General features: G+C 40.1%; 2 protein-coding genes across 2 annotated transcripts in view; one reads left to right on the top strand and one right to left on the bottom strand.

The window, feature by feature from the left end:
- Nucleotides 1-2,446, top strand: part of GPC6 (glypican 6) — a 1,014,472-nt gene extending 1,012,026 nt beyond the window's left edge. Inside the window, exon 9 of the mRNA XM_046664883.1 lies at nt 1-2,446. This exon is cut by the window's left edge and continues 1,932 nt beyond it. The gene's annotated coding sequence lies outside the window, so the exon portion shown is untranslated.
- A 27,068-nt stretch (nt 2,447-29,514) lies between these two features.
- DCT (dopachrome tautomerase) lies at nt 29,515-64,956 on the bottom strand. The gene is made up of 8 exons (XM_046664510.1): nt 64,262-64,956; nt 55,890-56,189; nt 53,515-53,615; nt 53,213-53,379; nt 50,220-50,399; nt 48,493-48,628; nt 37,118-37,319; nt 29,515-33,035 (listed from the first exon to the last, which is right to left on the bottom strand). Exons 1-8 carry the CDS (start codon nt 64,650-64,652, stop codon nt 32,866-32,868), a joined length of 1,647 nt encoding a protein of 548 aa, XP_046520466.1. The 5' UTR covers nt 64,653-64,956; the 3' UTR covers nt 29,515-32,865.
- Between the last annotated feature and the right edge of the window lie 7,133 nt (nt 64,957-72,089).

Here is a 72,089-nt window from a genome sequence, read left to right as displayed (position 1 = left end):
GTAATGTTTCAGGACACCATTGTAGGCCAGTCATGTTTTAATTAACCCATTGACAGTAATGGTATTTTTCAATCTCCACTCTCATCAAAATTATAATTAGTTATTGATTAGTCATCACATTTAAGTAGAACACATGCGGCACACTAGTATTAAGTATATTTGAGCACTTTTGCAAAACTGAAAGTATTTAGAAGCATCTACTGCTATTTTATGCCTAACGAAATATGAAATGTAGGATTCTGAGAGACTTTGTGGCATCTTTTCATTTAAATCTTTATGAAGTTAACACTTAATCTAATTCAGCATTACATACTTCTAGAAAACCATCCATTTCACTGCCAAACTTTGGCTTCCTACCACCAATCACACATAAAACATCTCTGAGAAGACCAATCATTATGTTGCTCATTTCATTGTGTGTTCAGAAATCAGTATTGTCTTTCTCCAGTAATTATGGTGCAATACAAATTAAATCAACTTTGATTTTCCAGAATATTTGAATAATAACTTGTTTTTATGGCTTCATACTCCAAATCTTTCTTCTTTTTAGCTATTTCTGCATTGTCTTCTATGAAATAGATCAGAATGCCTTGTTTTCCCTGTGCTTTCACCCCCAAAAGGTTTTGTGCATGTATATGAATACACCTTATACTAATGAATGTGAACCCACGTTCTGTACCCACTAAACACACAGATAATATATAAACGCCTGCTTCATTTATTTCAACACCTTAATTTTCAATATTATTCATGTTGGTGAAATATAGTGATCCATATGAGCCAGGCAGAGAGCTGAAATGACTATGTTAATGATGCCACAATATTAGTTACCTGCATGGATGTGGTCAGAATATTATTCAAATTGTACTTCCTGGTTTTTATCATCATCCTACTATGTTGTATGATTTTCAGGCTAATTTAACAAGAGAATTTTTTTCTGCTCTAAAGGAATCAGGTTAGTCTAGTTACCCCATTTCAGTAAGTATTTTGGAATCCCCTCCATGCCAAATTAATTTCTCTTGTTTCAGCATATTGATAGGGGATTCAATGATGCTCCATTATTTTTCCTGACCTGACCTCATTTGCTTTGATGTCCCCTAAGTTCTGTAATCACATTGTAACCTCTGTTATGAGTAGAGAGGAATTGGGCTCACTGAAATCAGACACTAGAAATTGTTGGGTGATGCTCATAACTGCAAACACTTAGCTTATTGAAGTGCCTCTATTTACATGTTCTTTAGTTATAATATGTATTTTTCTAACAGAAATACACGTCTGTAATTGGTGTATATTATACTTTGTATATGTTATAACAAAAGCTAAACAGAGGCTAAAGTCTTTAGCAGAGAAGAATGACTTGCAAATTTACAAATTAGCCCTGCTTATGGTTCTGTATTGAAGGACCCCATGACATCCTTCGGTCATTTTAGCGAAGGTCAAGTCATGCACTTCAATTATAGCCATTGTAGAACAACCTTAGTACTACAATCTGACTCCCTTGCAGTGACTTACCCAGATAAGGAACTTGTATTACCTGCTTGAAATGTAAGGGATAGAAAATACTCTTTGTCTACACTGAAAAACACTATTATTCATTGACAAGCAGTAGTAATTATAAAAGTAACATTCTATAAATCAAACATATTGAAAATATTATTGGACTCAGAACGCTGATATTTAATTTATATTCCCTGCTGCAGACATTAGCCTGCTTTAATTCTTTAGCCATTACACGCAAGTTTTGGCTACACACTGAACACCAACTAAAGTCACCAAGGAGAAATAAAAACTTTGTAAATTCCTAAGTTGTGATTCTTTTATTACTTCTCTTTGCAAGGCTAATTATCACGTGGTTTGATTAAAGGTGGAAGTGTTAGCAAATGCAAGTTTTGACTTATCCAAAACTTGCAGAAATTCAAATTCATTTTCATTCACTTACAGTCACTAACAGACTTGACTTTTAACTTAACGGAGAGAGGGGCAGTTTAGCTTTGCCAACAGAAGAGTAAAGAAAATCATAACTTAGAAATTTGCAATGTGTTCCTCCGTGGTGAAGACATTAGCCAGTGTTTAGTTTTAGGCCAAGTTATAGAAATAGAGTATTGATTTGTATGCATTCTGGAGCCTTGCTATATCATGGTTTGCTACAGCACAGGACTCAGCCTAGCATGGGGCCATTTGAACCTCATTCGAAGTTGAATAGTTACTGGAATCTTTGACATTGCCCTGTAATGAGGTACTTCCATGAAAAGACACCTAAAGATGGCATAATAGTGAGGTTTCTGTGTGCATATGCATAATATATATGCAGGACAAATGTGTGCACCATCAATCCTAAAATTTTATGTGACTGTCAAATAAATATTATTGGGTTAAGATTTTTCATTTCTGATTTGGATAGAAAATTGCTATTAATCTTGTATTAAAATAGTTTTAAAAAAATCTACCAGTGCCCTTTCTGCATTTTCTTAATAATTGTCATAGTCGAAATTTCAGAGCTTTTGAATTATTTTGTTTGAGGCCTTTTTAAAAACTGCAATATTTATTTAAAAAAAAAAAAGAAAGAAAGAAAGAAAAGAAAAGCAACCATAAATTAAATCAGCATCACTCATTCAAGTATGCTTGGCATTTGGAATCATGAATTTTCAGTACTTCTTTAGAGCTTTGCAAATGTGTAAGGAAAATACTACATCTCTCTTATTTTGTTTTGTTTTTCTCTCTTAGGTAAAATTTAGTGGCTCGAGAACTGATGTCAATACTTTATAAATGAGGTCAGAAAAATGAGATAATATGTGAAAGGACTAACAATTTCCAAATTCAGCAAATTGCATTGATTTTTATATTTCTGAAAGTTCTCATGCTCTCAGGAATGCTAAATATTATATAACATGCTAAAGATTCATTTAAAAAATATTTATTAAACTCTGACTCTGTGCTAAACCTGCTCAAGGTGCCAATCCCTGGTTGTCCAAAACCACCAGTTGGAAATTATTCATTCTTTACTACAGTTAACTATGGTTCATACTACTACATTGCTTATTTCAAGAACGCTCTTTTATATAAAGAAACCATATAAATATAGTTGCCATGAATGCAACATTTCACTGTAGGCAATATTATAATTTAGCTCACATTATTACTTTGTTGGTTTGGAACTTTAGGATAATTCCATCTACGAAGCCAGACTATAACAAATATTGTTTGGAAATAAACTGAGAACAATTCCATGGGAAAGGAAAACATCCAAATGGCTTTGGAAAAAGATAATAATAAAACCACAGACAGTTCTATCAGGTAACAACAATATTTATTTTAATTTGCTCTTTTGATAAACGGGCTGAGATATAGTCAAAACATGCACATGAATATGAAAAATGACATTGATTTTTGAAATACCAACTTGTAAAATAGAGGCAATTAGACATGGAGTGTTGTTTCATGTCTTGAGAGCTAGAAAGATCTAGACACACATTTGTCTATTCAAATATATATTCACAATTCATTTAGTGCAGATACATTTCCACTCCACAGGCACAGTTTATTTGCTGATATAAATATGTGGCCAAACGTACACTGTCAGCTCATAAATGGGCCACACAGCAAAGCCAGGAGGATAGAGGCCTGCCTTGGTAGCCTGCTTAGAGGGCTCATGCTCTTGCACACGTTGAAACATAAAGCAGAGCAAGAAAATGGAAATCTTACCCTGTGAGAGCTCGAGTTTGGAGAGAAGCAGAAAGAAGACTATCAAACTGGATTCAAGGCAAATGGAAGAATAATTACCCTGAATAAAGTCGTCTGCTCTTCCATAAGAACAAGTATCCGTGAATTTTTTAAATGAAAGAAAAAATTTGCCTAGGCAATAATAGTTATTCATTCTTTCAAAAGATACGTAATGAGAAATTATCATATCCCCGCCACAATTCTGGGTGCCAGAGCAAGACAACGAGATTCCTGCTCTCAGACCGCTTACATCCTAGCAGTGGAGAGACAGACAACACACAAGGAGCTAATAAACGAGATGACTTTAGAAAGTGGGAGGTGCCAGGAAGGAACTCAAACACGAAATGGAATAGTGACTAAGGAGGAGACGCTCCCTTACACTCGTGGTCCAGGAGAGCCTCCCCAGTGAAACTTGAGCTGTGATCTCAGGAAGGAGACATCCACGTACAGACCTGGGGACAGAGATTTCCAGGCAGGGCAAAACCAATGCAAAGATGTCAGCCCAGGAAAGATCTTCATGTACTCCAGTGTGGCTGGGGACTGGGAAGTGAGCTGTCGGGTGGTGGGAGATGGTTGAAGAGCTAAATGGGGAAAGCCATGTTGAGCTTAACGGCCAAAGTCATGGTCTTTTACCATCTGGTGAAGCTAAAGCTCTGAAAAGACCCATCTCTAAGCAGCAACCCTGCTGGTGGTACTTGCTGCATTTTAAAGCACATTTTAGCAAGGAACTATGCTAAGATCTGTATGCACTTCATCTTTATAGAATCTCTATGATGTAGGAATAATAATGCCTGGTTTTATACTGAATAAAATGAAGCACAGTGAGATTAATTAGCTTGCCCAGTCACGCAGGCGAGGCCATGATATGAACTGAGATCTGTGACAACCAAGCAGAAAAGTGGCTGTATGTAAGGGTAATTTGGGCTTTGTATTACAAAAGGCAATTGAATTATCCAAGAGTGTTCTGAGAATTGGCAACAAGTGTGTGAACAGGAATCCGGAGAAGTCTACTTGCACAGAGGGTGTATATTAAAAGTTTATGTTGAGTTGTAATGCCACTTAGTATCTTTCTGTTTTAATTTTTTTTCAAAATTAAAATCCTGAGTAAATAAACTACTGGTTCTGGATTCTTGCATAGTCTTGAAATTAAAGCCACTGTGAACCAAAGTTTGATGCCTAGGACAGGAACGTGTGCATTAAATCTGCTTTCCCCTTACTTCTCAATTTAATATTTAATTTCTTTTCTGTGTGGTTTTTTTTTTTTTTGAGGAAGATTAGCCCTGAGCCAACATCTGCTGCCAATCCTCCTCTTTTTTGCTGAGGAAGACTGGCCCTGAGCTAACATCCATGCCCATCTTCCTCTCCTTTCTATGTGGGACGCCTGCCACAGCACGGCTTGCCAAAGGGTGCATATGTCTGCACCTGGGATCCGAACCAGACGGAACCTGCGAACTTAACGGCTGTGCCAAGGAACTGGCCCCTCCCTTCTGTGAATATTTACACATCATATTCACAGAAAGGAAATCACCCACAGCACTTAGCCCAACTCTCAGTGGCTCTTCCCATACATTAGCCATGTCTATAATTTATCCATTCAGGTGGTCAACTTGACCCAAAATATAAATCAAAACAATACAATTAGTCAATTCAAACAGACAACTAGTTTGGCTGCTTTGTTAACTAATTTGACCGTTGCAACAACTTGCGAAGTCTGTGACATAGAAGACCCAGCCAGTCGAAGTCCTGGGGATGTTTTTCTCTGTTAAAATGCAGACCAGAGTGTGAGGCACTCCTGTGCCTTTCTTCTTCGTGGAATTAAGGCTCCTTTTATTGCCGTATTTCACCTCATGCCCCACTGAAAGGCATGGGCCATTTCCCTCCTCACCTGAGAGAAGCGGGTTATTGATTGCAGGTTTATCCCTCTTAAAAAGGTTCTCTTTAGACACTTCCTAAAGATAGGCGAATATCAAGTTATGGAAAGGTTTATCTACAAAACTCTATTTGTCTTTCTGGATATAAAATGCCTTATATTTACATAACGCATTTCACCTTCAAGGGGGCTTTCAAATTCACTTATAATCTTCACCACACCTTCATGAAGTAGGCAGGCATTACTGTGCCTATTGTACAGATCAGAGATGCTACCTGGTGGAGCCAAATTCTTCTATGTTTATTCTCTGCTTTTCTTCTTTTTGTCCTCCTTATCCCCAGCCCACCCAAATCTGGAGGATTTTAATGTAAATCATTCTGGTTCCTATCAACTCCTTACTAATTTATAGAACCAGCCTGCTAGCTCAGCCACAGAAACTCAGTAGCAAATTTTCCAAGCTGAGTCTAGTGGAATGATGCCGCTACAGTCTTCTGGTTCATCTCTGGTCCTGAACTGCATACTGTGAATTAGCATATTCTGAGTTCCTGCGTATGAAAAATTAGATGTTCACGAATTATATTAAGCCAAAGAAGTTTCGCCCAAACAACTTTATTAAAAGCATATTAGTGACATAGTAAATTTTTCATTGGTCTTTGTTTGTTTGAAACATTGCCTATGAATTAGCATGTTAAGGCTATTTTTCTACAGCCAAACACAAGCCCAGAATCTATGCATGTGTTTGTTTTTGAGCTTGAGGGTCTTTTCTTTTAATGGAATAGGAAACACTTTACATGGAGTCGTGTGTTATCGGACAGAGAGCCTGAGCCATGAGAAATGTGCATGCAAAATGGATTTCTCTGGGAAAGAATAAAACAGACTTCCCCTAAAACCCAAACCTTTCTTCCTCTGGAGCAGTCCTCTGGTCCTTCCCCGTCTTGGGCCTTATTAGCAGGGAGGGTGACGTAGGATGGCAGGGAGGAGGTAAAGAGAAAAAAGAAAAGACTAGCAATCCAGTACTGTTTGAAACACATGATGTTTCCTACATTTATTTGACCTTTTCTGACCCTTCTTTGTGCAAGCCTCCTCTCAAAGAGAAGACTCCTTGCAGACAATCTAAAATAATGACACTGCACGAGAAATGCAAAAAGAAATCACAGAGCATGGCCAACGAGCACACACAAAGGTTGTCAGCATCTCTAATCATCAGGGACATGCAAATCAAAACCACCGTGAGCTAGCACCTCACACCCAGCAGGGTGGTCACTATCAAAAAAACACAAACAAAAAACCAGAAAATAACAGATGTCAGTGAGGATGCAGAGAAATCAGAACACTGGTGGTGAGAAGGTAAAATGGTGCAGCCATTGTGGAAAACAGTATGGAAGTTTCTCAAAAACCTAAACATAGAAATGCCATGTGATCCAGTCATATCACTTCTGAGTATATTTCCAAAAGAATTGAAAACAGGATCTGCAAGAAATATTAGCACTCTTATGTTCATTGCAGCACTATTCACAGTAACGTAGAGTCAGAACCAACATAAATGTCCGTCAACAGATGAATGAATAAAGAAAATGTGGGAGGCCGGCCCTGTGACCGAGTGATTAAGTGCGTGTGCTCCACTTCGGCAACCCAGGATTTGCAGATTCGGATCCTGGGCAAAGACCTACACACTGCTCTTCAAGCCATGCGGTGGCAGCATCCCACATAGAATAACTAGAACGACTTAAAACTAGGATACACAGCTATGTGCTGGGGCTCTGAGAAGAGAAAAAAAAAAAAGAGGAAGATTGGTGACAGATGTTAGCTCAGGGCCAATCTTCCTCAACAACAAAAAAGAAAGAAAAGAAAATGTGGTATATACATAAAAGAAATACTATTCAACCTTAAAAAAGAAGGAAATCCTGTCAAATGCTAAAACGTGGATGAACCTTAAGGACGTTATATTAAGTGATATAGGCCAGTCACAAAAAGACAAATACTGCATGATTCCACTTATATGAGGTATCTAAAATTGTCAGGTTCTAAGAAACAGAAAGTAGAGTAGCAGTTGCCAGGGCCTAGGGGGAGGAGGAGAAAGGGGAGTTGCTGTTCAGTGAGTATAGAGTTTCATTTTTCAAGATGAGAAAGTTCTAGAGATCTGTTATACAACGATGTGCAGATAATTAACACTACTGTACTGTACACTTCAAATGATTAAGATGGTAAATTTTATGTGTTTTTTACCACAATATAAATAAATAAGAGTACATATGCTTTGGGGCTGGCCCCGTGGCCGAGTGGTTAGGTTCGCGCACTCCGCAGCAGGCGGCCCAGTGTTTCGTTAGTTCGAATCCTGGGCGCGGACATGGCACTGCTCGTCAGACCACGCTGAGGCAGCGTCCCACATGCCACAGCTGGAGGAACCCACAACGAAGAATACACAACTATGTACCGGGGGGCTTTGGGGAGAAAAAGGAAAAAAAATAAAATCTTTAAAAAAAAAAGAGTACATATGCTTTGTTCCCAACAAGCCCAGGGTCTAGTGTAAGTGGGGGACTACAGAACAAATTCGTGAACAGCTGACTATGTAATTGCTGTGATCAGCATTGTGATAAAGGCTTCCACCAAGCACCATGGGAGTAAGGAAAGAGGCAAAGGGGAGCTGTGGGGAAAAGAACTGGTTAAAAACAGAAAAGAAAGGAGATCACAGAGGAACTACAATCATTTTCTTTTGTTTTTTAAGTCACATGTAGGCTCAATTTCTTGACCACTGTTGCAAGGTTGGCCATCTATTTCAGAGTTCTTTACCTTTCTCCTGCTCCAGCATGCATGACACGTGATGTTCATATCAAGTGGTACCGGTAATTTCCCATGCATTAAATGTAACCCCTCCCCTTTCTCTCCCACTCAAATGAGCATGCCAGAATGCAAGAAAGCAATGGGTATGAAGTTATCAGAGAGCTGAAGATGAATTCACTCCCACTTACAGATAGATAGTTACTCACAAATTCTCCTCATTATTATTTCTAACAAACTACTTGCAGTACTTTCCAACTGATTCCTAGATTAGATTTATAAAACTGCATGCTGTTCCACTTCCCATCTGGGAGAACGTATTCCAAAGAGAACAAAGTGTTAAAAGATGCCTCTTCGATTGAAGGCTACCAGCAGGAAGGAACTTACTCCTTGACTAAGTCACTCAGCCCCTCAAGGGTATGTCAGGCTCCTTTTTGCAGGAACACCTATTCCTAAAGATGTTCTTTAAGGATGTTGGGCATGAATGTGTAGATTTACTTTGTCTACAGAATAGAGATGAAGGTTTCTGCTAGAATTAAAAATGTTATACAAGACTTGCAAAATCTAGTCAGTGACCTAAATTCAATTCACATATTTATACTATGATATATGTTTGGGAAGATATATAATTGATCAAGACACATTTGTTTTCTCAAGGAGAAAATAATAAACAAAGCCTAGGAATTGTTCCAAGCCCTTTTCATATAGTAATTAATTTTATTCTAAAAGTAAAATGTCAAAAAAAAAGGTAGGTACTATTATTTTCCTAATTAGATGGATGAGGAAACTGATACACAGACAATTTGACTTGCCCAAGGTCCCATATAGCTAGAAATCAGCAGATATAGAAAAGCACTGAAATCATTACACGCAGTAACCAAGATATGGAAACAACCCGTCTCCATCAATGGAGGAATGATAAAGAAGATGTGGTATATATATGCACAATGGAATATTATTCAGCTATGAGAAAGAAGGAAATCCTGTCATTTGTGATGTGGATTAAGGCTGCCCCAGCTAGAGAAGCCCAAGGTGACCTGGCCTACATGCCAAACTATATGACCCAGTGGACTTTTTTTATCGTATGAATTAGGACTGCCCCAGGGAGAGAAGCCCGGGGCATCCTCACCTGCATGCCGATCTATATGGCCAGATTCGTATCTAAAGTTACACGACCGCACAATAACCAGACCCCATCTGCACTGAAATCATTTAATGACTTTTTACATCATCTTTTTCTTTTTTCCAGTAAAAATAAGTCACGTACCCATGCCTTATAAAATTAGCCCTAACCCTCAACTCAGGGCAGCAGCAGGAGCTCTGACTGCCCATGGGTCCTGTCCCCATGCAGAGGCAGCAGCAGGAGCTCTGACTGCCCGTGGGTCCTGTCCCCACACACCAGCTCTGCCTGCCCATGGGTCCTGTCCCCATGCCAGTGGGGGCAGCAGCAGCTGCTCTGCCTGCCCATGGGCCCTGTCCCCATGCCAGCGGGGGCAGCAGAAGCGGCGGCAGCAGAAGCTCTGACTGCCCATGGGTCCTGTCCCCATGCTCTTCCACACTATTCTCTAAATAAAAGAGCACTACTGCCAGATCTTGAGAGTCTAAGAAATCTTTCTTTCGACTCCTCGGCTCACCGACCCTGCATCAATTTGCACTAACATGGATGGGCCTTGAGGACATCATGCTAAGTGAAATAAGCCAGACAGAAAAAGACAAATACTGAATGATATCACAAATGTGGAATCTAAAAGTATTGAACTCATAACAACAGAGAGTAGAATGGTGGTTGCCAAGGACAAGGGGAGGGACCACAAATGGGGAGATGTTAGTCAAAGGGTACAAACTTCCAGTTATAAGATAAATAAGTTCTGGGGCTCTAATGTACAACATAGTGATTATAGTTAATAATATTGTGTTATATACTTGAAAGTTGCTAAGAGAGTAGATCTTAAACATTCTTACCGCAAAAACGAAATGCTAACTACGTGACATGATGGAGATGTTAGCTAGGGCTATGGTGGTAGCCAGTTTGCAATATCCAAGTGTATCAGATCAGCACGTTGTACACCTTAAACTTACGCAATGTTATATGTCAATTATAGCTCAGTAAAGCTGGGGAAAAAAGAAAATAAAAATGCTGAAATCACCAGAGCTGGAAACGCAGCGTGGTTATTTGAAGAGGTGCACGACTCCGCGTGAATGGAGGCAGTGCTCTCCCTGCTATGCAGTAGCTTAAAGGAAGGAGGAAGGCTACCTTTTGGAAATAATGATCTAGTGTGGGCTCCACTGCAGGCAAAGCACATGAAAAATCGTCAATGATCATCTCATTTCCATATATGCTTTTACTCTGCCAAGATTTTAAAAATTGTGTTTCCTGTACATACCCCGGGGTATGGAGAGAATGCTTAGCTCTGGGAGGATATACATAAAGCCATATGTATATGCACATAAATATATATGGGTTAGAGTAATTGATCAAATGGAGACCTAGGGTTTTTTTTCCCCCAACTCCCTATACTCCAAAGAAATAAACAAGGCAAAATATTGACTAGCAAAGTTCTCATTCAATCTTAAGGTCTTGATGACTTCAAGACAAACCACAGTGGCTTTGTGCTGTTTATGAGGTCATCTAACCTCTTGACTGAATTACCGCTCTATAATCATAGTCTCCTATTTATTACCCTGTGTACGGCACTCCATTATCTAGAGTGCTGTCAGAAAATACCTTCCCAGCTGCTGAATTACCCTAATCACAATTCTTGTCTAACGCAGCCCTGCTCTGGGCTGTGGGGATGGGAGAAGGAGCACAGGGGAGAGGAGAGTTCTGATGTTGCAGTGACAACTAGAAGAAGGTGCTTGATGTTTCCTCCATGCCCTCAGTCAGCGTGACTGCCCATTCACTCTTCCCTTCGCCCTAAGCCTGTATTAACCCAGTGTGGAATATGGCAATTTCCTAAGCCATGGCCATTAAAGTAAATACCATTTCTTCCCATCAGGCTCCTTTTAGCTGCTGTGCTCCTAATGCTTGTTCAGCTCATATTTCATGCCAAATATTTTAAAGATGGTGCTCAGAAATCACCAAGAAGTGAGACTGTGAGACGCAGCGTTCCCATCCATCAAGGGAAGGAATAGGCTGCAGGGATGTTGTGTTTTGTATTTGCTTTACATCCATTATGTGTTTCTTGCTGAGTCTGCCTTTTCTACAAATATTGAAGACTGAGCTGACTAATGACTCTCTATGAACACCAACTCACGTTGGTGATTATGCATCTTTGGAAAGTACTTAATAAATACTACTAAAAGACTTTGCTTTACAGTGACGGTGATCATGCCAAATGCGATATTGTGCTATTAGACTACGGCAACCTTGATTAGGTTTCAAGGTAACATCGAAAAGGTAATCCTATATTAGGTTGCCTAGCAAGATGCCCCATAAGCACTTAAAACACATAAGAGGTTTGAGTTCAGATAAAGACTGTGCTACCAGATGGTGACAGTAATTACTCTGTCCCCAAACTCAAATTGTATTTACCCTGCCTTTTGCCTAAGAAGTTGCCGATACAATATCCGGTTTTTCCACTGGAGCGCGCTGCTGCATATTTCCAGCTGGTACACATACATTAATGAATGTGTGATTTTATTAACAGTGGAAGACAAGAATATTTAAGTCATAATATTACACCTACTGCCTAATATAGATCATAAAGGACAAGGATAAAATTTAATTTGCAATAACTCTTTGGAGCCAGAGTAATAGTTGCCCAAGAGTTCTTTGTCAGAGCATCTTGGCTGTTCGTTAAATACTCAGCCACTAAATTCTTTTCAACTCTGGCAGCAGCAGCCAGGGAACACTTTGGGAGCTCGATAAAAAGCATTCTCCTAATCTTCAAATTGTTGGAAAGACTCTTTAGCATCTGTTAAAATATTTTTTCCTTCTAATCTGCCTGAAACTAATAGGGAGAAAATTCTGAGATGTTTCTTAATTAAGCAATAAGAAATAGTGAGTGTGGTCTGTGCTGTGTTAATCACAGTTATAAAGCACAAAGAAAGGAAGAGTTAAGTACCCCCAAATCCTCAGGCATCTAATTTCCCTCTGAATATGTCTTACTGCTATTATTAAGAAATCCTTCTTATTTCAAAATAGAAAGCTCCAAATGTGGAAGAGCCCCAAAGCAAGGGTTGGTCAAGACTGTGAGGGATGCAGGAAAAAGCAGCAAATTCCTCCCTTTGGCCTGGAAAGAGGAGGGGGGACCGAGGCAGTTGGCAGTGTAGGGCAAAGTGCCTCTTGCTTAGGCCCATTGTAATTTAGCCCTATGGTTGGATCCTATGGTAGCTCTATTCTATTGGGGAATCTCCATACCGTTTTCCATAGTGGCTGCACAGTTTGCATTCCCACCAGCAGTGTGTGAGGGTCCCCTTTTCTCCACATCCTCTCCAACACTTCTTATTTCTTATCTTGCTAATTATAGCCATTCTGACTGGCATGAGGTGATATCTCATTGTAGTTTTGATTTGCATTTTCCTAATAATTAGTGTTGTTGAAGATCTCTTCATGTGCCTGTTGGCCATCTGTATATCTTCTTTGGAAAAAATGTCTGTTCAGATGCTCTGCCCATTTTTCAATTGGGTTGCTTGTTTCTTTGTTGTTGATTTGTATGAGTTCTTCAAATATTTTAGATATTAACCTCTTATCAGATATATGGTTTGCAAATATCTTCTCCCAACTGTTAGGTTGTCTTTTCGTTTTGTTGGTGATTTGCTTTGCTGTGCAGAAGCATTTAGAACTATCACATAATCCAGCTATTCCACTTCTGGGTATCTATCCAAAGGACACAAAAACACTAATGCATAAAATATTTGCACTCGTACATTCATTGCAGCATTATTCACAATAACCAAGACTTGGAAACAACCTAACTACCCATCAATGGATGAATGGATAAAGAAGATATACTAGCCATACACAATAGAATACTACTCGGCTATAAAAAAAAGATTAAATCTTGCCATTTGCAACAACATGGATGGACTTTGAGGGCACTATGCTGAGCAAAATAAGTCAGATGGAGAAAGTCAAATAGCGTATGATTTAACTCATAAGTAGAAGATAAAAACCACCAAAAAGCCCATAGACACAGAGATTGGAATGATGGTTACCAGAGGGGAAGGGGGGAGGAAGGAGGGTGAAAGCAATGATTAGGCACATGTGTGTGGTGATAGATGGTAATTAGTCTTTGGGTGGTGAACATGATGTACTCTACACAGAAATTGAAATATAATGATGCACTCCTGAAATTTATATAATGTTATAAACAATGTTACCTCAATAAAAAAAGAAGCAAATTCAGTTCATTTTATTTACAATTTTTAGAAATTTAGTAGAGAATCATTTCTTAATATAGAATCCTGCAAATGGTATGTATTTTTTTAAATATTTGCTATATATTGAGTACTTAAGCTGTGTAATCTATGTTAATGCAAAAACATGTACAGAATGGCTAAAATAGTGATAATACCAACAAAATAAGAAAAAGAAAATAATTTAGGCCCACGGCTTCTGGGCTTGGTCCGGAGAACTGCCTCCTTGCCCAAGCGGGAAGCACAATCGTAGAGCTCCAAGATAGAAGGCACCAGGAGGTGGCGGCCCTAACCAAGGGCCGGCTTCACCCAAAGGCATTCCTTGTGACTCCGAGGTCCTCATTCAGCACACAGCTGGTAAACAAAGCAGATCTCAGAGCAGAAATCTCCTTCCCCAAAGCCAGTTTGTGACCCCTCTTTAAAATCACCAAAAAGGTCAGCACCTAGACCCTTAAACCTGCTTTCTCATCCCCTTTTTAAAACAAGGATTCAGAATTACCATGAACTCCTTACTGGCAAATCTGGGGCTTCCAGATAAGCAACGCAACTCCAGCTTGCCATCTCTTCAGGCCATCGACCCAAGAGTTTTTACTACACTTATTCAACCCTGAGATGAACACCAGGACTTAACTCTGGAACAGTCTTCTGTGCTGTTGTATACATTTCTCACTTACGTGAAAAATTTACTCACGCCTTAGTTGACCTAATTTTATGGAATGATTTGTTAACAGTAGCTACCATAGCAGCGACAACAACAAAAACCTTTATCTGCTCCATTGTAATTGTGATTTTCATCCTCGTAACAATTGGACGGAATAGGTGTACCATGCCACCCAGACACTGCATATTGTTTATATTTTCACTTTCATTTGACATTTTATTCCACAAAGAGACCAATATCTATTGGTTTCAAACTCTACATGAAATATTAGAATCAAGTATACAGCTGGTGTTTTTGAACTTTCTCCTCCGTATAGTCAGTCCTCATGATTTGCGGATTCCATCTTTGCAAATTTGCCTATCTGCTAAAATTTATTTGTAATTCCAAAGTCAATACTCAGGCACTTCTGCAGTCGTTCACAGACACGCGTAAGCACAGAGCAGTGAGAACTTTGAGTTGCTTAATGTGCACATCCCGGCTGAGGTCAAACACGGTGATGCTGTGCCTTCTCATTTCAGTTCTTCTACCGTAAATGAATATGCTTTTCGCAGTCTATTTAGCGTCATGTTTTTCACATTTCTGTGCTTCTTGTTGGTGATTTTGCTGTTTAAATGGCCCCTGAGCATAGTGCTGAAGCACTGTGTAGCATTCCTAAACTCAAGGAGTCTGTGATGTTTCTTACAGAGAAAAGACATGTGTTAGATAAGCTTTGTTCAGGCATGTTGCATTGTTCTTGGCTGTGAGTTCAATGTCAATGAACTGACAATATATATTAAATAAGATGTCTTTAAACAGAAACACACATAAAACAAAATATTTGTATGTTGATGAAAATATTGTGGCCAGGGGCATGCAGGAACCTAACCCAGGGACAATGATTCAGTATTCGCTAATTCAGGGTTTGCTGAGACTCCATAGAACACAACTACCATAAACAACAAGAATCAACTGCATCATCAAAATTGTTTACTTCATGTGCTCCCCTACTCATCTGGCTCTAACCAAAACTGACAGCTTCTGGGGTGGTCTTGAGGTTCAGGCACGTCCATTTGAAAGAAGATGTTTTCTTCCAGTCTCCTCTCCAGGATCTTAGATTATAGATTTTTTTAAAGTCTTTTGATCTCAGCCACAACTGAAGTTCTCTAAGGCAATTTTCCCCAACCTTCCCCTCCATATACGTGGTCTTGTGTTGTCAATGGATGAGGCTCCTTGAGTCCAGGGGAGCCCTGCCTGAGGGTTTTGACCAGCTTTGGCCCTGCCCACAGCACTGAGGGCTGAGAAAATCAGTATCTTGGGCTGCCTACAACTCGGCTCTAAGGACTAAGAGCAACTGAAATGAGCTATCACAAGGAATACTTGGAAACCTTCTAAAATTTTTCTGGCCTGGGGCCACATGTCTTCGTAGAACAAAGGGAATTGCTCTCCCACCTCAGTCAGTACCCAGAGCTACACAATTTACCAGGCCCACTGAAAAATGAAAATGTTGGGTGCCTTGTGCTGGGAAAAAAGTCCAGTTAGGGGTACCAAAATATAAACCTTTTTCCTTTCTTCCGTTGTCTTTCCCAACTTGTCACGGTGTTTTTTAATTTGCTATTTAATGTTCTAATGGAAAAAAAATTTAATATAGCATGAATTTTGTTAGTCATCTTTATATTGTGTGCTGACAGTTTTACATGAAAATTTAAGAATATTTAACTCGTATGTGGAAATCACAAAAATGACACAATCTGTATTTCATAGCTTGTATGTGCATATATATTTTGCTCTTACCAGAATAGTAAAAATGCTGCACCAAACTAACTGTTTTCATTTCACTTCCTGATGGTCACACATTCTACCAACACTCTCTACCTTCTGAAGGACTGAGAGGAAAAGGAACTATGGGCTGCTTTATTTTTCCCTTTCCTTCTGTGTCATGATTTTCAGGGTGAGTGGTTGACTTAACAGGAAAGTACCACGAGTAATAAAAGATATGCTAAGCTTCTTTGGTCATTTTGTCACTTAGAACATTATCATCTTCTTTCTGCATTTGAAAAAGTTCTCATTCAAATGGAAACACTGTCCCTTGGAGCTATCAGCACCCCCACTTACCGGTCATAGGTGCAACAGGCTTACTGGTACTTGCTTTGGGTCTTGCTGAACTCTCTCACAAATCTTGGGGCCACCAGAATTTTGTGCTCAAGGAACATCACAAATGCTATGCGTGAAAGGAGTGGAGAGGAACAGCAGATATGTATGTTATGCACTTCTCCTCTGCTCATTATGCATATCACATCTGCCGACATGACGTGTTGCATAGTCCCATCAGACTTTACATACAAAGCACAAGTTCAAAGATAAAATTATTAAGAATTTAAAGTGATGACAAAAGAGGATTAAAGCAACCATGGGGCCCTTTTGAACATGGGAGCCTGTGCAAGTGTACAGGTCCCACCCCCATGAGGCTGGCCCTGGCACCAACCTGGCCTGGGCCATGAACCTGGAGCCCATGTCTGGCTTCTCAAATTACTCATGAAAAACGTTTGCCAACCTAGATGGTCCAGTCTTGAAAATAAGGACACACTTCCTGGAGAATAATGAACCCTTAAAACAGTTAGTGAGGATGTTCAGCCTGAGTGCGTGCCAGTTATCAAAAAGAAAGCTCTGGGCCTTACTTGCAGCTCACTGAGCAAATTGCAGAGAGTCACTTAAAAAGGCACTGAGATGATCTTGTGTACAAAAAAGAAAACCTGCGATCTGGATCTAAATGAGATGCCACACAGGTGAGCTCAGCTCTGGAGAATACGTACACCTTTAGAAAGAAATGAATATCAGCAAGTTTTTCAAAACCAATGGTGCTTAGAGGGAATGATTTGAAGAAAAGAGGGCATCTCCAATGTCTAAATCTTCCTATTCAAAACAAGATTGAAGTGGGGGTGTTGGTAAGTAGAACAAGAGAAGGAAGAAGGAAAAGATCCTGTTTTAGGGGCAGCCACATGAGTACCTTTGAGAAGGAGGGAAGGTAGATTTCACGTGAGGTGCTGTTATTTGAACTCCAGAGATGAGAGTCAGAGTTTAAACTTCAGAAAATGAGAGGAAGCAGTTGCCAGAAACTGGGAATGCAGGTAGTGAGGGGAAAACAGAAGAAAGGGAGGCTAACATTGGCAGGAGGCTCTGCAGGGTGGGTGACAGCGGGAGGGATGAGGCGGAGGCCACAAATGGATACTAATTGATGCTTGGCTTTGCAGATTTGATTGTCCGTCCAAAATCATTTGTGTATCTTTTATTTGGAATTGATTGCAACACACGTTATGTATTTTGTGTATAGTGGTGAACAGACTCTAAGATGGTCCCCGTGACCCCCGCCTCCTGGTTTCATGCTGCTGTGTCTTTCCTCTACTTGAGTGTGTGTGGTGCCCGCAACTTGCTTTTAATTGAAAACAACAAAGGTGATAGGAAATATGTGACTACACATATCGGATTACATTACTTGAGATTGAAATGCCTGTCTTGGTGAAGGTGTCCCTCCCTTGGTGGCTTTAGGAAGCAAGCAGCCATGTTTGTGGGGCCCAAGGAGCAAGCAAGTGAGGACAGCAGAAGGAAGCCAACCTTTCCCCGGTTGAGTGTCAGATGAGACCTCAGCCCTGGCTGAGACCTTGATTGCAGCCCTGTGAGCAGCAGTAGATAACTAATGCATGTATAGAGAACTTTATGAAGCTTACATTGACTTTGACAGGTCATTTCATATTCCTCCTAATTTTATCTTTTCTTCAAACTCTGCTGTCTTTTCCCTGCATGGATAACAAAGTTTGTTTGTTTTTTTTTTTCTTTTTCTCCCCAAATGCCCCCAGTACATAGTGTATGTTGTAGTTGTGGGTCCTTCTAGTTGTGGTATGTGGGATGCCACCTCAACACAGCCTTATGAGTGGTGCCATGTCCATGCCCAGGATCCAAACTGGCAAAACCCTGGGCCACCGAAGTGGAGCGTGCAAACCCAATCACTCGGCCACAGTGCCAGCCCCAAACAATGTCTTAAATCATCTTTCCTTAACGTTTGAAACAAAATCGTAATATCTTTCCTTTTTTTTTTTTTTTCTAATTCTATCATAGTGTACGGAGGAGAAGGGACAGGCTCTGTTAAGTCTTTTTCAGGGACAAAAATGGAGAAGACAATTCACTTCTGTATAGAAAGCATTCAAGTTGTGTAGAGTCATTATTCTGTAAGTAAATTTTTTCTGTTTTCACACTAGGATAAATGAAATTCGCATAATTTAAAATGAACGGGGGGCAAAATCTAGTTGGTTCACTTAAAAATGTAAATTGGGTGCTAAACAATAGAGACTGTTCTTTGTTCAAAAGTGATATCAGGGGTAGCCAAAGGCTAAGGAGGGCGAGGGGGTTACTTTTGATTTCGTTCTTTTCCCTATATTCCTTGATGCCAATGCTAGTTTATTATCATTCTATTTTGAAGCCAATCTGATTTTCCCATCTTCTGAACCTAAAAACAAAGCAGACAAGCAAACAAAAAGCTTTACCCCATCTTTGTGTCTTTTAATTCAGAATAAATTGCAAATCAAAGATGAAGAAGACACCGTCCAAGGTTATCAGTGTCCCTCTGTAATGATATAGTGGCTGGCATGATCAACTATCCATCACAGACAAGACTTCTCTACATATGAGCGGGCAAGCTTTCTCGCAGGCTCGAGTGCTAATTAGAAGAGCTGATGTATTCTTAGGTTTCATTTAGCTGCTGAGAAACAGTGCTAGATTTAGTGTCCCGTTCTGTAACTAAATTATGTCAGGAACAAGTTATTATCAATTCCTCTGCTCCTTTTGCTTCATCTCTGTCCTTTTGATTTTTAATTGTCCTCCGTTTTAGCTTTTATTTACCTTAGTCAGCCAAAGTTTCTGAAGATAAGGGAAAAATCCTTGGAAAATGAGGTGGTCCTCCAATCCTTTTTATAATCACGAAATATGAATTTTAGATTCATTAGTTGAGGTTCAGTGAACGATTACTGAACAACTTCGATGTGCCAGCACCATGGTTAGTGTCTTCATATGTGTTACCTAACGTAGTCCTTTCTACCGACCCGTGAAGGAGGCATTACCATCCTTTATGAAAGAAACTTGAGGTTCAGAGAACACGTATAATTTGTCCAAGTTCCAGAACTAGCAAATGTTAGAAAAAGAACTTAGACCCAGCTTTCTGCTTTTGACTTCAGTGTTCTTTCTGTTATAGCACACAGTTTTTCCTCTTTAGCTTAGAGGAGTCTTGAAGATGATTTAATTTCAATGCCCCAGTTTTACAGATGGGCAAAATGAGGCTCGGAGAGGCCAGGTTGGTTATCCAGGTTCACCCTGCCAGCAGATGGAAGACTTGGGGTTAGATCCCCCAGCCTCCTGTTCAGGGCGCACAGTTTGGGCTCTCCCTATGCTTGCTTTCTTTATGGCCCTCTTGTGGTTTAACCCTTCACATCTCCCTGACCTCTAGGGCCATGTTGCAGATCTCGTCACTGGCAACATTTTGATGATCTCTTCCTACAGATGAGTTCCTAAACCTGACATTCCAGCTCTGAACTACCTCCTGAGTGCCAGTTTGCATCTTTAATTTCCTAAATGTCACTAATTCAAATAGTCAAAACTGTAATTTATTCATTCAATTATTTAACCAATATTTCCTAAGTGACTTCTATATGCCAGGCGCTATTCTGGTCACTGGAAATGAACAAACATCCCTGCCTTTATGACACTCACTTTCTAGTATGGGGACAGGCAATAAACAAGATGAATAAGAAAGTGACAGTATGTTAGATAATGTTAAGCACTAAAGAGAAAAAATAAATCAGAGAGAAGGATATAAAGTGCCCCTGTGGGGAGTTGAATTTTTTGCAGGGTAGTCAGGAAAGGCCCCACCAAGAAGGTGACTTTGGGGTAAAAACATGCAAGTAAGAGAGCAAGCCACGCATGTGTCAAGGAGGAAAGTACTCCAGAGAGGGAACAGCAAGTGCAAAGGACCTGAGGCAGAACGTACTATTTGAGGAACAGCCTGGAAACTGGTATGGCTGGCACAGAATGAGCAAGATAGGGAAAGTGATAGGAAATGAATTCAGAGAGAGAAGGAAAGGGGCAGATTTTGTGGGTCTTTTAAGTCATTGTAAGTTTTTGACTCTGAGTGAGATGAGGTGTGATTTGAGGATTTTGAGTGGGTAGTGACATGATGACTATGCTGATGTGATTGACAGTATAAGGATAGACTGAAGGGGGACAAGGGCAGAAACAGTACTTGCTTATTCACTTCTAGAAAAGTGTCGGACACATGGTCAATGCTCAAAAAATAAATTTTTAACACTTGAATGTTGTCAAATCTATTGGTCTTTTACTTTACAATTTTCTAAATGAATGCTGTCTAAATCTAAAAAAATTCTTTCTAAATTTAATGTGGTAATTAGAAATGGCCTTTCCTACCATTACATTATAAAGATATTAACTTATATTTCCTTCTGTTACTCTCATAATTTCATTTCTTAAATTTGAATTTTAATCCATCTGCAATCTATTTTGGTGGAAGGAATAAAGTTGGGAAGCCAGCTTTATAATTTTCCAAATGGCTAGCTGTTCATCCAAGCTCCATATATTATATAATCCTACTTCCTCCTACTGAAAACCTGGTGAGACTTAGTTCTTATTCTGATATAATTACGAGCTATTAATAAAAACCATTCCTTATGCCTACTTTACATTGATAGCTATACCCAAAAGCAGAGGCATCTACGTACCATATTAGGTGGTCGATTAAAGATCACTAACTAACTTACCCACTAGCACAGTGACTGACCGTTATGTCCTTTAGTTTTCACAACCAACAATTACTCCTTTCTGATTTAAAAACTGGGAGAAAGAAACAGGGACAGACAAGACAGAAAGAGTCACAAAATTTCCTACAATCTACGTAGCGACAAACTTAAAGGATTAGTCTCACTTCTACCTTTTTTGTTCCTCAAAATAAAAAAGCAAACAAGACATTAGCAACAAGGAAAACCTTTTTCTTCCCCTCCACCTTCCCACCCTGTGAAATATTTCCATTTTAATTGAAAATGAGAGATGGAAAAAATGATGTAAATAACTCTTTAGGAAAGAAAGCCTATTGTAGTAGTCAAAGAAATTTTGCTAAAAGGTTAATAATCAGTATTTACAAAGTTCAGAAGGCTGTGACAATCCTGGAAGAGATTTAGGATCCAAAATTTCAGTTGAATTATATAACCAGATGGTCCACAAGAGGCTGAAATTGTCTTACTGCATTAGGTTGATTTCTTTTTCTCTGCTCTGAAGAGAAGGATGCCTGAATGTCACCTGGCGCGTCCTAGGGAAGGCAAGTCACTGAATGTGGGCCTCTACTGGAGTAGATGTGGGGCCCCATCAAAGGTCCTAAGTTTGGTTTCTCTTAGAAATAGGAACAGGTGGTGCTATTGTCCCAGGAAAGAAATGTAACCAGACAGTGGGAGGTCTAAGGCTCCTAAGGGAAAAGCCGCCAGGGCCCGAGGGAAAACTCTCTCCTTCCTCTGCCGGGAAAGCGACAGTGAGTTGAGAAACAAGGCCAGTCCAATGCCAAACCCCATGTTCCGGGGGCAGGTGGTATCCTGAGCCATGCCTGTGTGTGGTGCTGAAAGAGCTGCGCCCCACCGCAGCCTGAGGCGGCGACATCCTGCGCGATTTGGGAAAGGGACAGCATTTTTCAAAGGGCAGCAGGGGGCAGCTCTTCACAGATCTCTTCAGTCAAGAGGGACACAGGCTGATCTGCTGAACTCTTTACAGCCAGTTTCCAAAACCCACCCTGTGGGGTCATGAGAAGTAACAGCAAGAACAATTAAACAATTACCAGTGCCCTTTTCTTCCGGGATAAAGTCAGACTGGAGCCCACAGAAACCCTGGAAGTTCTGAGTAATTCAAGGAGGGGAAAACCCTGAGACAGAAATCCTAGATTTCTTGATAGTGGGTCATATATCATTAACTGGAAATAAAGAAACGAGATTATATCTGGACCCCAAGGTTGCAATCTCAGGCTGCCTGTGACCTTTGGAAAAGGACTTTTTAGTCAGGGTCAGGAATACAATTTCTATTTGTTAATTGAATTGTTAAAAGTGATGAATGATAAAAGGGACAAGTTATATTTGCTTTTGTCTCCTTAAATTTTGTTCAATAAGTATATAAACTCTGGGCGGGGGGGATGCAGTTCACTTTGCTTTAACAGTTAAACAAATAGACATTATATTTTTAATTATTATTATTTGTTTTGAGGAATATTAGCCCTGAGGTAACTACTGCCAATCCTCCTCTTTTTGCTGAGGAAGACTGGCCCTGAGCTAACATCCATGCCCATCTTCCTCTACTTTATACGTGGGACGCCTGCCACAGCATGGCTTTTGCCAAGGGGTGCCATGTCCGCACCTGGGATCTGAACCAGCGAACCCCGGGCCGCCAAGAAGCGGAACGAGCGAACTTAACCGCTGCGCCACAGGGCCAGTCCCTAGACATTATTTTGATATGTTTAATGGCCTACTGAAAAAGAATAGTTCAGATTGGGATTGCCGATTAAAATTAGCCTCTGCCAAACACACTTTACCTGACAGCAGCCGATTCTAATCCTAATGATAGTAAATATTCAAAGATGAATTGAAAGTCTACAAGAAATATATGTTCCCAGAGAGTGAAAAAATATTCTGAAATTTGTCATTACACCTCACCATTTCCACGTAATCTCTGGTGATATGCTTTCAGGATTTTTATTATTCTTTCTATTCTTCTCCGTTGCAATTAAATCCACAGTGAACCAGCTTACATTCCATTAGGCTAAATCTACCCCGTCTTGACTTCCATCTTTGTCCCAAATGTATTAAATTTGTGAAACTTTTCATTAGTCTTTCTTTTTTTGCTTCATTCTTCACCCACTTTTCTAAAATATGAAGGAGTAAACATGAAATTAAATACTGGAATAAGAATGCAATACTGCAGGGAGAAAAACCTCACGACTCTGCAGAAGCCAAACTGTTGCCTGGCAGGCTGCACCCTGCGCAGTGTGGCCCACAATTTCCATTGGTTCGATGATAAGTGCAAATCCAATGTGCAATTTATAAGGCAGGCTAAGGGTATTAATGCTCAGTTTTTGGAAGAATATGTTCCACTATAGTCAAGTACGTGAAAGACAACAGGCAAGATATGTAAACACCAAAAACGACCTCTGGAAGGTTAAAATTATGAATCAAACCTTCGAGTATCTAGGCAAGCGCTGAGCAGCGGGGTGTGTGACTAAGCAGGTGCGGACTCTCTCCCTTTCTCTCAGCTGTTCTTTAAGGCACTGAATAGCTCAAGCTCCACACTAAGGGAGGCGGAGAGTTAGCCAACCCATTCCCTCCCTATGACCCGATCCCCGTCTGTTTCTCTCCCCCTTCAAAGCCAAACCAAAGGACGCAAACTAAGGAAAGGGCAGGCGCTGAGGATCCAAGGTCTCTCTGTGGTGAATCCAACCTGAGTCTGCCATTAAAGTTCTTCATGTCTTAGAAAGAACTGGAAACTGAGAACATTTTCTCTGGCTTCACTAGCAGAAAAAATGAAACTGGTAATGAAGCAGAAGCACCATGTCAATTGCTTAAAGTTCACTCACATTTAACATTTCACACACCATTTACATTCCAGTTCTCTCTCTACCAAGTGAAAAAGGTACTGGTGCCCTTTGGGGCTTAGCAGGATGGCCGGCTCCCCCTCCCTTCCCTTTTTTCTTCACTGTGTGATGAGAGATCTTCGTGCCAACTGAAACCGTCTGTGGCTCAGTGACACTCCCGCCCCCAGCTGAGTACTGAGAAATCACTTCCATCATGAATAAAAGGGCAACGATCCTACACAGAGCCCTGACTGGTTTGTCAGATATCATCACACACTCGGCAGAGCCTACTTTTGAGTTTTGGAGCTGCGACTTCCTGTCTTGATCAATGAGATTCAACCTGCAGCATCGGTTTCACACACCATGCATTCCAAAGAGATTTGACAAATAATATCAACATTTATTGAGTGACTTCTCTGTTCCAGGCTGCTGTTATAGGCTGAATTATTTGTATGTTGACAAAAAAATCAAAAATTCGTATGTTGTGCTTCAGAATGTAACCCTATTTGGAGTCAGGGCCTTCAAACAGGTGATCAGTGGCCATAATCGCATCTGACTCGTGTCCTTAGAAGAAGAGGAAATTTGGGCACACAGAGAAACACCAGGGGTGCCTGTGGGCAGAGGAAAGACCATGGGAAGAGGCAGCAAGAGAGAAGTCATCTGCAAGCCGCGGAGAGAGGCCTCAGAGGAAACCAAGCCTGCCGGCACTTTGATCTTGGACGTCCAGCCTCCAGAACCGTGAGAAAATAAATTTCTCTTGTTTAGACCACCCAGTCGAATTAATGCAGGTAGTGTTCTGAAGAAGTTACATACAGTAGGCTTCCTTTTCGGCTTATCCACGGGGTTGCGTTCCAAGACCCTCAGTGGATGTCTGAAACCTGGGATAGTACGGAACCCTATATATACTATGTCTTTTCCTATGGATACATACCTACGATAAAGTTTAATTTATAAATTAGGCACAGTAAGAGATTAACAATGATAACTAATAATAAAACAGAACAGTTATAACAATATACTGTAATAAAAGTTATTGTAGATCTTAGCAAGCTCAGCATAGGATTTTTTCTCGTTCCTTATTAAGATTCAACCTGTAGCATCGGTTTCACACACCTTTCACCTTTTCACTTAAAGGAAGCGCTTTATGACTTTCTTTGGTCATATCCGAATTGCAGGCATCACTACTCCTGCACTTTGGGGCCATTATTAAGCAAAATAAGGGTTACTTGAACACAGGCACTGTGATACCACGATAGTAGGTCTGATAAGCAAGACAGCTACTAAGTGACCAACAGGCAGGTAGAGAATGGTGCACAATTTAAAACTTATGAATTGTTTATTTCTGGAATTTTCCATTTAATATTTTCGGACCTTGGTTGATCAAGGGTAACTGAATCTAAGGAACACGAAACCATGAATAAGAAGGGACTGCTATATATGAACTCAGTTCATTCTTACAACAACCTGTGTGTGTGGAGCAGGAGGAGCATTATCAATATCCTTTTGCACATAAGGAAACTAAAGCCCAGAGCTTTTAAAAGACCAAAGTTAGAAAAAAAGATTAGGTGGCAAATAAGTGATTGAGCTGGAATTTAAATGTCTATACTTTGCCTCACAGGCCACGTACTGAACCATTACACTGTTTTGTCCCTCTACGTTCTGAGGAGCCCTTCTTTATGCACCAATATGTTTCTCTTGCAATCTTTAAGGAACAAGGAAACTTCATATTGTATGTATTTTACTATCAAAATATAAAGTAATTTAAAAAGTAAAATAAAAATAAACTTTCTTAACACGTTTCACTTCCACGCCAGCTGAGGCCAGTTCATATTTCCTCCCCAAGTGCCCCTTTGCCTTTGCAAACAGGCCCTGGGAGCCCTCCCTAACCACTGAACCAGTGCCAGGGCCAACGGGCATGAAAAGAAGGCAGCCAGATGTCAACAGAGAGAATTACGCTCAGATTGTGTTGAACACTGACTTGCAACCCGGCTCAGGAAATTCAGTGCTATTCATGGGAGCCAGAACCCTTATCTTAGACTGCCAGAGATCTCACACTGGGAGATAATTAAGGTCAAATCACTTATTGGTGGTTTGAATGGGGAAAAGTAGTGGGCTTTTTAGCTAACATTTTCTAGTGGCATTTTTAGTGTATGTACAGAGGAAGGGAATAAGTTCTAGCAGAGGGAAGCTGACAGATATAAACGGGAAATGAGCTGCAGCGTCCTTGTTTTCTCCTGTGACTATGTATAGTTGGTACATACCCAGAAGTCTCAGCAAACCCTTCCAGAGAGCAGAGTTCCTACCTTGTGACAGCTACAACAAAGGTGAGCAGATTGCTCTGTGATAAAAGCCACTCAATGGCATCATCTCTCCAGCCAGCGAAAAACAGATCCAAGGCAGCCATCTAGCTGCAGGTGAGTTCACAGTAATTTGATGTTCTGAGGAACTGTTGTTGAAAAACAATGAATTTACATCCATTATGCCCAGCGTCAACTTCAGAATGATTTTATCATGCCTGCTCTTGTGTGGTTTAGCTGCAAAATGTGAGCTGTGACAGACTGAAGCAGAAAAGGAACAAATTTGCATGTTACTGGGTTGGAAGCCCTTTGATTGTTGGAGAGGCCAGATGATGCTGTCAAGCGCTTGCAGATAGCGGCACCGAGACACCCCAGATCTCTGCTCTGGGCAGCTGACAGCAAATGATTTAGAGTCAGCACGGGATCAAAGAGTTGGGACTATCTGAAGTAAAAGTGTTAAAAACACAGAGAAGCCTGCATCCTGATAAGAGGACATCACAGAAGAGAGAAATGCACAGAAAGAAAGAAAACGACCTTGAGTCTGTAAAATGTTACAAGCCTCAGAATTGTAAGATGTCTGAAATGAAAAGAAAATGTGCAGCTCTAATAAAAGCTTCAGAGCTGGAAAGGTTGGAAGTTGTATCCTTGCTACAATCAAACAAGAGAAAGGGGAGCGACAGATTACTGCACGGATTGTGATCACAATTACATTTCTGTTTTCAGGGGCTGATCATTTGCTTGCATAAGTAGGTCTGTGACTACACGCGCATTTTAGCTGAGCATGCCTCCTTGGTGTGAAATGCAAGACTTTCGAAATGCAAATATTCTTCTAAGAAGAAAAAGACTGGGGCTGGCCTGGTGGCGCAGCGGTTAAGTTCACACGTTCCGCATCTCAGCGGCCTGGGGTTTGCTGGTTCAGATCCTGGGTGTGGACATGGCATCGCTTGGTGCACCATGCTGTGGTAGGCGTCCCACATATAAAGTAGAGAAAGATAGGCACCGATGTTAGCTCAGGGCCAGGCTTCCTCAGCAAAAAGGATTGGCAGTAGTTAGTTCAGGGCTAATCTTCCTCGAAAAAAAAAAAAGAGAGAGAGAAAAAGAAGAAAAAGACTACTCAGTGGCAATAGTCAAGTCAAAACTTACTATTTAAAGAAGCAAATAAAATATTGGAAATGAGACTTTAAGTAGAAAAGTAAGTAATAAATTTCCTGCTTTGGAAATTGACTTTTCAGCAAAGCGTGCCACGTAATAACATACTCATCAATAGGGAGTAAATTAATGACTCTCCCAAGACTGCTTCTTCTGGCAGCAGTCTAAGTGTTTCGAATCTGACTCCCCAATTTCTGTTTTTTGGGTTTGGGGACGTTTTTGCCTATTCCCTACTCTCCGTGAAAACAGCTAGCTACTGCCACCAAGTCTGGAATCCCCATTCGGAGAGAAGCACAGAGAAGATGAGTAACAGGCATAGCCAGTTGGAAAATTTGAGCCCCAATTTTTTCACTTAAAACTTCTCAGAATATGTGGACAATGCCCTGCCCATCTCCCCCCTTTAATCTGTACCTGGGCATCTGTACTAGAAGGAAAAGCCTTACAAAAACTAGATAGAGATCATGTTTTCTCTATTATGCGAGTCCCTTTTTCAACCAGTGAATATAAGATAAGCCACTGTGGGCACTCATATAAATATTTGCTTTTAGCACCATCATACCAATAGTCCAGTCTTGAAAAGTGAATTTTCCAGAGTAAAGGACATTTTATGACACCTCTCATACTCACACTCAAATTCAGATATTTGTATCTGGTTTCAGTTCACTGATCTAGTATATTTCTAAAAACTCTTCCAAAATTTACCAGTTTCTCATTAACAGTTTTTAATTGAAAAAGAAATTTCCCCAAACTCCAGCTGGAGTATGATCATGTAAATAATATTTAACTAAATTATACCCTAATGTGTATTTGACAAGCATAAAAGAGTTTTGCCCAGCAGCCTAAAATGTTTCCCCAAATTTTTATGGCTTGCTGGTGAACACTTAACATATCAGAATATACTGAAAAAGAAATTCTAAAAGCCTTAATTATATGATCACTTTGCCTGCACAGGAAATCATTTCCTTCTAAATATTGTGCTTCTTCTTCTCTGATTTCTGAATTCATGGCAAATCTCCCGGCATTTATTTGTTTTCTTTCTTTGACCCGTGCAATTAACCACGGTAGAGAAAAATAGCTATAAGAACTTTACCACATTGTGCAATGTTCTAATAAAACACAAGAGGGCAGGTTTTGCTTTAGCGTAAGTCATTCCCCTCTGCTGTTAATCAGGATGGTCATTGTGCTCATTACAAATTCAGAAACACTCAATAACATACAAAGTGAATGAGTAATCAGAGTGTGGACTCTGGCAGGAAATTCTGGTATTTTAATAAAGAAGGACATTCTGCAAGGTGTTATTTACAACACAGAGAACAATTACATTTGAGAAACACCAGTTTTAACTTATGTTTATAAACCACCAAAGGAGCAGAGAATGGCAGGAAGAGAAAGGACCAAATTCAATCATGTTACATCCAAGAAGTCCGACTTGAGTCAACGTGGCAAATAACACAGGTGCATTAATGATTTCTGCCAAATAGATACAGTCTTGGTGAGAATATAGAGCGCATATAGGCCTTGAATAGGAATCTTTTGTTTTCGTTTGTTTTGTCTCTTTGTAGAAAACTTTAACTTATCCTATTGCTCAGAATTTTCTTGTGTGTTATTTTCAAGATTTCATTAAACTACCTGCCAAGGCATAATTAAGTTCATAGAGGTTATTTTCAGCTTGAATTGCCATTAAAGATAAAGTCCTGTCATCTTTGGAGAGTTTCTGGAGAAACTCTTAGGTCCATCGGTGTAAGAAGGGCACTGGTTTGCCCGGCTGAATAATGCGCCCACTAACTCCATCCACTGAAACAAGGCTTTTAAGACATCAGATAGTGGAAGGCTTTAAAATGATACTGTGGGGTCTTAAATTTCTATCTTTGTCCCTATAAATGGTAGAATTAAGGCCTACCAACAATGGGGGGAAGATACACTCAAGAAGAAAATAGGGCTGAAAAGTATCCCCTTGTATTGGGTTGCATAGAGTAAAATTCCACCTAGTATATGTACAACTCAGAATCTGAAAAATAGGTTGTTATTAATTTCATGGTCCAAGTTCTACTTTGAGATTAGTTTATTCATTCAAAAAATATTTATAGGGAACTCAGGATGAGCAAGGCACTGTAGAAACAGGAAGAGTTTAACCTTGGGATTTGCCATTGCATCAAGGAGAGTAATTATCTCCCAGTTGTGGGGAGGAGTGGTGAACTGGCTCTTTTATGCCCCTGTATCAGTGAACCATCAACAGTTTCTGAGTACTTAAAGTGCTTTGAAAGGATGGCAGTGGAGCTGTACAGAGAGAGGTACAGTCTGACCTCTCCAAGCTTCAAGAAACTTAAAGTCTAGATGTGGAAGCGGACACGACATAAACATTGCTTCCTTGGCTCTAACTTCCTTATTCTGAGGGTCTCCAACAAGCTGACTGACCTGGAAGCCTTTCCAGGAGGATCTGCCACTTAGCTGCTGCAGGATCCTTCCTGGTCAGTGACTTAAGTAGCCACCCTACGCCACTCCTACCATACGATCAGTCTTTAGACTAAGGGGACAGCAAAACTCTTCACCTGAAAAAAGGCTGGTGTCTGCTTTTCCCACCTGTATAACAGAATGCCAGGAAGTAGCAATTCCTTAGAAACTCAAAAGAAAGTAGAAACATCAGTTTAAGAACTTATTTTCAAAAGTGAAGTAGTTGTTACGTAGTTTTTATATATATACACATATCCAATATATGTATATTGAATGTCAAAAAGATGGAAATTTATGTTCACAAATTAAAAAACAATAGCCCCCAACAGACAAACAATAATGTGCAAAACAAGGTTTATTTTTATTTTCTTCTTTAATAAGTTTTAGACTTCTTGTTAATGTGGGATTGAAATTATTCATTAAGATTATTATAATTAACAATGTTAAATCCTAAGCAAGAAACAAATTAATGTCAAAGAGTTAGAATTAGAAGAGAATTTAATTCACAAAGGAAGGATGTTAAAGGATTTCAGTTCACTTCTGAATGTTAGCTTTGTAAAAGCATTCCTTTTGAAATCAAAATTCATATACATGCAGTTTTTCTAATACTGTGCATAGAAGCATATAAAGTGATCCATTCGTTTTCTTCAAGGTTGAATTTTTTCCCTATTAATGAGAAGTATAGCCCTACAGTGCTCGGTGATATTGCCTGAGTTTATCTGCATAATATTCAGTGTAAGTAAATACCAACTTTTTTATTCCACATGTTTGTTCTACCTTTAGATTTGTTAAAAGGTTTACTGATCATTGATTTATTATAATGTTAGAAAATGTTAGAAAATTTTATTCCTCTTATATGAACTACAAAATTAGGCAATTATTTCTCTTAGGAAGACATTATAAAACATAATATTTATAAAAAGTAGCATTGCTATATATAAAAGTAGCTAAGTATAAATGATTACTCTTTTTTTCTACCTCAGATAGATCTTGCTTCAAAAAAATCTTATGGGAATATGATGCATAAAAATTCTGATATACCTGGAAGATAAGCTAGAGGTTGTTATGTGCTTTATAGAATTATTCGTAATAGTTCATCTATAAAAAGTAATTTCCCCTGATGCTTTTAACGCATAATTGATTTATACCTAACTTTTCAGAAACATATCTACCATGCACAATTATAGCTTCATTTTAATATATTTCTCTTTTGGTTTAAAAACAGGATGTAAAAATGTGTTCCTCAACAACCCTGAGTTCAGAGCATAAATCTTCTAGAGTGGAGCATGTTATTGAACCATTGCTGAATTTTCCACGAATAAAGGCAGGAGTTGAGATCAATGTATGTGGTTGTGGCTAAAAATGCCCAAGCGGGGCTTCACCCCCTGAAGAACTCGGGGCTATCTTGATTCTCATCCACTGAACCTACTCTCAGATATACCTGTAGGATTATGAGACTCACTCAAACTCAAATTCAGGTCACATTGGGCTTTTTCATTTTTCTGGCTTTTACAGTCTTATTCCAGCAGATAACACTATCTTAATGAATCTTGCACCTTCTAGGCCCCCCATATATAGGAGGCAGCTCCAGGAGTCTATCAACACTCATTCACTCCGATAGAGAGGGGCTGAAATGAACAGATAGATGGGCCACCTTCTAGAACTTTGGGCTCACTCCTGATGCACAGGTACCAGATAGGAGCAGATGAAATTTGCCTTGAAATCTCAATGACCATTAAGTTCTCAGCAAGCATCATCTTAATAAGTCTAAACCTCTTAGTAAAGACTACCTCATTCTTATATCTCTTGACCTAATGATTGCTTAGCAGAACATAACCATTTAATTCTGAATTGTTATATTTTGTATGGATGGTTTGCTTTTAAATGATAACACTTAATCGATGAGTATTCGTAAGTAACTGTCAGTACGGTGCGGCATTAATGAATCTGAAGTCAACTCTTAAAAATAAGCCAAATGCATTATACGTGAAAGATTTTTCATCTGAGGCTGCCTAGTAAAGGAACTGGTTCAGGATCGGCCAAAGGGAGCCTCAGAGCAATGGAACACTAATCAAATTGTCTCATATTCAGGATTATCGCCTCGCCAGCCTTCACCAGTCAGCGTTTCCTGGAAATAGTGATTCTATGCTTGTTAAGAGGTTTGTAACAACTAGAAAGCTCTATAATTTAATCCCTCGTCTATTTATTTATCACTATAGGATCAATGTTTATCCAGCTATTGAACCTTGTGATATGCCTACTGTCAGAAAGGGCAGACTTGATAAATTCTGTAAAGTCCAATTTACAAAAAAGAACTGAATTTATCATTCATTCATTCATTTATTCTCCATCCTATTTGGAAAATAAGGCCTATTTTCATCTTCAAGAACATTTTAAAAGCTGGAGAAGAAAAGACAGAGAAGACAAAGAAGAAAAACAAGCCTCAGGAAAATTATCAGAAAGGCACCTAAAAGCATAGATGTTTATAACTAAAATGGATCTTGGAGATTCATGTAGCACCTGCCACCCCCTACCTCCACCCCATTACAAATGAAGACCTTTGGACCAAGAAAGATGGAACCGTGATCTGGTCCAGGTCTCAAATTACACTGACCTGTAAATTAAAATGAATCCACTCTATCAGGTTTTTTTTGGTGCTCTCAGAACGTGAGGAGGCTTAATCAACATAGGGAATTATTATGTGATACCACAAACCATCAGCTCTACCTTTGTTTGATGGCAGAGATAGCCTCTAGCACTTTAGCTTGAGTTTGCCAAACAAGCAAACCAGACTATAAATAAGCATCTTCTGTCTTTGGGGTCATCGCCACATTTGGAGGAGCTATGCCAAAGATCTTCAACTAAAGGAAGGATACTAAGGTTTGTTCATTGTCAGAGTCAGAACTACAACTTGGCCAGCTTCTTCTCTAGGGTAAGTGTGAGCATCCTAGGCTTCTTCTGTGTATCTCTTGCTTAAATGTGTCTCCATTAGGGGTGTATATCCTTTTCGAAGTCTTCTATACTGAAGGAAAACCAGTAGAGCAAAAAGACCAACCAAAGCCACCAGCATTCCCATAACCACTGACAGGGTTGTGGTCCAACCTGGAGTTTGTTCAACTGAAATTAAAGCAGAAGAGAAGAGTCTATGATTAGGATTTTCATCAGCTGAATACTCTTAGAAAAGGAAAGAATAAACCAATTTGCCTTTCACATGCATTTTTGTTGATAAAGCAAAACTACACTGGGTAGAATAAAATTTATCTTCCCCTTTCTTACCAACTATTTATCATATCCACAACTGTTTTTCTTGAAGAAGTGGGAAATGGAATTCCGTTATTTAAAGACAGTTTATTGCACTTTAAAAATTTCTTATAATAAATACTTATACAGAATAAACCCTCCAAGGAAGTATATAACTACCTTCGTGAGTTAAAAACTCATTTGTAAAATTGCAGGCTAAAATGGTGTCTGGGGAACTGCAAAACACACAACTCTCAGGTAGAGGAATTCTGCCTTTGTCTCTGCCTTTGGATAGGGTGATAAATGTGTGAGAGAGATCAGATGGGCTGTTACAACAGGAGACATTCAATAACAGGAGCAGAGGAAATTTGTACCCATTCAAATAGTTGTGAATAAAATCTGAATCTTCCCCATGACAGATCCAATCCTCTACTCAACTATATTTTATGAATGCTCTTCTACAAAATTAATGGATTTCATTTTTAGTATATTTATGCCTATTTGCCATGTCTTTCACAATTCTTTTATCCTTGGCCAGCTGTTCTTAAATTCACTTTCTCTGACTTGGATTTTTATTCTATACCCTACACTCATCTAGATGTAAAATTCTACCTCTAATTCTTTTCCTCCAATCCCACAGAGGGTCCTGACCCATCCTGAAGGGATTACTCCAAGAAGATTTTAATTTTTATCCTCCTGCTATAACCCAGCAGCATCTGGTGACAGTTTCATCTTCTTTTGGTTTTGGGGGGGGGGGGGTTTGACAGTCTCATCTTTTTAAAACATAGATTTTTATTCTGCCATTTCTTTGTTTAGGAATCAAATGATTATTTATTTTAATTGTGGTAAAATGCATATAACATATATTTTACCATCTTAACCATTTGTAAGTGTTCAGTTCTGGGGCATCTGGTGCGTTCACACTGTAGTGCAATCATCACCACCATCTAGCCACAGAAACTTTTTCATCAGAACTGAGATGGTAGCTCCCCAACCTCCTACCCCCAAACCCCTGGCACCCCCCATTCTACTTTCTGTCTCTATGACTCTGACTACTCTAGATATCTCATGTAAGTAGAATCATACAGTATTTGTCCTTTTGTGTCTGGCTAATTTCACTTAGCATAATGTCCTCAATGTTCATCCACGTTGTAATGTGTGATAGAATTTCCTGCCTTTTTGAGGCTGAATAATGTTCCATTGTATGTATACAACACAGTTTGTTTATCCATTCATCCTTCAATGGACACTTGGGTTGTGTTCACCTTTGTCTATTGTGAATAATCCTGCTATGAAAAGAGGTATAACAATATTTGAGTATTTGATTTCAATTCTTTGGGGTGTATACCTAGAAGCAGAATTGCTGGATCATATGGTAATTCAATCTTTAATGTTTTGAGAAACTGCCATACTGTTTTCCACAGCAGTTTCACCATTTTACATTCCCACCAGTAGCACACAAGGATTCCAATTTCTCCACATCCTCGTCAACACTTGTTACTTCCTGCTTCTTTGGTAGTACTTACCCTAATGGGGGTGAAGTAGTATCTCACTGGGATTTCTGCCTAGCTTTTAAGGCCCTCTGTAATCAGGCCCTTCTCCCAGATCCACCCTTAATTCACAGTAATCTTCTACCCAAGCCTTCCACTACCCCCAGGCTTTCTTCTCACAGTCCTCTATGTAGACAACGTGTACCTTTCACATTTGTGTTCGCAGCCCTTCTTCAGTCTAAAATGCTCTCTTCTTTCTCCCTAACCTACCTAAGATCTACAATATCTTTGAATCTAGTTTAAGACCCACCTGCCTTCCCAAACCTCTCACCCCATTCTCCAACCTTTGGTTACAGTTATGTCTCCCCAGGCAGGATTGTACATTTCTTTGTCAAACCAATAAATGAACGTGAATTTGTATCTTCTAATGAATTAACACATTCTCGGCAGACTTAGGCTCTCTGTCTATACCTATTAATTGATTGACATCAGAAGAGATGGAAGCATGTCAAAATGCACATTCCAAACTTTTGATTATTATGATGTTCAATCCCAGAGAAAAGAGAAAGAGGTTGAAAGAACTATCCTCAGCTGCCCAAAGAAAGGAAACTTCGAATCAGTAAGGAGAACAAGCAGTATTCGAGGCAGAACTAGAACAAAAGGCAGAGGACAGGTTCCAGGGTCTAAAAGATGCTGAAGTCAGAGAGAAAGATGTGAGCTCTGAAACTGTTGTGGTAACTCTGTAGGCTGAGATGAAAGGAAGATGAGATAGACACAAATGAGGAAAAGCCACCAGCAGATAGGCTGTGTGTTTTTCAGCTTCTTGACAAATTAAGACATTTTTTATTGTTTGACCTTTCCTTTCTCGACCTGTCTAAAATTCCTTAAATGGCACATGGAGCTATACTGGGGCCTAGGCAAACAGAAAAATGTGTGCCCTCATACACACTTATCAAAATATCCTCCCATATTTTGAACCAAGTGGGAAAAGTTAGTAAACAAATTTATAATTTAAAAACATGACTTAAAAAAACTTTAATTAAAGATCACACACATAAAGCCTGGTGTAGCCCAAACTGTTGGCAGGCCAACATCAACCTCACAAACCCACCCAGCAGGAGTGGTCCGGGCTCGTTGGAAATAATTGGTCTTGTTACAAAATAATGCAGGGGTATAAAACAAACAGCAACAGCCTGTCTTTATCTAAAAATTTGATAGTGTATTCATCATGGATTTTTGGCATTAATTTTGATTTTTTAAAATATTGTGTTAACATTTTTACTTATCTCGGCTACTGAAGGTTTTGGCCTCCCCTTGACCTTTGTGCTCAAGGCAAATGCTGCACTTGCTCCACCCTAAATCCAGCCCCGCCTTCAAGCAAAGATCTTGAAGTCCTGCTGGTCCCTCCACACGTGGCTGATGCATTTTGATTTTATTGGCTAGACATTTCAAACCACGGCCAGTTTTCAATGAATTCAGATAGAATTGTCAAATCAGGTATAGGAGGAGATACTTCCTCTGTGGAATAAGGTCTCTTAACAACTTTCAATTTTCCAAAACAACAGTCATCTAACCAGTCCCTTTTCTGGTGTTTAACTGGTAGGTTAGAGGGTCGTTTTGCTAAATTTATATATATTCTAGAAAATTGCCAATAAACTTAATCAGATCTGCGTATATAACTTTAAGGTCTTGTTTGCATTAAAAAAAAAAAGAAAGAAAGAAATGATGCCGGGTTGGGGAGCCAAGGAGTCGAAAGAAAGATTTCTTAGACTCTTAAGATCTGGCAGTAGTGCTCTTTTAATTAGAGAATAGTATGGAATATCATGGGGACAGGACCCATGGGCAGTCAGAGCTTCTGCTGCCAGCATGGGGACAGGACCCATGGGCAGTCAGGCCGCTGCATGGGGACAGGGCCCACGGACAGGAGGAGCCACTGCTGCCGCCGCTTCTGCTGCCCCCACTGGCATGGGGACAGGACCCATGGGCAGGCAGAGCTGCTGCTGGCATGTTGCTGCTGCCGCTTCTGCTGCAAACATGAGTGGAGTGTAAGGCTAATTTTCAGGCATGGGTATATGAGTCATCTCTTTACAAGACAAAGGAAAGAACATGAAAAAAAAGTTAAAATGGTATCAGTGCAGGTGGGGTCTGGTCATTGGGTGATCCCATGACTTTTAGACAAGAATCAAATCGGATTAAGTAAAGGTCAGAAGCCACCACACTAAATCAGCTACATGAGATTGCCAGACAGCAACCAACCCAAGTTCGTGCCTTCCCCATTAAGAGTTTCTAGAGACAAGGTCATCTCCCTTCCTTCACAAATGCAAATGTCTCTCAAGGGCAAGCAAATTGCACTCCTTGGAGCCTGCTTCTCATCTGGAGTTTTAAAAGTAACCAGCCTAAAATCCTCATCAGAAAGAATGCTCCTTTAGAAGATGCATGAATCGCCCACTTAGAAACTGTATTGGTTACCTGGCAGGTCAATGGCGTAGCTGTAGCCAAGTTGGTCTGCGGTTAAAAAGAGTTCCTCATTAGTGACTGGAGGGAAGAAAGGAACCATGTTATACATCCGATTGTGACCAATGGGCGCCAGCTCCTGAGGCCAGGCTTCAGCGGGAGGATTGAATCTTCTCATCCACTCATCGAAAATGGCATCAGTAAAGGAATGAAGGACCTGAAAGAGAGGGGACCATGGCGTTTAACATTGGTCAGTCTGTTCAGTCAGACCATCTGATTGGAGCTTTCTCTGAAATGGAATGGGGTTCTCGAAGGAGGAAGCTCCATATACCCAGTCTAATCTTAGTGACATACCCAGTGGCGTTTTTAGTTTAGTTTTCAAGGATGGATGGCGTATCCCTCCAAACAGCACTATAAACCCCCTTGTCAAATGAACAAATGAAATTCACGTTGCAGATTTAACATTGATTTGGGGACATTTGAGACCTTCAAAAGTGCGTGTCAATTATTGAGTTCAGAAAAAAGGCAAGTACGATGAGATACACAGTCTAGTCAATATTCAGATGCTTTGGTTTTAACAGAAAAGAAAGAAGAGGTTGTGTTTACCAGTACTGTAATACAGATGGACTGTAAAAAAAGAGAAAATCTCCAAAATGGGTTTTTAAATTTTCCTCACCAGGAACACCGTTCTATATACTCATTTCATAACCCTCTCATTTGAAATCTCAGTGGTATGCCAGTAAAACAAAGTCTAAAATGTTGTAATGTGCATAGTGCTCATTTTTATTTTCTCAAGGAAGCTGTTGAAGACCTTTTCAAATACAGCAATTATTACAAGATTTAAAAGATTAACAGCAAAATTTCCACATGTACAGCCCCAATTTTGCAACAGGATGTACATGTCAGAGTCCAGCCCAGGCTCGATGCCTGGCCGCTAGAGATCCTTGTTCATTCCTAGACAGTAAATTCAAGGGGCTTAGGGACAGTGGCTGCTTTGCTTTCCCTCTATGGCCCCAGCAGCTGTCACCCCAGGGCCTGTAACATGCAGCCAGGGAGGTACTTTTTCAATAAATATTTGTTAAGTGAATTCATTCATCCATTCACCAACTGTACCCCAGTGATACCACTAGTCAAATTATATATAACTTGTTATCTATTTGTCTATTTCCCCTAACAAGACCCCTAACTCCTAAAGCTCAGGGAGAGGATCTTTTGACCTTTGAAGACTCAGGCTTAGCAGGCAGCCTGGACAGTCGATGCTTAGTAAGTATTTGTTGGCTGAAGATAGTGCCGTGCAAAGCGGTGTTATTTTGTCCACAATTCAACCAATCAGGCCCCTTTCTCGTGGGTGCTGTTTCCTCAGCCTGTAATGCTGTTCCCTCTGTTTTCTGGTGTCAGTCTTTCAAGGACCAGCTCAAAGGTCCCTGTTCTGAGACATTGGACCCTGCCTGAATCCATCACTCTTTGCACTTCTAAATTCCTTTAATTGTGCTGTTCTTCTGGCTTGTATTACTCTTATTTATTTAGTAGATAACATTTTCAAATCATACCCATGGTTCCTCCCCCACTCCCTTACTTGTATGTAGTTGCCCTTATTCAGGCAACAGTGAAAGCTTTCTGCCTGTATTGTCTCACGTGGCTACACTTGGGATAGTAGAAGAAATCAAGTGATTTACTAAAGGGATTTATTTCCTGAACAGACTTTTAAAGCTCATGGCAGAGACAATCACCTTATAAACCAAAACATCAAATTATAAGACCTGGGCTTTTAGTGAGAGAAAAGATTTTTTGAATTCTAAAGCCTTGGCTTTGAGTAACAAAATTTAAGCCCAGAGGGAATAAAGGCCTAGAGTTTATCATGTAAGCAACCACTTTGGAAGAAGACATGATAATGCAAGTGATGAATGTTTCCCACAGTGGAGTTCAGAAAAAGTCATCTTTGAGAAGGCGCATCACATCTGGAGAAAGAAGCAAATAACTTTTGGAAAGCATCGGAATTCACCTAGTGCAAAGTGTAAATAATTAAGGAGGGGACAAGACTAAAGCAATTCATAATTTGGAGAGATAAAAGAACAGGGAAAAATAATAAGGAGAGATTATAGGTCTCAGAAGGCCTATAAAACATGATACAATGAATGCTGTAGTGGGAACTCTGTCCAGAGAACCCAGTTTATAGACTGTAGTAAAGAAGGCAAGTGCATGCCAAGAAGATGCAAAGGATGCAATAAACAAGATGCTAGGAGCAAGAACGTGTCCACGGGCTAGAAAGAGAAGTGGTGCAACCAGCAGAATGGGTATTTTTGTTAAAGTTGTGAGCATTGTCCCTACACGAGATACCTTGAATCACTCTTGAGAAACTAATGGTATCCTTGTGGACACAAGTTGAAAATGAGCTCAGTTATTATCTCTGTAAAGGCCAAATGTAATTTGAGGGTAATAAAAGTAAAAGGGGACTCTTGTGGCTTTATCCGCTGTAGAGATACCTAGCTATGTGATAGTGTTAAAAATTGAGTGCTTCAGAAATGAGGTTACAAATGTTGGTATACAAACCTATTCCACCTTGTTCCCACAAAATAAACATAGGTACAGGAAGAAAAACAAAGCAACTAAGTTTCAAACTGGAGGCATTATTGAAGAAAATGTGATTACATAGGCTCTGAAGGTAAAGGTTTTTTTTTTTTTTAAACATAGGCAGTAAGCTTCTTTTTTTTTTTTTTTTTAAGATTGGCACCTGAGCTAACAACTGTTGCCAATCTTCTTCTTCTTCCTTTTTTTTCCCCCTGCTTTTTTCTACTCAAATCCCCCAGTATACAGTTGCATGTTTTAGTTGTGGGTCCTTCTAGTTGTGACATGTGGGACGCCGCCTCAATATGGCCTAATGAGTGGTGCCATGTCCGCGCCCAGGATCTGAACCCTGGGCCGCCGACGCGGAGCATGTGAACTTAACCACTCAGCCATGGGGCCGGCCCCAAAGTTTTTAAATGTAACCCTTGCGGGAGAAAGCAATTAATCAACAAATATTGTGCTTATGGGCGTAAATAAACTTAATAAAATATGGGGAAAGCATGCTTATCTTTCTCAAGATCATTGGAAGATAGAGTTACTATTAAACTTAACCTTAACTGAGATGGCTGCAAGTTCAGATTCCTGCCACACTGGTGACATGAGAAGCGTTTTTGCCCACGGAGGAGCGCCATGGAAACCTGAGGCTGTCTGCAAAGACATTTGTATGTTACAAAAGACCGGCACACTGTGGTTGTCACGAGGCGAGTTCGCGTGTTACTGTCCAAGAGATGTCATTCATCATCAGAGTGGATCTTGTTGTGGTAATGTGAACGTGCTCTGGTCCTCAGAGAATTTGTATGTGATCATTTAGAAGTCACATAGTAGATGTACAGCTCCATATGAGAAGTTCCAATTTAAAACTTAAGGTAGAAGGCCAAAGTAAAAAGTTGAGTCACATTTTCTAAATGAGAGAATTCCTGAAAAACCTATTTAATCATGCTTATTATTTTGTGGTAATATTTATTTGTTCTTGCCTTGTTCTGCCACGGATTTGAAGCAAGGTATAATCAAGATGTTGGTTTTACATTTCCCTAGATAAGCCATACGTCGTAGGCAAAACATAGTTAAACAACACCCAAGCTTCTACTTAGCTGACGAAGCTCTGCCACAGGGAGCTGCTTACTCTGTACCTAGCATAGTGAGAGACGAGAAACAGTCACAGAAAAAAGGACATTGGAGCGATCATAGAGTCTTCCAGGCAGTGCTGAGGCAAGATAGTATGTTTTCTATTTTGCTCTAATTTTCTCTTCTTGTCCTTCCCTATCTATGCTCTCCTTGCATCCTAAGCAGACAGAATAGAAGATATTTTTCAGACATTTTGGAGGAGTTACATAAGGAAGGCACTATTTCTGCATAGATTTGTATAATAGCATTATTATTATTAAAATATACGTATGTATACATAAAATGTAACAATATACACTGTATACAAGATATAACAGCATGTATACAAAAAGAAATATCAAGAGCATTATAAATTCAGTTGCTGGGGTCCAGCCCCATGGCCAAGTGGTTAAGTGCGCGAGCTCCACTTTGGTGGCCCAGGGTTTTGCCGGTTCCGAGACTGGGCACGGACACGGCACCTCTCATCAGGCCATGCTGAGGCGGCATCCCGCATAGCACAACCAGAGGCACTCACAACCAGAATGTGCAACTATGTACTGGGGGGCTTTGGGGAGAAGACGAAGAAAAAATAAAAAAACAAGATTGGCAGCAGATGTTAGCTCAGGTGTCAATCTTTAAAAAAGAAAAAAGAAATTCAGTTGCTAAGTCCCTGACGAAGAATGCTTGCAGTTTAAGGATTAAACTTTGAACGGATGCAAACAGATTCTGCTGTTAGTAAGTCAGCTTTAAAAGAAGTGACCAGTTCAGCATACACCTTAAGCAGACAAAACAAATCGAACAGAGAGAACCAGGGTGATGTCAGAGGAGATTCTAGATAAGAACGGAGATATTCCCAGGCTATTCGTGGCTAAGCAATAGCAAAGCTCTAGGAAAGAGGAACTCAAATCAAAGCGAGAACTATCTTAGATTTGTATATAAATTGTAGTTTACCATTAGACTACTTAATTTCATCAATAATGAAGTATACGTAGTTCATCTTTTAATATAGAGTTAGTTCTCAGTAGCGTATGTGTTTATCCCTGTAAAGTCTAGAGTTGAAAAGAACACTTTCAGGTGCCATTTAGCAGCTGCCAAGTTAAAAAACCAAACCATCCCCCAGACCCAGCCTACAGAGATCCCGCCACTCTGGGAGACTCTGCCCAAGTAGGTGGCCAGTCACCTTCTCTGACAGCTCAGCTCCTATAAAATTCACCAAAAGTTTATGCTACTTAGGAGTTAGCGACTATACATGTCAGTTATTTAAAAATACATACGTTAATTAAGTGAATGTGGCATTTTAAAAACATGAATGCTTCAAAAGCCAAGCAAAATTATTCAGACCTGCCCTTCACGAATTAGTCTTAATTCCTGTTAACATGATCTAACAGGACTACATTTGCTCAGCTATAATGAAATTAATTGTGAAAGGATCAAATTAAGAATTATCTAAACTGACAAAAGGCAAAACTGGAGCTGGGAGACTTGACATGGGGACATTTTGAGTAAGAAACTGTTTTTTTTTTAGAGGAAGATTAGCCTTCAGCTAACATCTGCCACCAATCCTCCTCTTTTTGCAGAGGAAGACTGGCCCTGAGCTAACATCCGTGCCCATTCTCCTCTACTTTGTATGTGCGATGCCTGCCACAACATGGCTTGCCAAGCAGTGCATAGGTCCACATCTCGGATCCAAACCAGTGAACCCCGGGCCGCCAAAGCCAAAAGTGTGAACTTAACCACTGTGCCACAGAGCCAGCCCCAGGAAACTGTTCTTATAATCTCTGCTTGGCCACTTACCGGTTTACATCACCTTGTGTTAACCACATTTCTTAGCTTCTCTGAACTTCATTTTTCACATACTTAAAACAAGGAGAGCAGTTTAACATACAGTTTTGTGAAGTTAAAAGGTCATGTTTGCATGACATCCAGCACATTAATAGATGCTCAATAATGTAACGTTCTCCTAACAAAAATTTAGTGAGCACCTGCTAAGTCCCAGGCACTGTTCTAGAGGTTGGATATGGTGTCAGTGATCATAGTAGCTTCTCATAAGCTAGTGAAACCTAGAAAACACATGTTTATATGAACAGAATATTGGGTTTTCAAGAAAAATAAAATATCAAAAGAGGATGTTGTATTTTGTTACTGACTACACAGACAACAGACCACTTTCACTAATTCTCTTATGAAATTTTAGGGTTTTTTCTCTTTCCAGAAGTTATTATCCTATATGAAGAGACAGAGCACAGAAAAGGAAGTGCAAATGGTTCTTTGAATGTATGAAAAGAAGCTGAACTTCATTTATAAGAAGAGAAATGCAGGGGCCGGTCCTGTAGCCGAGTGGTTAAGATCCCATGCTCTGCTTCGGCAGCCCAGGGTTTTGCCAGTTCAAATCCTGGGCGTGGACATGGCACCGCTCGTCAAGCCATGCTGAGGTGGCATCCCACATGCCACAACTAGAAGGACCCACACCTAAAAATACACATCTATGTACTGGGGGATTTGGGAGAAAAAAGGGAAAATAAAATCTGAAAAAAAAAGAAGAGAAACGCAAATTAAAACTCACTGAAATACCATTTTCACCTGTCAGATTGGCAAAGACGAACAGGTGTAATAACCCACTATACCAATGAGAAAGAGTGCAGGAATTGTCACTCTGCTGCACAGCTTGTAAGAGGGAAGATGATTCAGCCTTCTGGAAGGCAATTTGGCATGTCTATCAAAATTTCAAATGCATTTATTTAACCTTTGACCCAGCGATTCTGCTCTCTCGACTTACCCTACACGTCCATTTACTGCAGCATTGTTTAAAAAGCAAAAGATTGGAAACCAGTTAAATGCACATGAGTGGGAGACACGTTAAAAATTTCAAGATAAAGTCACACTGTAGAATACCATAATCCTTAAAAAAGGAGTGAGAAAGTCCTGTATGAACGGATATGGAGTGATTTAGAAGAAGTTAAAAAAACATCTCAGGAGTGTCTATAGTATGCTACCCTTTGGACAAAAAAGTGAGGATAAATAAGTAAACATGTTTGCTTCCATATTTATAAAATATATCTTCAAGAATAGGAAAAAATGATAATGGATTGCTGGAGATGCTTGATACAGGTACTTCATTTTGCGCCTTTTGCATTTGAACCTCTTCTGTGCATTATGCATTTTAAAATTTTTTAACTAAAGAATTTAGGAAACTATGTAACAACCTAAAAATTAAATAAATGAAGTGAAAGTGGAATATCATGTGTAATGTGTGCATTATAATTGCAACTACATAAAACATAGAAGATATGAAAAGAAGCAGAAAAAACTGAGATGGAACTGTGGACATTTTAACATTTTTTTGCCAATATTTCTGTAATTATGTCATTAAAAACCACTAAACTGTTAAAAAATTAGTATAAAACAATGCTGTTTTAATTACTAAAAGTATTAGTCTAATTATGACTGTTCTTTTTTTAAGAAAGATAAATAAAATGGGTCCATTTTTAAGTGCTTCACTCTTGGGGAGAAAAAAGCAATGTCCTATACACTTCTTTTTAAAAATTTCAGTTAAACACATAGTAACTCAGAAGTATTTTATACTTGTTATTATGACCTATTAATCTTACTAGTTGTATTGCAGCCTAGAACAGTGGGGGTTTTACAGGATTGACATAGTGTACTTCCTCAGATCTTTGTTTTTAAAAACTCATTTTCTCTTTTCTTGCTTTTATATCCCTAAATTAATGAACCCATATAATCCAATTGATTATCTTTGTTAAGAAATACCAATGGTAATAAGGCTACTTGTATGTCTTACTCCATTTAGAATTTCAGTGTATAAGGGGGGGAACAAACACACCAGCTATTCAGTGAGGATTAACCATGCAACCTATGAATCCCCCAGCCACAGAGGAATGAAAGAATTGGAACTTGCCAAATGCACCTTTCTAAAGGGATAACATCCAAATACACCCTAAGAATAGTATCTTTAGGAATTGGGGAGAAAATTACTAGTCTCTGATATGTTTCTTTCTTGGCAGTTAACTCAACTATTTAACTTTACAATCTATCCTTTTCCCTATTTTTTTCTTTTCTAGGTTATATCTAAATTTAATATTGAAGACAGCACAACTTAGCATTCCTGTGATCTGATCTTATTTTCCAGGACAAATGTGTGCATTTCCTTCAATTACCTTATTAGAATTAGGAAATATTAGAATTTCAGAGATTGGTTCAGAGTTTTTTCTGTATCTTAATGTTAAACTTTCTTTCACTCATTATTGTGATCACTTACAACTTTGTGTCTCTCTTGCTTGAAGAGATTTCATAAAAACAATTTTAATAAATGTCGTATGCAATGTATGTAACACATTTACATGAATTGCCTCATGAACTTGAAATTTCAGAAGCTGTAACTCTAACTTAAATGCTTTACCCAGTTCTCAATATGTGAAAAGTCACTTAAGGCTCAAATGGCTTCAACATGAAACTCTTTGTAAACAGCCTACGGTGTTTGTGGATTCTGGAATTAGCGCCAAAACATTCCATCTGTGCCTTCAAAGAAAGGCCGTGGCTTTTTGTTTATTTATATGCACATGATAACACATACCAAAGGAAAACAAAATTTTAAATGTTAAATATGTTAAAAGTAATAAAGACAAGGACAACTAAACATCTGCTATCTTTGAACTATATGTAAGTCATGGAATTCTTCGTCTATAAAGTCATGGCTTCCACCTAAATCAAGAAGAGAAATAATGACTAGAGAGATATCCCTACTGCAGAGCAGGGACATTGATCCCTTAGTGCAGGGGTTGGCAAACTAAAGCCTGTGGGCCAAATAGGCCTTACCGCCTGTTTTTATAAATAAAGTTTTATTAGAACACCACACTCATTTGTTCATATTTTCCCTGTGGCTGCATTCATGCTACAGTGGCAGAGTTCAGTAGCTGCAACAGAAGTCATTTGGCCTGCAAAGCCTAAAATACTTGCTATCCGGTCATTCAGAGAAAAATATTGCCAAGCCTGCACACTTAGTGGGCTTCCTCAAAAGGAGGAGATAAGACATAGCAGTCCTTGAGACAAGAGGCTGAAAATCAAATTACTAGCATCACTCTTATTTCCTTTCATAGGCAAGAAAGATTTGGCGTATAAACCTCAACTTGAAGGAGGATTATGCTGTTCTACTCATAATATTTTGGAGTACTAGATAAGGAGTACTGTTGCATTTGTCTTTATGATAGATTGTGTGTACAAATTATATAATTGAAAATGTATGTTTTAAAAAAGACTTATTTAGAGACATATAGTATAGATAAATAGATGTATAGATACATAGCAGAGAAGGTAGACACCAGAAATGTTTGGCATAAGCTGATGGCTGAGATGATAGCCAGAAAAAGGAGGTGAAAGATAAAGTTAGAACTACTGAACAAGACAGGTATCCTACAGAAGAGCAAAGATGGCTGCAGAGGCCTCACAGGTAAGCCCCCACCTTATTAAAAGTTGGGACCAATAGTCCACATTTCCGACAACTCCTTCATTTATTGCTACCACACAAATAGGAGGGTAGAAACATTTTTTAGGAAGAAGGAATACCTCCACCAACTGCTCCCATCCCAGGATTTCTTATAGCTCACTCTTACCTGCTTCTACCTATCTGGGAGTCCAGAAAGCTACCGGGACCCTCACACCACCAGACAAGGTTAGAATCCTTGGAAGCTCTATCTCTACCCTTGCTCTTCATATCTCCCTTTTTTGTACCCTGGCTGGAGTGAAAATAACCATCATCTTTGAAATACGTCTGACTTTGTATTTGTCAGTAAATCACCTTAGGGCACAACTGTCTACTATGGAGCACAAGACAAGGAAACTTAACTAGGGTTTGCAAATTCAAACCCAACGCATAGTTCTCTAATCCGTTCCCACTCACTACCACAAGACACAGTCATATGTTTATGATGACATTTGTATTGTACTTGACAGTTGCCAGAGCAGCATCATAATATCCTAATTTATGACGAGTTGCTTTAATGAGTACAACACTTTTCCCCAAAGCCAGATCCAGCCTGTGACCCGCACTTTGCAGAGTGGGAAACAGAGGCTCCACATAGTTCAATGAGGCTCCCAAGACTGCACAAGTCAGGACTAAATAGAACTGATTTGACTTGTAATCCAGTGCTCTTTTGACTATATCATGTGGCCTCCCAGGAGTCCAGAGAAACAAACTGCTGTAAGATGAAGGTTTCAGGATGCATTGTGCTATGGACTGATTTGTGGCCCCTCCTCCTCCAAATTCATATGTTGAAGGCCTAATCCTCAATGTGACTGTATTTGGAGATGGGGCTATAAGGTGGTAATTCAGGTTAAATGAGGTCATAAGGGTGGGGCCCTGAGAAGATGGGGTTAGTTGTCCTTATAAGAAGTACACACCAGACAGCTCACTCCCTTGCTTTTTCTGTCATGTAAGGACACAGCAAGAAGGCAGCGGTCTGCAAGCCAGGAAGAGAACTTTCCCCAGGAACCGAATCAGCCAGCACCTTGATCTTGGACTTCCCAGTCTCCAGAACTCTGAGATATAAATTTCTGTTGTTTAAGCCACCCGGTCTGTGTTATTTTGTTACAGCAGCCTGAGCAGACTAAGACACACTGCTAAGAGTAACATTAAGATCAGGAAAACTCGGGGAAAAAACCATACAGTGTCTGTTTGCTACAGTGCGATCCAACTGGATAAGAATGTAAACTCTAAATACTGGCAAAATAAAAAAGGACCAGCAGTGAAATTTCTTCTTGTAATTGCTCTGAAACCATCTATCCAAGATACGACCCTGAAGACAGACAGACTGTGTTAAAATAGTGGATGGTGAGTGAAGTGTCTGTGGAGCAGATACTTTGTTGGGCTCAGCAGCTGAGAAACAAACATTTATGTTGTCTAAAGCTTCTAAGCCAGCTTCGGTGAGCTTTACTTGAGGAAACAAAGCAGCCTCTGACATCCAGAAGCTGGCCTGGCCCTATCAGCGAGGTCTCGGTGTTCTCCTGTTGGACGTAAACAGGAATGTTACATGGAATATCAACACCAGATAAGGTCACTCTGTGACTGTGATGGATCAGGATAAAACCAAGGCAATTCCATAATCGTGTCTCATCGCAGACAAAACGTGAACATTGTCCAAACCACAAAATACCCAACATGAACATTAGCCCTTTCTGGCTAATACAAGCCACTGCCGCTGCTTTACCAATTAGTCTGCCCACCCTAGAGAGAAGAACTATTGGGATACCCAATCAGAATTACCCCTGCTTCCTGACAGCATCCAATCCAGAGCAAAGCCCTGCTTCCTTAAGCCCTCCCAAAATCACCCAGCAAGAGCCCAAATCCTTTCAGGCTTTTCTAATGCCTGAGACACTCTACTATGCTAACTTATGATACATATTATGCTAAGTTATGACCTAATTTATAATATTATTATGCTAATTTATGAATCCACTTCTGGACTGTAAACTCCTGGCTGGGGTCATTCCAAAGCTAACCATCTCTACAGCATGGGTTTCTGATGAGGAAACTTCAGATGCTATCTAACCACCCCTATGATGCAGATTAAAGTTAATTCACATAGGCATACATCCCATGGTTCACACAGAGAATAAAACACATCCCAAACTTTAATCTTATTGAAAGGCAAATAAATCCAACATATTGTTTAGAAAATTTTTCATCTACTCTGAGTCTTTGAACATACCACAAAAATGGGATCATTGGCCGCAGAATGTGGCAAAGCACTTGTCCCGTTCAGGAAGGAATGAACCAAATTGTGAAGGCTGAGCACTTGAGAGTCCAGGGTCCCATCTGCTTTATCAAACCCTTCCAGGGCATTCCTGAGAGAAATCAGCATGTCAGCAATAAAAGTCATGGATTAATAAAAGTCTCTTTGGATTGTTGCCAGCCTAGACAACACTCTTCTAATTTGAGTTGGGTAGGAAAATGAGAAGCTCTGTCATAGCTAATTAATTAACAATTCGCCCCAACTTTTAAGGATGATCTCCTCTAAGGAGATGGAGCTCTTAATCAATGCTACTTCTGTACCTGCTAAGTTGGATTATATCTCTTTTGTGTACTGTATGACAATTAATTATCTTCATTTCTGTCTCCCATGCCGGTCTATGAACTCCTAGAGGGCAGTGACTATATATCCTTCAGATTTTTGTTGCCAGGGCTCAGTACCATGACCAGCACACAGTCTATGATCATTAAATATTTTTTGAGTTAACATATAATCCTCTATTCATATTTCTCAACTAAAGAGACCTGCAGTTTGACTGTAATACATTCAGCATCCGAAATATATCCCCCAATTCCCCTTATCCTTCTCTTTTTTCCCTCTCCCCATTTTCAGGAAATTCTAATTGTCAATTGTCCATACCCTAACTCAGTGAGCTTCAAATTTAAGCATACATTGGAATCATTGGGGGAAAACACATATTTCATGCCCCACTTCCAGAATTTCTGATTCAGTAGGTGCAGGCTGGATCCCAACAATTTGGAGTTCTAACCAACTCCCAGATGGAGGTCTAGGCACTGAACATTGAGAACCACTCTCTTAACTCAAATCTATACGGATTGCAATCTGCTTCAATAACATTTTTATCACAGTGAAAACAATAATACACACTCTATTTCAAGACAGTCTTAAATTTCACCCTTTACCTCACCTTTGACATCACTCTGAGGGCTGTGACCAACTCCAGCACAGACTCTGAGTCCTGCTACACTTAGCACAACCTCTGCACTCAAGTTCTGTCCACTCTGCCCCTGGCCCCAAATAACCCATCAGTTGTATAGTTTACACACAGTTATGAGAGAGAGAATTCGGTCTGGTAGAAGACCGTGAATCTATCTATCCACCATTCTTTTATGGAGCTCCATCTATCTTTGTTTAAAATCATTTATATCCATACATATTTCTCATACTTCTCAAAGTCTTTTTGGAGGGACAAAATTGTTAGCTGGTCTTTAAATTTCAAGCATTGTAATGTCATTGCTATGCTGTAATTTGAGCTGTATTTACTCTGTAATACTCCTCTGAGATTTTAGACCCCAATATGAAAGTCTATGGCTGACAAATTTTTTAAAAAAAATAAAAAGAAAGAGTATGAGCAAATATTCTAAATGCTGTCTTTAATGAGTTCCCTGGTCCTGAAGACTACCTCTATTTTTACAGAAATTAGAAATACAAAAGATGCTTTTGAATAGCTAAGTTAGGAGATGTTAAATCTACACTATTAATTATAGTGGATGGATGATGACTTTCCTAACACTGACCTCTTGTTATCCAGTCCTATCAAGCACTTCTCCATTACTTAGCTTTGTAAACGTCTCCCAAGACCTGGATTTCCTTCCAGGTTGTAACAGGCATGAAAATCTGAAAGTGTCAAAAAATGCCAGTCTAGCAGAGTTCAGGGCACCAACCTGAAGCTGAAGGTAGAGTTCTGAAAAAAAGGAGGATTGTCAAACTTCTTGAGAGACAGACAATCTTGTATGTCGTGTAAGGTTGGTAATTTCTCACTGTTTCTTCCCGCTTGATTTCTTCTCAACAAACCTTCGTAGGTTCCATTACACAGGGTGACCCGGCGGTTGTAGTCATCTAAGCTAAGATTTGTAAGGAGATTAAAGATAACATGTCAATTCATGGATAGAGAGTGTCATAACTTTGGGCCAAGTAACCCAATCAGGTCATGATAAAATTTTATTACAGCTACCTTACAAGGGTCAAAAATACGTGCTAAAACTACTACCTCTGAAAGTAATTATGGATTAAGGAGTTTCAAAAACCAAGATCCCATAAAATATCAATATATCCATAAAGATGAAGAATAATTACCATTCCACTGGAGAGACAGTAAGAATAATTACCATTACAAGGCAAGACGGTGACTCCTGTCATGCGCATTTGAATCTGAAGTAACTGAAAAGAGACCAGGGTGGCCCGTGTTATACTGAGCTAAGCCAGTTTGGGCAGAAATGTCTGTGTAAACTGGGAAAGCGTTTTAGGCAAACGGAAGGCAGATGGAGGTGGTCAGAGTAAAAACAGATGAAACCATACAGAGGAGAGGCATTAGCAGAAACGTTGTATTAGAACATGTTCCAAGGCAGTAGGGATGGTTATGTGGCAAACATGGAGGCTGAGGAGGGGCCATGCCATGAAAGGTTATATCCTACACGTCTGTTACGGCCTGGAATTCCACCATCATAGCATTATTTCATTGGTAGACATAAAAATTTAAAGATGTTTCTCTGTGGCTTTTAATGGGTGAGGGCATGGTGCCGGGGATGTGAGAATGGAATCAGCACAAGCATGAGGGTGAAAGAGGCCAGTGCCTGAAAACTAGGCAAAAAAGGCCTCCAAAGCTGCATTTCCCCAGTGTGTTCCGGTGAGACGATCTGTGCAATAAAGGTGCCGGGTCAGTGAGTGCAGTGCAGGCCCCTCTTGAAGAATAGCGATACGCTTACATAAGAAAGGCTCTTTGCGTTCCAAAATTAAAAAATCTTTTCAACTCAGCATTCCTTAAATTTATTGGATCATAGAAATCTCTTTTCATGTCCTACCTATTAATACCCCAAGGCACTGTGAGAAATGGTGTTTTATGAAATTACACTAAGTCATGTAAAAAGCGCCTACCACGTCCCTACATATTCTGGAGCACTGTCTGGAGGGCTGTAGGAAAATCTTAAGATGCAGAAGATGGGACCCCTGCTAGCCAGGCCTAGACCCCTGAAAACACACGCACGCCCAGCCTGGGAGTGTTGGCAATGAAGCTCTGTGCCATGAGTAGTCGAAAGATACAGAAGAGGGAAGCTAGAGTAGTGGGGTTAAAAACAGGAGGATTTCGTAGGAAACAAATGAATAAAGGAAGCCAGATGAGTTCCTTGAGGAAGCGTTTTCTGCATGTGTTCCGGGAAACAGAAACAAATTCAAGGGATCACTAAGGACAGAGCTCTTCATGGGCTGCGGGCTGCTGGTCTGCGTGTGTGTTCTTTGGTACTTCAGAGGCCATTCTCCCCTGCCCCATGCCTGTCCTCTCAACTCACTAGCACCCGTGGCCCAGCCCTACCAGACTGCTACAAGAGACTTTTCTAGCTTCAGACCTGATGTCCCCTCCATCTAGGACACACTCACCACCCTCCCCTACATCTAGCTGAGGTCTGTGCCTACTTAAAGTCCCTGGATAATCATCCCCACCTGTTAGAGACTTTTCCTGACTCTCTTCTTGACTGTGCACATATGTCTATTAAGATACTTCTCACGTTGTTTTGTAACTTGTTTACAAGCAATTTACCTTTGTAAACACAATATGATATTCAAAAGGGAAGCTATATTTTATTCATCCTTGTATTCTCAGCACTATTACACTGCTTAGAATATGATCAGTGCTTAAGAAATGTAGGCTGAATGCAGGAACTACTTCTAATTTTGAAACAGTTGATCTCAAAATGATGGCCAAGCCCAACAGGCACATGAAAAGATGCTCAACATCACTAATCATCAGGGAAAAGAAAATCAAAACTAGACTTATATACCATCTTACACCCATCAAAATGGCTATAATCACCAAGACAAAAAACAACAAATGTTGGAGAGATTGTGGAGAAAAGGGAGCCCTCATACACCACTGGTGGGAATGCAAACTGGTATAGCCGCTGTGGAAAACAGTGTGGAGACTCCTCAAAAAATTAAAAATAGAAATATCATATAACTCTGTTATCTCACTACTGGGTATTTACCCAAAGAACTGGAAAGCAACAATTCAAAGAGACTTATGCACCCCTATGTTCACTGCAGCATTATTCACAATAGCCAAGACATGGAAGCAACCCAAGTGCCCATTGACAGATGATTGGATAAAGAAGATGTGGTATAGATATATACAATGGAATACTATGCAGCCATAAAAAAGGACAAAATCATCCCATTCACAATCACATGGATGAAGCTTGAGGGCATGATGTCAAGCGAAATAAGCCAGAGAGAGAAAAACAAACACCATATGATTTCACTTATATGCAGAATATAAACAAACTCATGGACAAAGAAAATAAATTAATGGTTATCAGGGGAAGGAGGGTGGAGGGTGGGTATAAGGGGTGAAGTGGCATACTTATATGGTGTATGACAAACAAAACCTCACTATGTTATAAGCTATTATGAGCACAATTAAAAAAGTTAATGAAAAAAAATGATGGCCAAGCATACTTAATTCACAAATGTGGTTTCCATACCTCTATTTTTTTATTAAAGGGCTTATAATTTTTTAAACTCCCATCTCCCTCAGGAAAATCATTTTCAGAAACATCTAAACAGAACCCAACATGCATTTGAAACTGAAATATAGAGTGACTCTCCATCTCTCAGATGTAAGAAAATGTGGTGTCTGGCTTTCCATTGCAGGTACATGTGCCATTACCTATCACAGACAATTTCCCAGCTGGAGAATCTTGAATTCTGGCTGATCAGCATCGGATCATCTTGTCTTGCTGCCCCAAGAAGCTGGTCGGTACACACATCACACTCATTCCTCCCAGTGGCAAAGTTCCAGTAGGGCAAAGCAAAGGACTCATTGCCAGTGAGTCGCTACAAGCAAAGGGCATACCTAGTCATTTAATTCACGCCATCAGATACAACAAGAAAGCGAGTAGAGCAAAGACTGATATGAGTCTCCAAAATTATAGCAAAATTAAAAGAGCCAAATGTATAGTTTTCACCAACCTGGAGATCTCTTTCCAGCCACAACAAATGGTACCGGTGCCATGTAACAAAGGCAGGTCCTTGGTGTGAGAAGTCGATGGCCTTATATGGGCGCCCTGGTCCTAAACAATTGGGAAACTAATTAAAGATCACAGAATAAAGTTTTTTAAATGTTAAACCTTACCTGGGATGTGTCTACAGAGCCAATAAGTCCATGATGTTTTAGTTGGAAAAAACTGTTTTTGTCATTCATCTCTCCGAAAACAACATCAACAAAACAATTTCAGAAGCAACTAGCATTTTTGGGATAAATCCTCCTTTATCTCTCAAAAGTTTGATAGTTGACAGAGATCCGGAGAAATTCAGGTCACTTTCAGCTTTAAGAGCCCCGATTATAGGGGCCGACCCCGTAGCACAGCGGTTAAGTTTGAACGTTCTGCTTCTCGGTGGCCCGGGGTTCACGGGTTGGGATCCCAGGTGCAGACATGGCACCACTTGACACGCCATGCTGTGGTAGGCATCCCACATATAAAGTACGGGAAGATGGGCACGGATGTTAGCTTCAGCGCCAGGCTTCCTCAGCAAAAAGAGGAGGACTGGCAGTAGTTAGGTCAGGGCTAATCTTCCTCAAAAAAAAAAAAGCCCCTGTTATATATTTAATTTTCAAGCAACATGTCATTAAGATGAAAGAAGAGTATCCAAAGGAGTAGATCATTGAGACCTAAATGAAATACATTTTTAAAAGACATTTTCTAACCTAGTCCTTACAAATGCACATATTTATAAGAGAGGGATTAATTAATAATAAAGTAACTTTAACTACACTTAGTCCTAATTCAGCATTTATAGAACCAAAAAGGACTCCCACAGATTTTGCCTCAGCCATCAATCAGTTGCAACTACTAGCTGACAAGCATGGCTGCCAAGACTAGACGAGAGAAAAATACATTCAAACCGATTTGGCTGGCCACTGGAACTACCAATTTGAGTGAAACGCTTTGGGCAATTTAATGACCTCCTTACTGCCTGTTCCATCCTTCCTCCCTCTTTCATAACAGCTTTTGAAGGCTATGTAGAAACTTTCACTAACTTTAGTTCTTTTTGAAAGTATCTATAATAACTTCAGAGAGATGAACAGACATGAATATAAATTTAATTCCTGGATACGACCAGAAACTATAGTTTTCTTTTCCTCTTGAGAGACAACCCTCTCATAAAGCAAAAATTCCTCAGAGTGATGACAGGAAAACCATGAAAGTTTATAGCCAGAAGGGCCTCCGTAGCTATTGATAAAGAAAGACAGATGCTTACCTGTGGGGCGCGTTTTAAAAAGACTCACACTGAGGAAAAAACTGTTCTCGCTGCTGTTGGCTACACAGTCCATTTAAAATGTTTTACTGTGGAACAAAGTTTAAAGTTCTCAAAACAAAATGATGAGGGGGAATCAAGTGATGGGGAAGGAGTGATAGACATGAGGACAGAGAATTCCTGATGAGAATCCGACTGTTCAAAGGGAGCGCAAGGTCTCCATGCACCCTAACCCCAATGAGGGGCCCCAAAAGTGGAGACTTGTAGGTATAGCCAAGGCTCAGGACTGCACTGAGCAGAACCTGGAAGGGATTCAAGCCCTCCTGCAGCTAACTACTGTCTACGGCTTTCGCTTTCTGAAAATAACTGAGGATGAAGTTGGACCTACAAGATTAATGACCTTCCTAACAGATAACTTTCCATTCCAAGTGCTCCCAGGCCCAACTTTTAGGGTCTGGAAGGGCAGGGCACCATTTTCTCAAGTATCCCACATAACTGGCTCAAAGGGCTAAGCTAAGCTATATTGCTGTGGCTTAGCTTATGCTTTTCCTTGACAATACAACCCCAAAAAACTTGGGGATCCCAGCAGTGCATGGACATCATAAATGAAGGCCTGAAAGTCCGTAGACTAATACCTGTGAGTTTAATGAGCAATACCTTCCAATAAAAACACTTCAACTCTGCACAAAGAAGCTTCGTGTGCTTCAGTGCATGTTCAGTTAGCGCCTCCAATTTGAAGAAAAGGTCAGAGAGGCCTTCCATGGCCAGATTTAGAAAGGTTTCCTTCTGGAATCAAAACGGATTTGCCTCCACTTCACCAACTCTTGCCTTTGAAGATTAAGAGCTTCATTGAGAAGAGTTTAGACTTTGAACCCAAAGTACAAACTGCAAATGTCTGCAGCCAACGTACAGGAAGAAACAGCTCCATTCCATCCTAGGCAGTATTTGACTATTCCATGATTTTCCTAAGCCTAACTCTTCCTTGAGATTGTTCTCTTGTTAATTAACTTACCTGAAATGACTTCCCACCCACTCATCCCCAATCCCAAACCTGTAATAATATACCTTAAGCTAAGGAAAAAACCTACCTAATAGTGTATCTCTAACAGAATAATAATGGAGCCACACAAAGAAATCATAAATGCTGCAGTTGGCAATCTGTGGCTGGGTCCCATTTGGCCCAAGCAGCCCAAGCCAGTGTTGCGTGGTGATCACATAGTCGGGGTGTGTGGTGTTCTTCGCGAGATCTAAGGCACCCAAAAACTGCTCCCTCTCCTGAGGAGTCAAGGAATGGATATTCTGCCGAACAACTGGCGCTTTCTTCCGATCACAGTTGGGGCCAGTCCAGCCAAACTTGCAGTCTCCACAGTTATAGCCAGCAAAGTTTCCTAGTTTATTTTTTAAAAAGAGAGAGAGAGAGAAAGATGAAAAAGGAAATAAGTTTATATAGTTTGGAAGAAATTTCCAAATTTGAACTCTGGGGTAGAATGGAAGAGAAGATGAAGGTGATGACAAGAGGGCAAAGACAGTCAATTTCCTTTCCTTACCCTCCTCTTGAAAGGTTCCTATCTCCAAGGGGACTGAACACTAGAAAGTTCCCGAGAAATATTCCCAGCAAAGAAATAGGATGTGAAATGCGTTACATGCTGTTATGAGCTGAACTGTGTCCCCCTGAAATTCATATGTCAAAGTCCTAAGCCCCAATATCTCAGTATTTGATTGTATTTGGAGACAGGGTACTTAAAGGAGTAATTAAGTTAAAGTGAGGTCAATAGGGTAGGCCCTAATCCAATATGACCAAGGTCTGTATAAGAAGAGGAAATTTGGACACAGTTAGTTACAGAGGGAAGGTCATACGAAGGAAGATACAGGGAGAAGACAGCCAAACCTGCTGACACCTTGATCTGGGACTTTAGGCCTCCAGAATGTGAGAGAAGGAATTTCTGTGTGTCACCCAGTCTGACGTACTTTGTAATGGAAGCCCTAGCAAACTAATACAGGCACTGCTTGCTAGGCTTTCCTTCCTCTCACAGATCATGCTGGAGGGGGTTCTTCCTGTGTCCTCTCCATGCTCCCATCCAGGGGCTGAGCAGCAGCCTTGGATGTCAACACTGCCCCTCTTGTCCTGTGGCACACACAATAAGGCCGACACAAAACAGTTCATTGATTTAGAGAAGGAAGAGAATATACCCCAAGCTAAAGGTGGAAGCAAAATAAATAAGCTGATTTCCAGGAATTTAGGTGAAATCTAACATTAAAAAAGCTAGCTTATTTCACAAAGGAGACAGAGTTAAGACAAAATCAATGGCAGCTGGCAGGTCATAAAGCTGAATTAGCTGCCATAGTGTCAGGAAGTGTAGATCACTGCAGGGTTGCCTGTCGTCTGCACAAATGCCTTTCCTTTATCAACCCCAGCACTGAGCCCTGGTCAGCTCGAGCTCTAAGCACCTTTCTGATTAGCGTCTGAAGTTTAAATTATTGTCTCTGCCTCTGACTTTTTCCATCTTAGGCTTGATTATTGCTTTTGGTATGATAAGCGCCTCATCACTAGGTGGCAATAAGTTAGAGAGTAAACATTTAAATATTATTGAGGGCCAGCCCCAAGGCAGAGTGGTTAAGTTCGCAGGCACCAATTCGGCGGCCCGGGGTTCCTCTGGTTTGGATCCTGGGTGTGGACATGGCACCACTCATCAAGCCATGCTGAGTGGGCATCCCCCATAGCACAACCAGAAGCACTCACAACTAGAACATACAGCTATGTTACTGGGGGGTTTTGGGGGAAGAAGAAGGAAGAAAAAATAAATAAATAAATATATAGATAAGTATTATTGCAGTCAAATGTTGAAACAAGAGGGGATAATGATATTTATCTCCTAAGGGATTAGAGAGGTTATGTAAAGTATTTACAGGGAGGTGACCTGCTCCCTTGCCCTCCTCCTCCATCTGACGCTCCCAGACCTTTGTACTTGCTCTTCCTTCTGTCTGCAACACTTTTCCCTCATAGTCTCCCTAAGTTCCTTTTTGCCTGGGTTACCTACTCTTCCTTTAAGGTTCAGGATGGGTCTTCTGCAACGTCTTCCTTGACTCCACATGTCAGAGTCAGATGCTCCCACGCTGTTCTCCCTGTGTTTGTAACCCCCTGTTCCCCTTTCATTGACTTGACCACACCGACTGCAATCATCTACTTGTCTCAGCTACAGACAACTGGTGCATGCTTGGCCTTGTACAAAATGAATATTTGTTGGATGAATGAAAGAAATATAAAGCTAAATCACCACAAGGTATGCTTTAAATCTCTTACAATTTTGGTTGTCAACTCTACTTCAATAAAGCTGAAATTTAAAAATAGTTAATTAATAAAAGAACGAAGTATAAAGCATGTAGCAGATAATTCAATAAACATAAAACTTCTTCCTCTCTCTCCTATCCTTGTGGATTAGAAAGAAAAGTGGGCTCTATAAATAACTTTGATAAACTGTAAGTACCAAAATAGAGTAAGTAGAAAATACTATGACCATAGTAGAGAGAAGTTTATTTGGATTGCTAAAGGAAGAGAAAATTTTCCAATAGCATGAAAACAAAATGATTAGCACCTGTACTACGTAAAGAAAATGCACAGCATCCTTTTCTATTAACCCAATGGATTTTTGGATGGCTAAAGAAAACGTTCTTAAAAATATCATAAGTAGGAAGAATTTTTTTAAAAAGTAGTTGATTTTTTGGGTTCTTTCCTTTTGTCATATACAAAATATTCTATCTACCCTTACATAGCTCGTTATCTGTATTCTCCTATGTTTCAACACCATACGAGAACGTAAGTAAAAACTACTTAAAAGGAAAAATTCTACTGGTCTCAAGACTGAAGATCATGTTGCTGAATAGTTTGAGTTAAACATTAAATTTTATATTGATTACCAGAGTGAAGCTACTAAATACAAAATATTAAATCAATGTTTATTGAGCAGTTACTATAGTATTGAAGCTATGCAAGGTGCTTCAGGCTTCATGGAGCTTGGTGTCTATTTATTTTCCCTCAGGGTACCTACTAAAATTGTATAATATCTATTTTTAAAACATCTTTGATTAAAACATATCACCAACTCTGGCAGCTTTTACAGGAATAGTGTATTTTTTGAGGAGTAAACGAACGAAACGCACCTGAAGAATACTAACCATCCAAACTTCCAGCTGTTTGCCTATAGCCACAGCTCTATGACAGGAGAGTAATTCCTTCCTTCAAAATACTAAGAAATAGCACATCTAAATTTTGTAATAATAAATTCAATACCTTTCTATATTTAAAGGCATAAAACTTATCTTTGAATTTTGGGGTCTTGTTGTGGAAATTGAGTCGTTCATACCTTAGGCCTTAGTTTTAAGATTCCTGCACTTTCTTTACCACAGTTCTTTTTGGTGGCTAGAAACAAAATTACCAATAAGCAGTTATCTCTCTCCCTCATTTACTCAACAAATGATTTATTAACACCTACAACCTAAAGGGCAGACAAAACTAAGCGTGCCTTCCTCTGTTCCTACAGCTTCACGTCCGTTCATACAAATTACCGCACTTGGTAACTTTGCACTTAACCTCCCAGAGCCTGTCATTTTAGGATAAGAATTCTACTTTATAAGGTCCTTATGGAAAACAAGCATGTTAATATATTAGAGCACTTAGAACAGGGTCTGGTGCATAGTAAGTTCTATATGAAGTGTTATTACACTAGTATTACTAGATACCACTTCTCAAGTAGTACTGTATTAGCATTTGTTTCATATCTGTCTGACTCATCCACTACACTTTGGACACATTAAAGATCAAGCTGGGCTTTTTACTTTTTGCACCCGAAGGGCCTAACATAATCAGTGCTAAATAAACATTGGTTGGGTAGGTGATGAAGGAATCCGTGAATAATTGAATAAAAGGCATTAGGCGCTAGAAGTTACAAATATAAATAAGGCACAGTGCCTTCCTCTAGTGGAGATGAATGACGGACATGTGCACGATGAAATATGGGCACAAGTCTAACTGTGGGAGAGTGAAAACAGGAATAAACCAAGCGCCATGGACAGCAGAAGACAAAATGAGCAATTCTAAGTCAGGAGACCAGAGACGCTTCACAGCTCTTTTCACATACCACAGTTGCCCCCGCAAAGCACTGTGGACGTACTAATAAGAAAGCATTTGTCTGGATTTGAGCTCACCCAGGACCCAGAAATGTAGTCAGTAAAAAAAAAATACCTTTTCCAGTGTGTCTCAGAGAAAACACGCCACAGCTATGCAGTCAGGTCCCTTTCATTGCTGAGCTTCTAAACCTGCTCTAAAGAATTCGTCGTTTCACTGAAGACAATTGCAAAGTGCAGCAACATGAAAGCCTTGCACACAAAATGTTGATTTCTTTAATTTAGATTTTGTAGTAGTTCTTTGCATCAGATTTAACATGAGTTCATTTTTTCTGTTAATACACTAATAGCAGCAGCAAAAAATTTAAGACAGGCTTTTTAGAACAGATTGTGTTATCTTACTGAGAAATGGAGAGAGAAAAAATAAAGGATCCCTAGATGATGCCAGTCTATCATTGAGTATGTCCTTGAGCAAAAATTAAGCTTAAAAAGTCAAAGTCCTCTTTCTACAGAGGACTGGGATAAAAACAGAAAGAGATGCCACAACTGGAAGGACCTGCAACTAAGATATACAGCTATGTACAGAGGGGTTTGGGAAGATAAAGCAGAAAAAAAAAAGAAGAAGATTGGCAACAGTTGGTAGCTCATGTGCCAATCTTTAAAAAAAAAAAAAAAAAAGAACAGAAAGAGAGTGAGAACAGTGCACGTTCCTACACGAGTGGCAAAAGCTCAAACTCCGAAGGCTATTAGACTAAATGAGCTTAAAGACTACCGATTAGTGAATTTACAAGGAGTTCTAAATAGCCTATTCCTTTTAATTAGAGATTCTATTATTTTAATAACAATACTTCATACTCACACAGGGCCTTTCATCTACAGAGCTCAAAAGGATTTTACAAGTGTGGTTTCACCATTATCCCCATTTCAGAGATTGGAAAATGGAAGCACTTAGTCACTTGTACAAACAAGAAGTTCTTAGACAACAGTTAACTACTTGGTGCTCACGTTTTTCAAAAGGCCAAAGACAAAGCTGCAACTGGTATATTCTCTGAAATGCCAACTGGCAGGTAACACTGTAGGGTGAATGGCGAATGCCAAAGTTTCCTGAAATTCGCCTTTTTCTGACAGTTAAGTTCAGTAATTTTTTTTGTTTCTATTTATTCCCACAAAGAATAGAGATGTTCTCTGTAGAGAATTTGAGCACATAATTTAGGGTTTTTCTCCTTCAGAGTTTGTATTTATTTCTCTGTATTAGGCTAAAATCTTTTACCAGGTTCAAAATCATGGAGACTGTGGTGTGTTTATTTTCTTTAATTTTATCTTATTGTGGGAAGAACATTAACATGAGACCTAGCCTCTTCACTTATCTTTAAGTATACAATACCTTATTCTTGACTCCACATACAATGCTGTATAGATCTCTAGAACTTATTCATCTTGCTTAACTGAAACTTTGTGCCCATTTATTAGTAACTCCCATTTCCCCCTCCCCTGGTACCTGGTAACCAGTATTCCACTCTTTGATTCTATGAATTTGACTATTTTAGATACCTCAAACTAGTGGAATTGTGCAGTATTTGTCTTTCTATGACTGGCTTACTTCACATAGTGTAATGTCCTTCAGGTTCATCCAAGTTGTCACATGTTGCAGAATTTTCTTCTTTTTTAAGGCTGAATAGTACTCATTTGTACATATATACCACTTGGCTAGGATGTGGAGAAATTGGAACCCTTATGGACTGTTGGTAAGAATGCAAAATGATGCAGCTGCTGTGGAAAACAGCATGGAGGTGTCTCAAAAAATCAAAAATAGAACTAGCATATGATCCAGCAATCCCACTTTTGGGTATTTATTCAAAAGAATTGAAATCAGGATCTCAAAGAGATATTAGCATTTCAATGTCACTAAGCACTATTCACAACAGCCAAGATGTGGAGACAACCTAAATGCCCATTGACAGATAATTGGTGTGTTTATTTTCCCACTGAATTAACAAAGTTCAGGGTTATCAACAGTCTGGTTGCCAGAAGTTAATCTACCTTTCTTCCTTAATAAATTTTGGGTGACCTCAGAAGAATCCCAAGGGTCCTATTTGCAAAAGATTTATGAAGCTACCAGAAACGAGGGCTTTGGGGCATTCAAGATCAAGTTTCAATTTGAACACTGCCTCCTTAACCATGAAAAAGCTACCCTAGGATGGCAAGCAGCTCTCTTTTTGAGGAAGAATAAACTGAAGAGTATGTGTCTTGCTCTGGGACATATGACACATCACAGTGATTATTGTGTATACTAAGTAACTTTCCAGCTCAGCCACTAAGGACTAAGTCTGGTGCCCTGAAACGGAAGGAAAAAAACCATCTAGTCAACATAAGTGGAGCCATCCAAAGTTAGGATGGAAAGAGCTATGGTCCTGAATGAGTCTAGACAGATCAAATCACGGAGGAAGGAAGGCAAGCCACAGCCCAGGAGTGGGTCTCGGGGGGTAGCCGTGGCCTTGAGAATGGTCGGAGATGGAGATTATACCCACTGAGGAAGCTCTGCTTCCAAGGACTGGCCTGTAGACATTCAATGTCCTTACAGCCTGGACTTCAGGACAGGCCCTGTTTCTGGCCCACTGCCTCTAGGGTATGTTTATCCTCCTCAGGGCAGGGATCCTTTTTATATTTTGAACGCAGGTCACTGTGACCCTAAATTCCTGTCACTTATGGAGGAATATTTATAATCATTCTCTCAGGAAAGAGAGATGGCAATTATCCCTTCGATTCTGCCACTTTCTATTTTTCCATCCCCCCCACCTGTTTTTAAAAGAAACTTGTTAGCAAGGTCAAAAAAATAAAGTAGATGATGATAAGAAGAGTTAACAGTTATATCTGTTTCCTAATATCTTCTGCCAAAGGATTCTATAAAATGGACATTCTCAACCTTTGTAAGTTGTGTCACTCTATCTTTGATTGACCTGGAAATCAGTGTTCCAGAAGAATTTTTGAGTCATAGACAAAGAAGTTACTGTGTTGTGTGGTTTCCAATCACAAAGGTAATATGAAATTTACTGCTTCTCAGACTGAAAAGCCATGAGAATACAAGATAATGTCTACAGAAGCAAATGCTCGATTAGCTTAGGAAAAATAGATAACATATATTCACTATGCTATTTAAAACTTGTCACAATGAACATCCAAGGCAAAACTAACAGTTCCTCTGAATCACAGAATTAACAATGTGACTACAAAATGATGATAAAGCCAGAATGTTTTAAAAGTTAAGAAAATCTAGCATCTTTCCTCCATCAACATCACAGTCCTTTTACATTCCCTTAGTTTACTTTTTTATACCCTTATATAGCTCAAATATCTCTATTTTCCTCTGTTCCAGCATCATATGAGAATATAGGTAAAAAAAACTAAGAAGGAAAAATTCATCTGCAGCTGGACATTGTAGAACACTGCCCACCGGCTTTGGTAAAGATGCCGCTGATGTTTTTTGCATTTCAAATGCCCTCTTAGGCTTCGAGTATTTATCTCGCTGTGCATGGTTGCCGAACACTGGAGGGAGCACTACTGAGGAGGATTTGAGAAGGCTCAGAGCAGCCAGAGGAATAAGAAACGCACAGAGATTTCAAAGAAACAGGTAATAAGAGAGACCAAGGTATAAAAGAGGAACACAGCAAATTTTGAGATGCCCACATCAAACCCAGGCAAGAGTGAAAAAGAACCTTGTTATACCTCCCTTCCCCAGCCCACTGAGAAAGCTCTGTCCTGCCACGTCTCTCCAACTTTGGCAAAGTTACAACCCAGTCATAACCTTAACAAGCAAGATGCACCCTGCTTGAGACCTGTTCAAATCGTTAGAAATGCTGAGACTAGGACTAAAGAACACCTGCCCTCGACGCCTGTCTTCCAGATGCCAAGTCTCGCCCACCCCCTTGAACTCCTTAGAATGCCCACCCCTGAGAACAAGTGCAAACTCATTCCAGAAGGAGAGGGCACAGAATTGATCTTGAAAGGACTTGCTCTGAGTTTCAAAGCTGACTCTTGAGCTCTTTAGCTTCCTCTTCCAACAAACAAGCCCATGGTATGTTGGCATGAGTTCATACCCAGGCTTGGCCCATGTGATATTTATTTAGCTTCCATAACTAGATGTATAGAGGATGTGAAGAATACACCAAGACATCAGCCTTACTCAATTCACTGCCTACAAAAAAGAAACTTGGTTTGCCTTTCAAAGCCTAGTATAATAGTGACAAGGTCTCATCTGTTCCTTAGAAGAGGCTCCTTTCCCAGCTGGGCCCTCCCTACCCAGCTTGGAGCGTGCCGAGTCTGCTCACAGCGGCTCCCTCACCTGTGCACTTGCAGGTCCGGTCGAAGAACTTCCTTGGCCACCGTTCTCGGTCATCCTGGTTTCGCAAGATGTAAGGACCGCTCCAGGGTCTGGTGTCAGTTTGCACCTCTGTGCACTGGCCCCGGCCCTCCTGAGAGCCACAGACATTGGCCGGCTCCATGCCCAGTGGCGGGCAGCACTCCTTGGACAGCAGACTGTCCACCGTCATGCAGACCCGGGGGAACTGCGCCCAGGCTCCAGGCAGGAGTCCACAGCCCAGGCAGCTGAGCAGAAGCCCCCACCGAAGGGAGCTCATGGCTTTATAACCAGGAGAACTCTCTTGCACTTTCCACTCCTTGCTTCTATCCTGCCTTTCTCCTTGTCTTCCACTCTTTGGCTCTTGAGCATTCATTCAGTTTTTGATTTTGGAGGATTGGTATATTTTGGCATATTTTTGTTTTTTGTTCTTTTCCTCTGCTCTTTAAAAAATACCCACAAAAATCATAGAACGCACGTGTGTACGTGCACATGCACAGACTATTCTATGTGATTCAAACAACTAAAACAAATTTAATTCCATCAGAAGCGCCTCTAACAGCCAGATTTAATGAGGGTAGCGCTTCTCACCATCTTCCCCCCATTAAATCAGGCTTTATCTAATGGAGTTAATTTACGGAGCGCTCCAGTCACAGGACTTATTATGCTGGTATTTCTAAACCCCTCCTTCCCTCCTTAGCCCATGACTTTAATTGCCTTGAACTCAGTTCAAAAGCCAAACGCCGTGCTGCGGTTATTCTGTCTGGCTTGCCAAGCCACGGGGCCTTGTGGGTTTGTGTAAGGGCTGGGAGAAGCCGTCATTAGGGGGATTAGTATTGCAGAAATCCTCATCGTTAGCACATGACCCAAAGTGCACAGTGAAGTAGATAAAGTTTCTGGCTTTGTTTCAAGAGGGCAAAACCATCTTCATTATCTGGGCTCGCGTGCTCCAGCCAAGCTTGTGACCTCAGACTTCCCAGGGAGTCAATAGATGCACTGAGCTCGTTGTCAAAGGCCCTTTATAGACAAGTGCGCATTGCTAACTACATTTCACTCCTGACTGCTTCCTGACGTGCTAGAAAGACCGCTACAGGAGGTCACACAACTTCAGAAATAAAGAAACATTTATTTAGGGCTGACGTACAAACAATTGCTTTGTTCCACAATTAGGGACCCTTTTCCCTCCAAATAATAACTTACTATTCTCTTATGCAGCAGATTTTTTTAATTATACAAAGTATCACACCACCAGAAATTCAAAATTGTCACTATCTGATTGTAAGGAAGGCAGTGGGACAATTTGGAGCAAGCGCTTGCAAGTGACATCTTTTGATTTATGTTAAAGTTAAGCGTTGTCAAGCTTCAATCTAGAAGGCAAAGCCTCCCCCACTGCTTCTGAGGGCAGCGAGGGGAGCATCCAGACCAGCAGTGGTGGCCACTGTCAGAGCATGCATTTACCCCTTCATGGTGGAACCAAGACTGTCTAGGCGCCAAAAGGGCCTGTAGAGACAGCTGATGTAAAACTTGTTCAAACAGTTTCAGAGAATAATTTATATGGGGGCATAAAGATTCAGAATGCTATATTCTAAAGCAAAATCCTAAGGTTAAAAATATTTTTCTCTAGCTGTTCCTGTCCCACGTACTTCTGTGTCACCCCCATGATATTAAGTTGTTGTGACTAATTAAATGGCACTTCTCAACTCTGGCTGTGCACCAGTGCCAGTTGGTACCCCAAGCCCATTAAAGCAGAAGCTCTGAGGTTGTGGCCCAGACTTCAGCATTTTTTGTAAGTTCTCCAGACCATTCTAATGTGCAGTCAGAGTTAAGAATCACTGGGTCAGGATAAGCCGCAGCTCCAAAAGAAATGTGGAATAGATTCAGCTAGAAGATTCCATATGTGTTAGTTTTCCCAGGCTGCCTTAACAAATTACCATAAACTGCATGGCTTAAAATAGCAGAAATTTGTTCTCTTGCAGTTCTGAAGACCAGACGTCCAAAATCTATGTGTCAGTAGGGCTATACTCTCTCTGAAAGCTCCAAGGGAAAATCCTTGACTCTTCTAGCTTCTGGTGGCTGCTGCCATTCCTCAGCTTCCTTGGTTTTGAGGTCACATCATTCCAATCTCTGCATAGCCACCCGGCCTTCTCCTCTTGTGTCTGTGTCTCTCCTCTGTGTGTCTAAGGACACTTGTCATTGGATTTAGGGCCTACCTGGATAATCCACAATGATCTTGATAAACAAATGGCAAGCAATAGGATATATTGGAGTATATGAGGAAGCCATTTGGTGTAAACCTAATTTAGTCTAACCTTGTTTTTTTTCCCAAAAGGGCCTGACATGGTCATTGAGCATGCATTGTATAGATGCTTTAAGCATTTGCTATGTCCCAAAGACAAGAACAAATGGCCTTAAGATAAAGATGCAACTTCTCCCACATTGGCATTTCCTTAAGGATGAGCATCTCTCCCTAGGCTAGGATTTGATTGCTGTGCCCACCCTGTGACCACTCACCTTGAGACAACAGATGGGCTACCTGCTGTGTCCACTGAGACAGCAGACCTACTACCTGCTACGTCCATCAATTGCTGTGCTGATGGGGTAATCTCATGACTATTGTAAAAGGGACATTTCAATCATGTGTGATACATGCTCTTTGATGGTATGTAACACTCTGTTCACCCCCACTTCTTTGTGCCCTTCCTTCCTTGGGGAAGGAAGTCTCCAGGCTGAGCTAGTTCTTAGATCTGGCTTATAATAAACTCACCTCAATTTTCATTTATAGATTGGTTTTGGATTATTTTTGTCAATAATCTCATTTTGAGATTCTTAATTTAATTATGTCTGCAAAGACCCTTTTACCAAATAAGGTCACATTCACAGGTTCTGGGGCATGGACATATCTTTTTGGAGGCCACATTCAACCCACCACATCATGGTTATGAATTTTGAATAATACTGAAATTGCAGTATCTCAGAATTGGAATGGTGTTTTGGAGCTTATTCAGTGATTCCACATGTATTTATCAATCCACTTCATGCCAGCATCATGACACTTTGTGATTTCCTTCTGTTTTGTGAAACCCTAGGGTTCCATAAACATTAGATTCAAATTTTTTGGATATTGACACTGATGGAGTCAACAACTCTCATGTTGGAATATCTCCAGGTCTAGATCCTGAGATTTCTTTCATAACAGCTCTTGCTACATAAATTGCCTAGTCTGGAGCTTTATATGCAGGCTATCATGATGTCCCAAAATTACAACCCTGGTCCTGACCTCAGCTGTGAGTTCTAACTTCCTACTTGACCTCTTCACTTGGAGGTCTAGACATCTCTCCCTCAACCTGTTCAAAGGAGAACTTTCAGTCTCTCCTTCCAAATTTGTTCCGCCATCAATCTTCTCCATCTTAATAAAGAGCACCCCCACTATCCTATAAGAGGCCCTTGATTCTTTTCCTTCTTGCCTCCTTCATATATGCTTCCCACTGCACTTAGAGTAAAATCCAAGGTCCTTTTCCTGCCCGACTCAAAATGTGGTCCACAGATCCATGAACATCTATTCCTGGTCTGCATCAAGATAAGTACAGTAAAGAGAGAAAGTGAGCCAGCATGTAACTGTCACAGCAATTTGACATTGCTGCAAGTTTCAAGCACATGATCATTGGACTCATCTCGTTGAAGACAGCATGGTCCATTTGGGGAGTTGTCAAGCTTGCATAGTGATGGTCTTGTCTCACAATCTGCAAACTAGTCATGTTGGATGGCATGTTGGTCTGTGACTGAAAAATTTTTTTAAAAAAAGAAAAAACTTTGAGTTCTTTCCCATAGATAGTTTGAGAAGAACTGGTGTATAAGATCCTCCATGACCTTGTCCCTCTCCTGTCTCTCTTTCCCTCTGTTCTGCAATCGCAGAGCACAGCAATTACTCAGTTACTCAAACGTTTCACATTCATTTCTACCTTGGCCTTTGTACTGTTGTTCTGCCTGCCTGGAATGTTCTTGCTCAGAATCCTCCTTGTTTTCAGGTTTCAGCTCAAATGTTAGCTCCTGAGAGAAGTCGTCCAGACCCCTCACTTTACTGTGTCCACCCCCAGCCACCTACTCTCTATCACATTGCATTATTTTTCCTTCATAGCACTTATCACTATCTAAAATTCTCCTACCTAACAGTTTAGTTGCTGATAGTCTGTCTCCTCTACCCACGTATAAATTCCAGGAGAGCAAGAACCTTAACCATGTTGTATTTCCCCTATGCCAAGAACAGTGCTTGGCAAAGAGAGGCTACTTGAGAGCAGTTAATGAGTAAATAGACCCAATTCAATTTTTTGGGTTTATCAGAAGAGCTTCACCATTATAGTGATTGGCTTTACACAAATTAAATGTTATTAGTTTGGCTATATAAAATAAATTTAGAATAATTAATACCACTATTATGTTGGAGCTTCCATTTAATATTTTGTTATAACTGCTAAAAATGTTTGAAAATCAGTGGCCCAGTCCAACACTCTACTGTGGTCCCCACATCAACACCACCAATAAATCCCCTCCTCACTATTTCTGACAAGGTATCACCAGCGTCTGATTAAACACCTCTAGTAAGGAGGTTCCTTTAAGAAATAGTTCTAAGGATTAGGAAATTCTTCCTTTTTAATAAATATTTAACATAATTTGAATGTAAATTTAAACGCAAATATTTAGTGAAAATTTCCTCCACCAATGCTTCCACCAAAAGCCCTTGGGAACCCCTTCAGATGCCCTAGAATGGGTACAGTCCATTTTCCATAGGATTTTCATCCTTATTTTCTCTTTCAGAAAAAATTTCCTCTGTTCCTTCCATTTTTCCTTCATGTGATCTAGTTTTCAATCCTCCCATCAGCCTCGTCTCTCTTTTTTTGGAAAATTCAATTTGCTATATGACCTCTTGATGCATGTTTCCCATAACTTAATTCAAGATTCCTGATATGATCTAAGAAAAGATGACTAAAACATTAGCTCATGAGCTTTGCTTAGCAGCCACACCACCCCATCAATTTTGTGTCTGTTAGCTTAGGCTAAGTCATGCTGCAGTTAAGACCTCAAAATCTCGTTGGGTTATGAAACCAATGTGAAACAGCTGTAGCTATGCTCCACAATGCCATCGTTCCAGGACTCAGGGAGAAGGAGCATCTTTTCATTCCTTTCCTCATATTGTTCATCTTGTGGCAAAGAAGGCAGTCATGGGCTACTCTTGAAAGTGCAGCCCGCCTCATTTACTTCTGCTCACATTCCATTGGTAAGAGCAAGTCTGTGGCCAAGATTGCTGCTCTCAAAGACAGAGGCTCTGTAAGGAGGATCCCTACAGTGAGGGTCAGCACTGTTTTATTTTTACTGCATTTAAAGTCAATTTAAATCCCTACGTTTCTTTCATACGGTTTTCACATGACTACTTTAAAGTCAAATGCTTCTCCTAGCCCCATTCCCTGTTCTTTTCTTGTGAATTGTCTTTTGGGGTCTGTATTAGTTTGCTAGGGTTGCCATAACAAACATAAATTTATTTTCTCACAATTCTGAAGGATGGAAGTCCAAGATCAAGGTGTCGGCAGGGTTGGTTTCACCCGAAGCCTCTCTCCTTGGTTTGCATGTGGCCATCCTCTTGCTGTCTCTTCACCTTGTCTTTTTGCCATGCATGCACACTGGTGGTGTCTCCTTGTGTGTCCAAATTGCCTCTTCTTATAAGGGCACCAGTCAAAATGGATTAGGGTCTACCATAATGGTCTCTTTTTAACTTAATCACTTCTTTGAAGGCCTTGACTCCACATACAGTTATATTCTGAGGTACTAAGGGCTATGGTTTCAACATATTAATTTTGGGGGAACACAATTCAGCCCATAACAGGATAACAGGATCTAAACGCAAGAATTTACTTTTGCCTCTATTAAATTAGTGTACCAAACAATATGATTTCTCTCATTTCAGCCTTCGTCTTAATCACACATTTGGTTGGCCTGTCATCATTGTCTTCATAACCCAATTCATGAGTGAAAATGATAAAGAGAGTAGAGGTATATGGCAGGACCCTGGGGGCATGCCACTCAAACAGATGCTTCCAACTCTGGGGGTTTCAGGATGGACTTCAGGGAGCACTTGAACATCCTGAAATTGTATAGAGAATGTAGCATGGGACTTTTTCTCTGAAGAAAATTCACAGATTTTTGTTAGCTTCTCAAATGGATCCATGACCCAGACTGTGAGACTTCAGCACAGATAAAACCCTAGAGTTCCCAAAGAGAGAACTGAGAGAGACACTATGGACACCATTGATGCTTCCAAAGTATCTATGGCCATTAACCACCATTCTGCTTGTCCACAGTGGAGGAATTTATATAGTTTTCTGCCCTTTTCCTAGGATGGCAGAGGCCCAGAGGATTCTCATACTCACTTTGGCTTTGGGGAAAAGGCTTAAATGGTTAAAGGGAAAGGTTTAAACCAGGCTGCCACCTCATCCGCCTTGCACATCATAAGCACTTTAAAAATATTTGTTGAGTAACTGTCCTCCCAAAGTTCACAATCATCCCCCGCAAAAGCAGGGCACTCTTTATTTATCCCATGGAAACATCAAGTTTGAGGTTTCATACCTTGAAAGAGCAGGAGAAACAAAATGCACCAGGAAATAATAACAGTATTGCTTGACAAGTGAGAAAGGGTTGGACGAGTATAGATTATTTGACCTGGAGCAAAATTGCTAGGGAGTGATCAAATGATTTTCAGAAAGATGAAGAGATTTACTCTGGATCTGGCAGGATCTGGCTCCAGGTTATGTAGATGTTGCGATTCTTTCAGTGTCATTGGATTTTGTGGTGCTTTTAGTTCCTACGTATTACTTGATTCTGTGATTTTAGGAGTAAGAAAGCAGCCTAATGTATTCAGTCTCTGCTATGCTCCAGGCAGTGGGCTAGGAGCTTGGTATATATCGTTTCTGGTTACTTATTCACTGGGTCTTGTCCCCATTTTACAGGAGAAGAAGTGGAAGCTGTGAGACCTGTGATGGAGCTGTGTTTTCCTGACTCCAAGGTCATGCTCTTTTCACTATACTGCCTTGCCAAGTTTATCACCTTCTCCAGGAAGCCACCACAGTGCTTCATGTGAAGGGACTGAGGAAAAGACCTTTCTTTATCTCCTTCTCTGTGCCAGATACTGTGCTAAGCTTTGTGTCCTTAGCTCTTATCCCACCTAAATTACAATGAACCACTGCTTGTAATTTAAATACTTTTAATTTAAATGAATCGTTTTAATATTGCTACCCTAGATGGAAGCCTCAGCAGGTCAGAAGAGAATTAAGAAATCCTCATCCTGACAGAGGAAACTGGCTGAAGTTGAGACTGTCTGATCCCTCTCAGCCTCACATTAACTGAATCACCTCTTAGTATCAAGCCATCTGCCCACATTAAGGCACGTTGTGGGAAAATACGTGAAACTTCTAAGGCATTTTTTTTTTATCATCTAACACACCGCACAGCATCCTTTTTATGAGGATCCAGGGGAGAGATTTCTCTCGGGGCTCACTATCCAGAAAAACTGTGCTTCCTCACAGCGACTACCTCGTCCTGAACTTTCGGACCCTGGGAATCTTAGAATAACTTTTCTTTCTCTGCCTTGGTCACTTATGAAGCTTAGAGCCAAATTTGCAGCCTCCATGACAAAAAACCAGTTCACACAGTATCTAGTGTGATATTTTCCTTCCTTATGTTTCGGGATTCTGGGATTCTTATTTTACCCTTTTGCAAAGTTATGTGTTTCTCCAGCCTATCTCAAATCTCTTGAAAAAGGAGGCAG

Source organism: Equus quagga, chromosome 6 (genome assembly GCF_021613505.1).
Source record: "Equus quagga isolate Etosha38 chromosome 6, UCLA_HA_Equagga_1.0, whole genome shotgun sequence".
In the NCBI taxonomy this organism is placed as follows: domain Eukaryota; kingdom Metazoa; phylum Chordata; class Mammalia; order Perissodactyla; family Equidae; genus Equus; species Equus quagga.
Note: the sequence above shows the minus strand (reverse complement) of the source record. Positions and strands in the feature narration are given on the sequence as shown.

What these genes read in the sequence shown, in the direction of transcription:
- DCT (XM_046664510.1), bottom strand. Translation starts at nt 64,652, where the DNA reads ATGAATGCTCAAGAGCCAAAGAGTGGAAGACAAGGAGAAAGGCAGGAT. An exon ending in TGTTAGAGATACACTATTAG is followed by an intron (nt 53,616 to 55,889) that starts GTAGGTTTTTTC and finishes CCAATTGTTTAG; the next exon opens with GACCAGGGCGCCCATATAAG. An exon ending in TGGGAAATTGTCTGTGATAG is followed by an intron (nt 50,400 to 53,212) that starts GTAATGGCACAT and finishes TACAAATCTTAG; the next exon opens with CTTAGATGACTACAACCGCC.